At 40.3% G+C, this 72,089-nt stretch overlaps 4 protein-coding genes across 4 annotated transcripts; all 4 read left to right on the top strand.

The window, feature by feature from the left end:
* The first annotated feature begins 26,474 nt into the window (after positions 1–26,474).
* LOC107798266 (nucleobase-ascorbate transporter 12) lies at positions 26,475–37,543 on the top strand. The gene is given in 11 exon segments (XM_016621235.2): positions 26,475–27,104; positions 27,106–27,364; positions 28,062–28,159; positions 28,265–28,435; positions 29,421–29,521; positions 31,540–31,675; positions 31,888–31,938; positions 32,024–32,311; positions 34,302–34,536; positions 36,579–36,865; positions 36,944–37,543. Coding segments are annotated over 11 exon segments (2,127 nt in total). The 5' UTR covers positions 26,475–26,825; the 3' UTR covers positions 37,166–37,543.
* A 2,865-nt stretch (positions 37,544–40,408) lies between these two features.
* LOC107798267 (uncharacterized) lies at positions 40,409–45,076 on the top strand. Its single transcript, XM_016621237.2, has one exon. The coding sequence runs from the start codon at positions 40,554–40,556 to the stop codon at positions 44,922–44,924; it is 4,371 nt and encodes a 1,456-aa protein (XP_016476723.2). The 5' UTR covers positions 40,409–40,553; the 3' UTR covers positions 44,925–45,076.
* A 4,146-nt stretch (positions 45,077–49,222) lies between these two features.
* On the top strand, positions 49,223–52,835 carry LOC142172675 (uncharacterized). Its single transcript, XM_075236342.1, has 6 exons — positions 49,223–49,465; positions 49,613–50,561; positions 50,673–50,774; positions 50,925–51,149; positions 51,790–51,986; positions 52,320–52,835. The coding sequence occupies exons 1-6, from the start codon at positions 49,223–49,225 to the stop codon at positions 52,833–52,835; spliced, it is 2,232 nt and encodes a 743-aa protein (XP_075092443.1).
* LOC142172676 (uncharacterized) lies at positions 52,832–54,064 on the top strand. Its single transcript, XM_075236343.1, has 3 exons — positions 52,832–52,994; positions 53,304–53,593; positions 53,681–54,064. The coding sequence occupies exons 1-3, from the start codon at positions 52,832–52,834 to the stop codon at positions 54,062–54,064; spliced, it is 837 nt and encodes a 278-aa protein (XP_075092444.1).
* Positions 54,065–72,089: the final 18,025 nt, after the last annotated feature.

Below are 72,089 nucleotides of genomic sequence, written 5' to 3' on the forward strand. Positions count from 1 at the left end.
CTGTACAGTTTTATGGGTAAACACAAGTGCTCCCGAAAAAAAATTGCATAAGTGCTTGGCTTAATTAGGTTAATTAATATAAATTGATTTAAGACGAAACTTATTTTAATCCTCTTCTTAAGGCAAATCTCACTATATTTCACTACGTATAGGTAAAGATAAAATATTAACGCTACAACTAGCATAAGAAGAGTGATGTTAGAAGTAAGATTAGATGAGATCCTACTGTGTAAATATATGAAAATTCAAGTATCTAGGCTTGATGTTATAGGAGAATTGCATGATATAGGTATTTACCCGTAAAACAATATAGTTGAATTTATATGTGGTTCGAGACAAGTGAATTAATTTAATCCTAAAATAATAGAAGAATTAGGTAACTATGCAATATTTAACCTTGAGATGGAGATGAAATAGCAGAAACAGTAGTTCCAGGAACAGATCTTTCGGGAACAACAGTAATGAAATCAAAAAACAGGAAGACAAAGTTATATTAAGCTTTGAATAGAGTGTAGGGTATGTTTGCCAGAAAATTCGTGTCCTCTACAATGATAATAGAGCTAACTATTTATAGATGTACCTAGGGAACAAGGTCCTAGGATCAAGACCTTCTTTAATGTCACTTATGAGGGCCATTGAAGAATGTGTAACGACGGGCATGAATGTCAAATTCTCTGTAACGGACAGTGTACTAAATACTGTAGAGTATTCTTCATTAAATGCTACTGGCTGGCAGACATTTATTTTATCTTTATGAGTACCATTCTTTCTGGTAACAGACAGAATAGTTGCCTTCAGTTTCAGCAATCCTCTGCCTTCGGCTCCATGTATCACTTTCTTATGTGATTATTTTATATAACATATTTTATCCTATGCAGATAGTCTCTCTGCTTTTTAGTGATATAACTTTGTGTCACCGGGAAATTGGTAGAAACATTCTTTTTGGCGGGAATTTTACTGACTCCCTCTGAAAAGCTTCTGATGGTTGATTAAACGCACTTCTCTCCGCATTTAATGCCCTGAAAATGCGTCATCCCACGATTCAGCGTAACTTTTGCCCGCTATCGAGGTAATTATGACCACGAGTTTAGCCGCCTAAAACTTTACTTATACGCATCAACCTCTTTTATTCACGCCTCATAATTCTCCAAACTCTCTCAAACTCTCTTCATTCAACTTATACATTGTTCTTCAACCTTTCTTTAATTTTCTTCATTAGAGAAAAGCTTTTCCTTCTTATCTAAAATAAAATGGCTTCTTATTCTAAAAACCATAGTTCCTTAAAGAACAAAAGCAAAGACGATGAAGCTCCTTCTCCTACAGTGAGAACCATCATTCCTAGAAGTCTCGTCACAACTAAAGACTTCGAAGAGAAATTTCCTTGCTAACCCTCGTACATGGGTCGTTGGTAGATACCCTTCTTCCATCCGTCCTTTTAGTATTTCTGATATAAAGGAAACCTTACCCAAGAAAGGTTTTACGTACTTCTATACGTATCTCTTCACTTTGGGGATGTTTTCCCTAAGTAGAGAGCTTGACTCAGTCATTGTGGAGTTCTGCCTCCGTTACCAGGTTGTTTAGAACAAGTGAGTCCTTCAGTGTGGAGGACGATTGCTTGTCTTCGATGCTTGTGCCAAGAAATGGGAGAGGAGTTATCTCTAGCTCACGTAATGAACCTCTATTCCCCCAAGATCTTCCGTAGGGGAATGATTAACTTCAGAAAGTGAGGCCACCATGCACTAGAACCCAGCATGGATAATGATAACGACTGTGGGTGGATGGAATGGTTCGTTTTAGTCGCTACTAGTGACATCATCCCGACCTCGGCTCCGTCTTTCCCAAAATTATAGAACCACACTCGTAAGTATATCATTTGTTTCTTCTACTGTTAAAGACCATTCCTCATCATTATTGACTTTTCTTATTTCACTTGTCTCAATGACTCGATGGGTTCCCCCTAGGGTTGAGGGCTTGGACCATGGGTTCAGAAAATTTTGGACATTACTACGCCCAAAACCCGCACCTGGAAAAAGTTGTCCCTGAAATATGGGTGGATGGCCAAAAATCATGGTAAGTTGAACTCATCTTGTCTTTACCTTTTTTCATAAGGAAGTTGTCTAATTCTTCTCTCCTGTTGAATATAGGTCTACCCAGGACTCAGTTGTCATCCCCGAGGAGGACATTTTGGTAGATCTTGTTGATGTTGTGAGGCTGCTGTAGAAGGTTTTTTGCACAGATAGGCATCTCCGAGCCTGCTTCTAGTGCGAGTGCTTCTTCTCGGCGTCTTCAGCCGGAGAATAAGCAACCAAAAAGAAGGCGTTCCTCCACGGTCGGGGAAATAATAAGAGGGTAAAAAATGTTGTCCATGAGTCGTCTCTAAAGGTCGTGGTAACGAGCCCTCCACTCAGGTCGCTCAAAGATACCGTGATGATTGATGATGATGGAGAAGCTAGCGAGGATGGGCCTTTTCTACATAGAAGATGACGAGCTTCCTCAACCCAACAGACTGCTCAATCTGTTGAGTTAGTTACACCAACCAAGGACGATGCCTTGGCACTCCGGAGGGAGTTTGAGATGGTGAAAAATACCAACTCTTGTTTTTGGATTCCAGTCGTTGTGCCCGATATTATGAGTATGAGTATCGGGTCCCTGTCGTCTTCGGATGACGAGCAACCAACAACAAGTATTGTTTTGCCGCAGCTGTTTCTCACCCTTCAACGCCATCAGCTTCACCTCCTTCTTCACCAACTTGTCCACCAGCAACTGCTACATCTTCTCCACGGCCACATCTATCCGAGAAGTGGATGTTTCTCTACCCCAATCCCCAGTTAATGGAAATTCGAGGCAAAATTATACTGCCCACTCAGGAGATCCGCAAAGGAGGAGCACATTACTCTCTAGGTCTCTACCGGATGCAATTTTCTATCCCGACTAGTGGAACTTGCTAATTATCAGAAGCTTTCAGCTTCAGAAAAAGATTGGGAAAAGATACAGGCCCTCTCGGGAAAGTACTTATTGAATAATGCCATGTACAACGCCACAACAATATACTCTTCATTTCCTTTGTCATTTCTTTTGTGTTTGATTTAGTAAAATTTTGAGTTTGTCTTTCTTGTTCGCCGGCCAATTTCCTTGCTTCCGAGGGCCTCCAAAGGTTGATTCGGGAAAAGGAAGAACGTACCTCCGGACGGGATCAACTTTTAGCCGAGTGGGACCAAACTGTTACTTGCCTCTCAGAACTGGAAGCCAAAGCTACTGAGACTGTTGTGTTGGAGGCTCGTTTGCAGAAAAATGAGCAAGAAGTAGAGACCCTTAGCCAAGAGATTGCCCCTTTTAATGTTCAATTTGAAGAGGCTAGGGCCAGATGGGCTAAAGTCCATAGTGTCATTTTTGCTGCATCCGATCGCGAGGCCGCCTCCGCTGAAGGATTGACTAATTTGGAAGCAACATTGAACTTCAAAATTGAAGAGCATACTACTGTCGGGGCAAAATATTCCCAATTGGAGGAGAAGTATAAAAAAACCATTGAGCATAATAGACTTTTCACCTCTAGTGTCTGCAAACTCGATGTTAGCCTCAAGTCCATTAGATCCGCCTGGGAAAATCTTTCTGCCGAGGTTGACCAACATAAAGAAGAACTCAAGCGCCGAGCGGCTTCCCTCATTGTTAAAAATACATATGTTATGTATAGCATGAGTAGAAATACCTTGGAAGTGGCTAGCAGGTGTCATTGACTTTGATTCCAAAATTGCTAAAGCCCGTATGCTAGAGTCAGCTGCTAAAAGGGGTCTCCCGGCCAGGCTGATGCTTCTGTTCTTCTGGTTCCGGTTCCAAATCCTCGGGAACTGAAGAAGAACCAGAGGGAAAATATGTTGAAGGCCAAAATGATGAGGGTCAAGATATTGAGCCGGCAGTAGATCTACCCGTATCCCCTAGGGGCGCGGATGTTTCTCTTCCTCCGAGTTCCAGAGATGCAACAGCTTAGCTTTTCATTTTTTCCCCAACTTTTGTACTTGTGCCGTTTTGGCACATTTATTGTGAATAAAAACATCTTTTGCTCAAGTATTGCATGAGTCTTTCTGTGTTCTTTTGTTTGAACATTTATGCAAGTTTTAATCTTTGCGTCCTTTCTTGCTCGAGTGTTTTGTGCAAGTTTTACTATTTGCGTCTTATTATGCAAGCCTTTGGGTGTATTTTCCTTTGAAAGCATTTGGATTTCGGGCACAAGTTCTTCCAAAATCAACCCTTTATTGTGAGGGTTTTTATAAGAGAGTGCCCTCTTATGTTTATAGTGCTCTTGAAGAGGACGTATCTAGTTCATTACGACACTAGCATTTGAAGTGCTTGTTTAACTTTCAAATGACAAAAGCAATTCATTGTTCAGACAAGAAACAAGATATAAATAAAAGGACTTTTCTTTATTCCTTCCATTTTCAAAAAGTACATAAGCATTTGTTATGCTAAAAATAAATTGTCATTTCTTGTGGCTAACTTGTTACAACTTATTTCTACGGGGCTGGATGCACAGTCCCTGGTAAGATGATACAACTATGTTTCCGATTTTCATTTTCCGGTCAATATGGCATTCATTGTTGTCGTATCCTCATATCATTCCTCTCCAGTATTCGAATGCGAAGAATGTGAATTTGAACACTGGAAGTTTTGCACCTTTGAGTACTCCACTAATGAATTGCTAGATAATCTTCAGTTCGGTAACAAACTTCACTTCCCCATAGGAATTTATGCTATCGAGCCAAAGACTATCTAATAATCCCCTAGTGGTTTGCACTTGCAAATGTTCGGGTAACCTTTGTTCGGTAGCAAACTTAACTTCCTCATAGGAATTTTGCTACCGAGCAAAAGATTATCTAACTGCTCCGGAGTGGTTCTTTGCTTATGTGCCATTGAAAGGTCTTATTGCTGCCATTGAAACCTTCTTCGTCATATGCTTTCCATTGTTGCCTCATTAAAAACCTTGCCAGAAAAACTTGCTTGGGGCAAAAACTGGATGAAGAGAAAAATGGTACAGCACATACTTTCAGTACAGGTGATGTTCTTCAGCAATAGTATCTCTTGAGGTGTGCCATGTTCTAGTTGCTTGGCAAATTTTCTCCATCTTGATTCTCCAATTCGTATGAACCTTTCTCAGCGATAGTTGAAACCCAATAGGGGCTTTCCCATATAGGACCTAACTTCCCTGCGTTGAGTTCCCGGGTGTTTTGAGTTACTTTCCTTAGAACCAATTCTCCCATTTTGAAATAATGGAGGTTGGATCTTCGATTATAATATCTTTCTATTCTATGCTTTTGAGCTACCATCCTTATATGCTCTAAGTCCCTGCGCTCATGGAGTAGTTCCAAATTGACTAACATTGCTTCGTTGTTTGCCTCTTCATTTGCTTGGAAATATCTTAAGGTAGGTTCCCCTACTTCCACCGGCATCAAGGACTCTGATCTATATACAAGGGAGAAAGGAGTCTCTCATGGGCTCGATTTGGCCGTTGTTCGGTATGCCCATAGTACTCCAGGCAGTTCCTCGGGCCATTTACCTTTAGCTGCTTCCAATATCTTTTTGAGATTTTGTATAATCACTTTGTTTCCTGATTCCACTTAACCATTTGCGCTCGGATGATAGGGCGAAGAGGTGATACATTTGATTTTCAAGTCTTCAAGGAACTTTGTGACCTTTGCGCCTATAAAATGTGGCTCGTTATCGCAGGCTATCTCTTTTGGTATTCCAAATCTGCAAATTATGTTCTCCTATAAGAAATCAACCACTTCACGTTCGTCGATCTTCTGATAAGGACCTACTTCAACCCACTTAGAAAAATAGTCAGTTAAAATCAAAAGAAATCTTACCTTACCAAGGGCTTGCGGCGGTGGTCCACCGATATCTATTCCCCACTTCATGAACGGTCATGGATACAGAACTGAGTTCAATGGTTCTGTTGGTTGATGTACTAGTGGTGCATAGCGTTGACACTTATCGCATTTTTGTACGAAAGCTTTAGCGTCTATTTCCATTCGGGGCCAATAGTATCCTACCCTTACCAACTTTTGTACTAAGAGTTTGCGCTTGAATGAGTGACACACATCCCTTCGTGGACTTCTCGCATAACATAATTATCTTTGGAAGCTCCCAAACATCGGGCCAGCGGGCCTTGGAAAGATTTCCTGAGCAATTAGCCTCCTTTGAAGCTATATCTTTGAAGATTTCCTGAGCAGCGTGCCCGGGATGCCTTGGGGTCCTCAGGCAACTTCCCGTACTCGAGATAATCAATGATCTCATTCCTCCAATCCCAGACCAAATTAGTAATATTTATCTCATAGTAGTTATTTGCATTCAGAACTGAGTGCATGAGTTGTACTACCATACCGGAATCCGATCCCTTTGTTTCCATTGATGAGACAAAGTTAGCTAATGTGTCTGCTTCTACATTTTCTTCCCTCAGGATGTGCATAATTGACCACTCCTGGAATTGAGCAAACAGTGCCTGAACCTTCACTATGCATTATTGCATGCGCTCCTCTATGGCTTTGAAGATCACGTAGACCTGATTTACCACCAGCTGGGAGTCGCATTTGACTTTTATGACCTCGAAATCTAGTCCTTAGGCTAATTTGAGTCCTGCAATCAAAGCTTCATACTCTGCTTTGTTGTTAGTCAAAGGAACCGTACTTATAGCCTGCCTTAGGGTTTCTCCCAAAGGCGTAATTAATACTATGCCAAGCGCGGAACCTTTTACGTTGGATGCTCCGTCCATAAATAGGGTCTAAACTCCTTGTGTCAATTCTGACACCATCATTACTTCTTTGGTTGATAGAGGCAGCAATCCCGGACTAAAATCATCCACATAATCAGCCAAAACTTGTGACTTAATCGCAGTCCTAGGTTTATATTCTATGTCAAGTTCACTTATTTAGACGGCCCATTTGACCAACCTACCCGAGAGTTCGGGTTTATGAAGGGTATTCCGTAGGGAAAAGGTGGTCACCACAGCTATTGGGCGATATTGGAAGTAAGGCCTTAGATTTCGAGCGGCGACTACGAGAGCTAAGGCCAGCCTCTCCAAATGCGGGTAGCGAGTTTGTGCTCCCGTTAACATTCTACTAACCTAATAAATAGGAGATTGTGTACCTTCGTCCTCACGGACTAAACCGGTGCTTACCGCTACTTCCAAGACTGCTAGGTGGATTAACAATTTTTTGCCTTCCTCCGGCTTTGATAGTAACGGAGGGCTTGACAAGTACCTTTTCAAATCTCTCAAAGCCTTCTGGCATTCCGGAGTCCATTCGAAGTCATTCTTCTTTTTTAGTAGCGCAAAGAAACAGTGACATTTTTCTTATGACCGGGAAATGAACCTACTCAAAGCGGTCGGAGCTGACCCTGAACGCGCACTTCTTAGGGTTAAGCTTCATGTTATGCTTCCTTAGGATGTCAAAAGTTCCTTGCAAATACTTAAGATGGTCACCTTTGTTCAAAGACTTAACAAGCATATCGTCTATATAAACTTCCATGGTTTTCCCTATCTGTTTTTCAAACATCTTATTTAAGAGCCGATGATAAGTGGCTCTGACGTTCTTTAGCCCAACGGGCATCACATTATAGCAATATGTGCCAAAATTTGTTATGAGCAAAGTTTTTTCCTGATCCTTCGAGTTCATATTACTTTGGTTGTACCGGAATAAGTATCGAGGAAACTCATTAACTCATGCTCGGCCATTGCATCAATCATTTGATTGATGTTTGGCAGTTGGAACGAGTCCTTTGGGCATGCCTTATTTAAGTCCTTATAATCTACGCACATGCAAAATTTATTGTTCTTCTTAGAAACTACTACTACATTAGCTAGCCAGTCCGGATACTTTACCTCTCGGATCGAACTGATATCAAGTAGGCGAGTTACTTTTTCTTTGACAAATTTATTTCTGTCCTCGGCAATAGGATGTTTCTTTTGTCTTACCGGCGGGATGCTGGGATCCAAGCTTAGCTTGTGTACGGCCACTTCAGTCGGGATACCTATCATATCCACATGCGACCACGCAAAACAATCGGTATTAAATTTAAGAAATTCTATAAATCCAGACCTGAGCTCGGGGTGCAGTCCTGTCCCCGAGTGGAATTTCCTCTCCAAGAACTTTTCAAACAATGCGACTTGCTCGAGCTCTTTCGTCGTGGACTTCATTGTGCCCGTCTCTTCTGGTACCTAGAAATATCTTGGCACCTAATAAGATTCTGGCGCCTCTTCCCCCTGTTTGACTTCACTTGATTTGGGAGCAGGCGCCCGAAATCACATCCATCTTCCTTGACGCTAGTTGGGCACATTTTTTATCTATTTAATCCCCTCGGGAGTTGGGAATTTCAGCAGCCGATGATACGTCGATGGTATAGATTTCATCTCGTGCAACCACGGTCTTCCCAGGATAATGTTGCAACCCATATCACCGTCCACAACCTCAAAAAGGGTCGTCTTCATCACCCGCTCGACATTCGTGGGCAGCAGGATCTCTCCTCGGGTTGTCACACTTGCGAGGTTGAACCCGGCGAGGAGTTTTATAGCCAGAATGATGCTTCCGGTAAGTTTGGCTTGTTCCAATCCCCTCCATTGTATAATGTTGGCCAAACTCCATGCATCCACCAGAACACGTTTGATTTTAAAATCTAATACATTTAAAAAAATTGCCAATGTGTCGTCGTGCGGTAGCAACAATCCGTCTGCATCTTCCTCTATGAAAGTGATGTCTTCACCGACTTCCCGGAGTCTCTTGCTTTGGGTTACTGTTACCTTCGTCTTTTTTACTGTCGAGAAGGTAACCCCGGTAATCTCGATCTCCTCGAAAATCATGTTGATCGTCTGGCACAGGGGATCTTCTCTGTAATTGTTTTTGGCCCAGTCACTTGAGAATTCCCTAAGATGGCCATTTTTCAATAGTGTCGCCACCTTTTCACGTGGTTGTCGGCAGTCCCCAGTCTGGTAGCCGTTCATCCCGTGGTATTCGCACCACAAATTAGGATCTCTCTAGCTGGGATCAGACCTTGTCGGCTTGGGGAACCATGCTTCTTTAATGTTCCTTATAGCTGACACCAACTCTACTACACTGATGTTAAAGTTGTATTCTGAAAGTCTGGGTAGGAAGGATCTCAAGAACCTGATGTTTCCTTGTCCTTTAGCGGTCTGTTGTTTCGACCGCGATCAGTTATTCTATCGGTAGCGAACCTGTCTTTCATCCTAAAACCTTTGTTACGTCCTTCGGCCCATTCATAGGGCAGAAATTAGTCCCTCGAAGATCGTCTATCTGCGACGAAATCGTCTTTTGATTTCTCTTTATTCTTCTCTCGACCTTTAGCTGACGCCGGGAAGCCGAGCTGATCATCCTCAATCCTTATCTTTGACTCGTACCGGTTGTGAACATCTACCCAAGTTGTTACTTGGAATTCGAGCAAGCTTTTCTTCAACTTCCGGGAAGCATCGGAACTTCTCGGATTCAAACCCTTGGTGAATGCTTCAGTCGCCCATTCATCTGGAACAGCCGGGAGCAACATCCTTTCTTTCTAGAACCCAGTTATGAATTCATGCAGCAACTCGTACTCTCCTTGTGAAATTCTGAATATGTCGGCCTTCCGTGCATGCACCTTTCTGGCCCTAGCATAAATCTTAATGAAAGAATCTGCGAGCATCTCAAAGGAATCTATAGAATGCTCGGGTAACAGCGAATACCACATCAAGGCTACCCTCGTAAGAGTCTCTCAGAATTTTTTCAGCAAAACTGATTCCATCTCGTGGGGAGATAAATCATTCTCCTTCACCGTCATTGTATAGGTGGTAATATGATCCCGAGGGTCCGAAGTTCCATCATATTTCGGCACATCGGGCATTTTAAACTGCTTCGGGATCAATTCTGGTGTCGCGCTTGGTTTGTACGGCAATTGAGTCTACGTTTTTGAGTCCAGCCCTTTCAGCACCGGTGGTGCACTCGGAATTTGGTCCATGCGGGCGTTCACTTCCCTTATAAACTGTATGAGTTCGCTTTTGAAGGGATCACTCTCGTTGTTGTGACCGGATCTGCCCCCCTAGCCCCATCGAAGCCAACCTCGCCTATCGGGGTGTTGTTATCGAGCCTCTGCGTTGTTTGATTTGCGGGAGCACCGGGAGGAACTGGACCTTGTCCGTTCGCGTTATTGGAAGCACCCAATAATGCCTACTTCAGTTCTATGATAACCTTATCCTACCGTGTGAGATGGCCTAGAATGACCTCTTTTTGCTTCTGCAAGACCCTTACCGCTTCAACAACATGCTCATCTTTATCATCATCAAGAGTCGCCTCCCGAACATGTCACAGGTATTGCTTGCCATGGACCGGCGTGGCATCGTTCCCCTCATTGGGGGTATCACTGATTGAATCCTCATAATAAGGCTAGTTTCTTTGGGTATGATTTTTTGTTAAGAACAAATAATCAAAATACGTTAGTAAAAGAGGCAATGACCAACTTAATTACACGACTGTCTCGTCCCCACGATGAGCGTCAAACTGTTTATCTGTAAAACGGTATAGTTGAATTTATACTTGATTTCTAGACAAGTAAATTAATTTGATCCTGAAATAATAGAAGAATTAGGTAACTATGCAATACTTAGCCTTGAGATGGAGACGAAATAGCAGAAACAATAGTTCCGGGAGCAAGGCTTCCGGGCACAACAGTAATGAAATCGAAAAGCAAGAAGACAAAGTTATACTAAGCTTTGAATAGAGTGTAGCATATGTTTGCCAGAAAATTTGTGTCCTCTACAATGATAATAGAGTTCACTATTTATAGTTGCACTTAGGGAACAAATTCCTAGGATCAAGCCCTTCTTTAATGTCACTTATGAGGGTCATTGAAGAATGTGTAACGACGGGCATGAAATGTCAAATTCTTTGTAACGGGCAGTGTACTAAATGCTGTAGAATATTCTTTATTAACTACTACCGGGTGGCAGACATTTATTTTATCTTTATGAGTTCTATTCTTTCCGGTAACAGACGGAATAGTTGCCTTCGATTTCAACTATCCTCTACCTTCGGCTCCACGTGTCACTTTCTTATGCGATCATATAATATAACATATTTTACCCTATACAAGAGGTAGATGTTATGCGTGTAATTAAATATGATAGGTTAAATAAATGTAGGAGTGGTTCCGGAGAATTATATAATTTTCTGTAGAATAATTATAATAAAAATTGGAAATGTTCTATTTGAGAGAAGGCCTTCAAGGTCTAACATACGACTATTTTTAATCATGTTAAAAATTTATATGTTAGTCCAGTTATTTTTGTAATAGTTATAGCCTTTTATTATTTGATGAATTGGCGTTGAGATAAGGACAAGGAGGTGACACGATTCATTTTTGGATAATACGGCACAATTCATCTCCAGCTTTTAGCCTTTTACATACAAATACAAACGACATCAATTGCTTCGTACCTCTTCTAACATAGACGTAACAGTACAACCACACAAATATTCATAGGTTGAGAACTTTTCTAGTACTTGAACAATGCTCCTTAAAATTTACACGTACTAACAAAAGGAATCAAATGAATAATCTCACACATGAGTTATCTCCTCTTATATTACACAATTCTTTACGACAAATTATAAGAGTTCAACTTAATTCACTATTTTTCGACTCTAATTATGTATGCGGATAACGAGTGGACATTATTCAATTTTGGATAATATATGGCAAAGTATTGTTGACCAATTCAAGCACAAACATCACTTTCATTCATCAACGGCTATTTGGTATATTATTATGGCATAATGCAGCTGGCATATATTAATATTTTCTTCTTCTTGTATCCAAAAACAGAAAGTTCCTTTCATTAATGGGGTCTACTGATGATGGAGCTTTGCATTACCATATCCAGCTAGCAGAACACCCCACCCCCCTCTCTCCCACCCCCATCTCTCACCCTAGAGGCGAATACACCTTGCTCCAAGCCGCACCCAATTTTTTTCTGTAAATATGTATATATAGCTAATAAACAACATGAAAATATTATATATATAAATACGACAAAGGACATTGCTTGTTCAAATACTTTTTGCTGGAGTCTTTTAATGGATTATGCTACTATTTTCGCAAGCTCACTTGGTTTATATTTTTTCTTTTTGCTTTTCCCCCGTATGAAATTCTTAATCTCTATTTCTCTTTTCGTATATTTTTTTATAATCAAGATATTTTTAAGGATTAGTAACACATGATGCGAAATTCGGAGAATGATGGACTCATTCTTCACTTGAGTACTAAATTTTTATCTATAACAAAGTTTAAACCGATAATGTGTGTTTAAACCCACGATTCACAAGCTACGTTTTTTCCACCAGACCAAAGCACGAGGCATTTGCATCTATACCCGTTTTTTGGGTTACTTTTTAACTTGTATCCCTTATGTAAAAAAATTGCAAGCGTACCCATTTTTTTGCTTAACTTCATCATTATGGGTTGAAGTAGCAAAGACAATCACACAAAACTTCAGTTTTCTAGTAGACGGGACTGAAGTATCAAGTGTACTGAAGTTTTTGTTTGTAATTGATGAACTTAAGCATAGTAGCTGGAGTTTTGTTCTCTATTTGCTGAAATTTTTGTTTTTGTAACTGGCGAACTTCAGCTCTAGAGGTGGAGTTTTTGCTATTTATTACTATGAATCCACAATAATCGTCAAAGCGGGAAACACATCGTATGGCAATCCACGACGATTTTCAAAATGTGAATTCACATCGTATAGCAATCTAAGTCCTTGTGAAATCAAACAGCTAGTATTCTTGGCAAATTACTTGTTGCGTTTGAGTTTTTGTACTTACAATTAAAAGAAATTCTGAGTAATAGTAAGAAATATTTATTTAAAAGAGATAGCTGAAGAATATACTTCGTCAAGAATATCTCCACAGCACATGTCAATTACTTGAATATTTTCACAATCAACGACTTCAGAAAGGAATGACCTATCGGATTGAGGGCGATTATAACTTTGAGGAGGAGAAGAAGGATGAGAAAAGGGGTTGAAGTTATTTAAAAAGTGGGTACAAATTAAAAAAAATTAAAAAATGTATATAGGTTAAATGGGGGCGACCAAATAGGACGCCCCGTGCAATTTTTAGAGGGGGTAACATTTTTCTTTTTAAGTATTTGGAAAGGAAGTAAACCATAGTCAAAGCCAGATAGTACGTGCTGTAATACCACCCAATTTACAAGGTTGGTGATCTTGAGAAGTTGAATATTCTTCTTTTCTTAGTACTCCCTAATCAATTTGACCTTCAAATACCACTTATTGTAATAATGTTCGGCTCTCAAATAATTATTCTCTTTGTTCCCGTTTTTGTGGCGAAATTCATTTTGAGAGTTAAGCTTTTTAGTTTTGATCATAGGTGGATCTAAGATTTTTAATATATGGGTGCACAACTAAAAAAAAAAATGTATTAAGTGGAATTGATCCCTATTCCTCTAAATAAATAACACAATCTTCAACCAAGTGCTCTGTTCAACCTTCTTGGAGCATAAGCGTCAATAGTTAAAAATATACCAATTTTAAAAAATATGTACATAAAATATTTAATTTTGCCGAGAGACTATGGGTTCACGTGCCCTGTCTTCTTACCTATATATCTGCCCCTGGTTTTGACTGTGATATAGACATAGAATCTATAAATATTTTTGAAACAAAATTTATGTATTTAAAAACTACGTAAAAGATATTAAATGTCACAATAATTAACAATTCAAAATATCTAAAAGACACAGAAAAAATTTGAGACGGAGGGATTAGTATTTTGTGTCTAACACTGAAAGTCTCTTGTTAATGCTACTGCTTCATTGCTTTAATTTTCTCATAGGTAAATTTAAACAAAAATAATAAGAATACTTTATGAATTGGTTATTGACGCCATATAAGTTCAGACACCATTTTCAATATGATATTTCTTCAATCTTACTTTTGAACTAGCTAATCTGAAAATGTAGTTAACTAGTATTTTTTTTGGAACTTTACATAATCCTATGGGCCTTTCAAAGAGACATTAGGTGTAGTATTCTTTTAGTTTACAAATATGTTTGCTTTTTAATTTACTTTAACGTTAAACCGTATATAAATAATTTTGAAAATAAAGTTTAGACATGCAAAACAGCATGAAAATACAATTACAATTATTCTCATTTAACCTTAGAAGGGGAGCCTTGGCGTAACTGGTAAAGTTGTTGTCATGTGATCAGGAGGTCACGGGTTCGAGTCGTGGAAACAGCCTCTTGCAGAAATGTATGGTAAGGTTGCGTACTATAGACCCTTGTGGTCTAGCCCTTGTTTGACTTAAAAGATGTTAAGACCTTTTTGAACAAATCAATCGAAGATGAATGGGTAAATCATAGCTGAAGATAATAATCTCTAGAATAATAATAGGTGAAAGGAAGAGAGTTGCGAAGTTTCTTTTCATTCAAGATTGGTAAGTTTTCCGAGTCCCCCCCCCCCCTCCCTTACAAAGTCTTTTTTCCCGCTTATATACTAGAGAAAACCCTTCAGAATTGTAAGCAACCAAATACAGGGAATATTCGGCGGAATATTTTTAATGGCCCCTAATGGGATTACACTACTACAGGGGTCGTGCAGTTTCTTCTTTCGCCCTAAGGTCGTCTCCCTTGGGACGCCGATTCGAAGGTACTTGGTTGTTTGTCGTGCTCGTCATAGGTCGAGGTCGATCAAATTTGGACCCATACAGTTAGTCCCTCCGCTTGTCGGAGTCGCAACCGGATGTGTCCTCGATGAGCGAACTTCATGCCTTCTTCTGGAGAAATTTGACCTGTATGAGTGTTACGACATGGCCAATGGGAGATGGTCATCATGCTCGGAAAAACATCGTGTGGTACACTTCTCCGGGAAGTGATGTCAGCTTTACGTGTGTCATCATTATGTAGGTTTTCGAGACGGGGACTGACGGCTTGGTGCTTCGATTCTTACGCTGCTTTGAAGCCTGCCGCCTCAATTTTGGCGCCTCCCAATCCTATAAATAAGTGAAGGATTTGATTTTTTGAAAAACTTTAGCCATTCCTCTCTGGAAGACCTCTTTCATTCTTTCTCACTCGCTCTCAAATCCTTCCATTCTTCTTTCGTTCCTCACCTGAAGCTTCTTCTTCCTTCCTCCTTTTGTGTTGATACTCCTTTAAACGATATTATGTCGAGGTCTCGTCGTTCTCGCGAAGAGGTTCCTGAAGCCACCCCGTCATCCACGGTGCCTCCTTCTGACAACGAAGATGTGGTGGTAGAAGAGAGTGACATCCCTCCTACGGTGGAGGAGCTACTACCGAGGCACCCCTTTTCCCGGAGTGACTTCCTCAAAGATCCACCTCCTACCCCGAACCCCGTATTTTTTGAGACGGAGCAGGTCCATATCGATGCCCTTCGTGTAAAGTTTGGCATTCCTGCTCATATAGAAATGGTTCCATCGGAGAGAGATTACGTGGATGTCCACAGACTTGGGTACTGCACTTTCTATGAGTACCCTTTTTTGATCGGCTATACCCTTCCTCTCTTCCCCCTAGCGGAAGAATTCTGTAGATTTTACCAAGTTTGCCCAGCGCAACTTTCGCCATACACGCTCAAGGTGTTTCTGCTATTGACTAAGTATGCAGAGTTGGTGGAGTGTAGCATTTCTGTCCACCACCTTTTGCACCTGTTCACACCTGGTTTCCTCAGGGGTACTATGGTGCATTTGAGGATTCGTGGTATGAAAGGGCTAGTGATCGGGACGGATGACCGGACGAGCCACAAGTTTTGGCACAAGTACTTCTTCGTCAAGACCGAGCACGTCGTTTCTGACTCCGCCAAATTCCCGGAGCGGTGGAACGGGGCTCGTAAGTACCGTGCTTCATCATGTTCCCCTTTCTTCTTTACTTATTGTAAAGCTTATTCGCTTGCCGTTTTGCAGCTATGGGTCGTCCACCTGGCCCCATTGCGGGTATCAGAGATTGGGTAGCCCGCCTGTTTCCTCATGCAGCAGAAACTCGAACTTGGCCCACCTCCGTGCAGCGTTATGGCCCTAAAGTTTCCTCAGGTAAACGTCTTGCTTACTACTTCGTTAGCCATGCGACCTTACTTAATGGTACGAACTTTTATGATGATAGGTTGAGGTGCTTCCAGGTGGAGGGTGCCAGTCCCCGCTTTTCGACAAACTATTGCCACTGCAGATACGCAGTTTATCTTGAGTGAGTCTGTTCGAGGGGGTCGTCCTCAACCTATCTAATTGGGAGATCCGTCTCGAGTCGTGGCCGCGAGGGAAGAGTTTTCTTCGGTACCGGTCTCATGTTCTTTGGATGAATCCTCTAACGGGGACGAGCCGTTGTTGAGGAAAAAGATGAGGCTTGAGTTGGAGAAAGGCGTGGCTATGGACGCTGATAGCACCGGGGCGTCCCAGAATCCCCTATGCCTGTGTTCATGGCTGATGCCATTTTGTCCAGGAGATCTCCCCAAGTGGAGGGAGTTGGCCTAGGAGTTGGTTTAGTGCGCTCTGTTGAGGGTGGTGTCGTCCAACGTTGGAGAGCATCGTGTTGAGGGTGGCGACTCAGGTTCGGATATCAACCTATAGGATGTTAATGAATTTGTGGGTCGCCATACCCATGTGGAGGTTAGGATGGACGGATCCGACCGTCATGTGGTCGTTCCGAGGAACTACAACTTGCTTCTGAACAGTGAGCAAGTGGCATCGGCCCTAGCTCATCTATATGTCGCTCCTGAAAGCGAGATGCTTAGGGCGATGAATTACGTGGAGTTATCTCAGAAGGTCGTTGGTATGGCCCTGCATGTAGGTGTCTTTCCCTCTCTTTTCGTCGTTGGGTCGGTGCGATAATCGTTGTTTTATACTTTGTTTCTGACTTCTTCCCTTCTTTTTTGTCAGACCCTCGTCATGGAGGTAGAGAGAGAGCGTCTAGAAAGGAGAAGGACGAGCATTTATGAGAATATGTCGTCCAAATATCATCAGTATCGGGCTAAGCACCGGGCGATGGCCGACATTTATCATCAGGACCATGAGTTTCAAGTTTTTCGTGAGGGGCTCAAGTAGTGGGAGGACCAGTTGGAGCGCAAGATTGAGGAGCTGAGGGAGAGGGACGAAGAGCTCGTGAAGGTTGTCGCCCGTAACAGTGAGTTGGAGGTCGCCCTTAAGGCGAAAAAGGACGAGTTCAAGTTGAGCAGGGGGGTGACGACTGAGAATGCCGACTTACAGGCAAAGGTGGCCAACTTGACCGTTGAGTTGAGTACTAAGGTAGCGGAGATTGAGGGGCTTAAGGGCAAGCTGAACGTTAGCGCTTACAAGCTAGTGGCAGCTATTTCTGAATTGGTATCTTTGGAAGATGCCCTCCGCATTTCTAGGTCGGAGTTGACTGAGGAGAAGGAAGCCTCTGGTCGTCAGGTGGCAGGGCTCGAAGGGCGTGTCAAAGAACTAGAGGCGGAGCTGACCGCACTAAATGGACAAATGGCCTCGCTGAGAGCGGAGGATGCACGTCGACGTTATTAGCCTTCTACGTCTCGCGCCTTAGCCGATCCGGTTGTGACCCGTCGTTTATACGAGTTGTGGGTCCATGAGGAGGCTCAACTTGATGTGTATAAGGCTTTTCACGCCGAGGGAAGGGCTACTGAGGCGGAGGTTTATGCTGTGCACGCCGAAGCTCGTGCAGCTCGTGAGTCATGCGAGTATGACCCCCTCACACCTGACGAGGATGATATCAACTCTGATGATGCGAATCGCCTTGCTTCAGATTCGTGGTACGAAGATGCTTACCCCACTGGGTATGATGTGTAGTCTTATTTTGTATTTGCTTTTATTTAGGGATTTTTGCACGGGTCATACTTGGGCCCGTTTGTAGGGGCCAGTATAAATGATGTTTTGTTATAATGTAAAATTTACTTGTGTCGGCTTGTTTTTTTTCCTACATTCATCGCACACATTATATCGTTGATGCCCTCGACTATTGGGATGTTGCTTCGAACTGTCGTCGAGGCGGGATCCTGTCGTAGTTCGAACGAGGTCGAACTTATGTTTTCGTCGATGGCCTTGGCTAGGGGGGGTGTTGCTTCAACTTGTTATAGATGTAGACTCCCGTCGTAGTTCGAATGAGATCGAACTTATATTGTCGTCGATGGCCTTGGCCATTGGGATGTTTCTTCGAACTGTCGTCAAAGTAGAATCCCATCGTGGTTCAAACGAGGTCGAACTTACATTATCGTCGATGGCCTTGGCCATTGGGATGTTGCTTTGAACTGTCGTCGAAGTAGAATCCTGTCGTGGTTCGAACGAGGTCGAACTTACATTGTTGTCGATGGCCTTGGCCATTGGGATGTTACTTCGAACTATCGTCGAAGTAGAATCCTGTCGTGGTTCGAATGAGGTCGAACTTACATTGTCGTCGATGGCTTTGGCCATTGGGATGTTGCTTCGAACTGTTGTCGAAGTAGAATCCCCTCGTGGTTCGAACGAGGTCGAACTTATATTTTTATTGATGGCCTTGGCCATTGGGATGTTGCTTCGAACTGTCGTCGAAGTAGAATCCCGTTGTGGTTCGAACGAGGTCGAACTTACATTGTCGTCGATGGCCTTGGCCATTGGGATGTTGCTTCGAACTGTCGTCGAAGTAGAATCCCATCGTGGTTCGAACGAGGTCAAACTTAAATTGTTGGAGATTTGATCGTATTCCCGTAGGAAGACATCACATTGACTAATGGAGATCCAATTCTGTACATACAATGGAGATTTGATTTTTAAAATACAATGGAGATTTGATTTTTTAAATACAATGGAGATTTGATTATCTATATGTAGTCCCTTCATTACTTCGGTCCGGAGGTCGTATCGACGGGTCGAGGTAATGAACATCATGTCGTTCCTTAAGGTGTCCCCCTTGCCGCCTCGTTAAAAACCTCTCCGGGAAAACCCGATTGGGACAAAACTCGGGTGAGGGAAAAAGAGTACGACTTAGGTGACACCTTTTTTAGAAGTGGAAGTACTTGAGATGGGTGACGTTCCAGTTATTTTGGAGTACTTTTCCCTCCATAGTTTCTAGCTGGAACGCTCTTTTGTTTGTTGCTGCTACGATTTGTACGGTCCGTCCCAGTTCGTTCCCAATTTTCCCTCATTAGGGTCTTTTGACGCTTGTGTTTTGGCCTTGAGGACGTATTTACCAATTTTGAGTGGTCGCACCTTGGCTTTCTTGGTGTAGTATCTTTCTACTTACTGCTTTTGAGCTACCATTCTTATGTGGGCCATGTCTCTTTGTTCTTCAACTTCATCCAGATCTTGTAGCCTACTTTCATTGTTGCGTGTTCCGCTATCGTTGGAGTATCTCAAACTGGGTTCCCCGACCTCGACGGGTATAACTACATCGGTCCCGTAGACCAGTGAATATGGCGTTTCTCCTGTGCTGGTTTTTGGCATAGTGCGGTATGCCCATAATACTTCCAGTAGTAGTTCGGGCCATAGCCCTTTAGCTTTCTCAAGCTTCTTTTTCAATATGTTCAATATTACTTTATTGGAGGATTCGGCTTGACCATTGGCAGCAAGGTGGTATAGTGTGGAGAGTATTCATTTGATACACCACTTTTTGAAAAACTCAGTCGTTCTTTTTCCGATGAACTGAGGCCCGTTGTCGCAGCTGATTTCTTTGGGGATGCCAAAGCGGTATATAATGTTTTTCCATATGAAGGCGATGACCTCCTGCTCACGTATCTGAGTGTATGCACCTACTTTCACCCATTTAGATAAGTAGTCAGTTAAAACCAAAAAGAAGCCTACCTTACCTCGTCCTGCTGGGAGGGGGCCGACTATGTCTATTCCCCACTTTATGAACGACCATGGCGAAGTGACAGAGTTTTTTGGCTTCTTTTTGTCTTGCGGGAGCGTTCCATTCTGCAAATAGGCTACGAAGTGGTTACGCCGGTCCCAAGTTAAGTTTATAGAGTGTACCTCGACGTGGTCTATTGCGGAATGAAGGAGGGTGACCACGTTTTCTTTGTTGATATTCTTGGTGGCCGCAGCTAGTTTAGCGAGGCCGTCTGCTTCGATATTTTGCGCCCTGTGTATTTGGTCGAGGCAGCATTCATCGAATTCTGGCAGTAGTTTGTAGATTTCTGACTGGTATCTTTGCATCCTCTGCTATTTGATTTGGAAAGTCCCTGTGACCTGATTCACCACGAGTTAGGAGTCACAGTGGAGGACGAGTCATCGAGCGCCATATTTGAGGGATAACTTCAAACCTTCAATCACAGCTTCATACTCAACCTCGTTGTTAGTCACCTCGGGGCATCGTATGGACTGTCAGATTACTTCGCCTGTAGGGACCTCGAGGACAAGTCCCAGTCCTGATCTCGAGGCATTAAAGGCACCTTCGGTGTAGAGGACCTAGAGGTCGGTATGTGTAGAAGTGCTGAGTGCTTCCTGTTCTACCTCGGGCAATATTTTCGTGCTGAAATCAGTGATGAAGTCTGCGAGCACCTACGACTTGATAGCAGTTCGCGGTTGGTACGTTAGGTCATGCTCGCTTAGTTCTATGGCCCATTTGGCTAGTCTACCCGATAGTTCGGGTTTGTGTAGGATACCCCTTAGAGGGAAGGTTGTCACCACTTTTGGGGTGACATTGGAAGTACGGTCTAAAATTCCATGAAGCTATGACCAATGCCAGAGCTAGTTTATCAAGGTGAGGGTACCTCGTCTCGGCATCGATTAAAGTTTTGCTGATATAGTAAATCGGAAATTGCGTACCTTTATTTTTTACGGACCAAGATTGCGCTTACCGCAACTTCGAAAACTGCTAGATACACAAGTAGGCATTCACCTGGGTCCTCTTTGACGAGTAGTGGTGGTGAGGATAGATATGTTTTCAGCTTTCTCAGGGCGTCGATGCATTCCTCGTTCCATTGCAGCCCGTGGTCTTTCCTTAGTACATTGAAGAATTTATGGCATCTATCCGAGGATCGTGAAATGAACCTTGATAGGGAGACTATTCGTCCTGTCAGTTTCTACACCTGCTTTTTGCTGGTCAATATTTCCCGTATTACGTCGATGGCCTTGATTTGATCTGGGTTGACCTCGATTCCCCTTTGTGACACTAGGAAACCGAGGAACTTTCCAGAAGTTACGCCGAAGGCGCACTTTTCGGGATTCAGTTTCATTCCGTACTGCCTTAGTATTTCGAAGGCTTCCTTCAGGTGACCAATGTGATCTTCTTTCTTTGCCAACTTCACTAGCATGTCATCGATGTAAACCTCCATTGTTTTACCAAGTTTCTCTTTGAACATTTTGGTGACTAACCTTTGGTACGTGGACCCTGCGTTCTTAAGCCCGAATGGCATCACCTTATAGCAGTACGTACCTCGGTGAGTGATAAAAGTGGTCTTTTCTTAATCTTCTTCATCCATGAGAATTTGGTTATAACAGGAGTATGCGTCCAGAAAGCTCAGTAGTTTGTGTCCCGATATTGCATCGATAAGTTGGTCGATGTGGGGTTACGGGAAAGAGTCCTTCGGGCATGCTTTTTTTAAATCGGTGAAGTCGACACATATTCGCCACTTCCCGTTCTTCTTTTTGACCATGACCACATTGGCGACCCATTGGGGGTATTTCGATTCTTTGATGAAACCGTTGGCGAGTAATTTATCAACTTCCTCGCTGACTGCCTCATTGATTGCGGTATTGAACTTTCTCCTTATTTGTGGTATCGTCGGATAGAGTGGTCGATATTCATCTTATGCGTGGCGATCTCCCTTGGGATTCCTGGCATCTAAGTGAGAAAAAGCAAACAAATCGGCGTTGTTAGTTAAAAACTCACAATAATCACCTGGCTCTGAGAGGTTATGCCAAACATAAGCCTTTTTGGTGCAGTCGATGTTATCTAGCTGGACGGGGTCAAGATCTTCAACGGTTGCCTTGCAAGATTCTATAAGGTCCGGATCTTTGATGGCCTCTACTTGTATGTCGGGTTTGGTTCCCGACATGACTGACTGCTATGCTTCCGCACTTGCCCCTTTTAGCTATTTTGTGTGTGTGCATTCTTGGGAGATCCGGTAGCATTCTTGGGCGGTACGTGGCTCGCCTCGGATACTGAATATCCCCCATGGGGTGGGAAATTTTATCATTTGATAGAAGTTTGTGGGGACGACTTGCATGACGTGTATCCATGGTCGTCCTATGATGGAGTTGTAGGCCGTTTTCTAGTTCATGACGTGGAATGTTGTTTCCAGGGTGACCCCTCCTGCCAGGATAGGTAGCACTATTTCTCCAGATGTCCGCTCTACTGCATTATTAAAACCTATTAGTGTTATGCAATGCAGTATTATTTTATCCTCGAGCCTCATTTGCATGAGAACTCACGGGTAAACAATACACGTGCCGCTTCCATCATCCACCATGATTCTTTTTACATCGGTATCAGCGATGCGTAAAGTTATAACTAAAGTATCATAGTGAGGGAAAGACAAACTGTCGGTATCTAACTTATCGAAGATGATACTATCTTCAAGGTCATCATACCGTTCATGGGCGACTGTCCGTTTGAGTTTGTGCGTGGTGGTGAACTTCACATGGTTGATTACCATGTCATCGCCACCGCCAATGATCATTTGTATGGTACAGACTGGTGATGGTGGCTTTGGAGGCCCTTGAGATGGGTCGCGCCTTCGAGCAAAGTTGGCCCTTCCTTTATCGCTTAACAGTTCTTTCAGGTACCCCTCGTTCAACATCCTAACTACTTCTTGCCGCAGACCTATGCAATCTTCGGTCTTGTGTCCTCTTTCTTGGTGGAATTCACAGAGGGCGTTCGACCTCCTGGTGCTTGGATCTAATTTTATCTTTTGCGGCCACTGCACCTTCGTGCCCAACTTCTCCAGTGCGTACACTATCTCTGAAGGGGAAACACAAAAATTATGAGAAGAGAGTAGTAGAAGCATACCTCTTTCGTTGCGGAGGGGTGCAACATGTCATGGCGCGACGTCCGCATGCCATGGAGGGGACGAGTTGGATGTTCGGATATAGGGCTGATGCCTTTCGCGATTGAAACGTGGTGGTTGATCTCTTCGCCCGTCGTTACGTCGATCTCTCCTTGTCTCGGTCTGGACTGATGTTAATTGTTGAAGCGGGCTATTCAGGTCGTCCTCGTCTGCCCTCACCTCGGCGCAATAGGCATTGTGTATCTCTTCCCATGTGGTAGGGGGTACTTCATGAGTCTACTGAGCAGTTTTTTGGTTGCTTTTGACCCGTTCCTGTTTAACCCATTTTGAAAGGATACTACTGCCATCCCTTCTGACACGTTCGGTAGGCTCATCCTTACTCTGTTGAATCATGCCAGGAAATCCCGGAGTCCCTCGCCCGTCATTTGCCTGACGGCGAAGATATCATTGACCCTAGCCACAGCCTTCTTCGCTCCTGCATGAGCGGTAGCGAATTTATCCGCCATCTCTTCGAACGTCGATATCGATTGCGCTGGTACCTGGGAGTACCATATCAATGCTCCCCTTGTCAAGGTATCACCGAACTTCTTTAGCAGCATAGACGATACCTGTTCTTTTGATAGATCATTGCCCTTTACTGCAGTAACATAATGGATTAAGTGATCCTCCGGGTCCGTGGTCCCGTCATATATTTCCAAGTATGGCGGCATTTTGAAGGTCTTTGGAATAGAGTGTGGAGCAGCCCCTTCGTTGTAAGGCTGTTCGACAAATCGACCCACATCGCGTTTTGGTAATAGCTTCAGAGCACCTGGTATTTTGTCAACCCTCTCTTGATGTTCCTTCATCTGGTCGCGTAGTGTTTTGTTCTCGTTTTCCATCTCTTCCATATTCTTTAGGATGTCCATAAGTGCATCATCACCTGCATTAGTAACAGTGTGTGTGTCACCTGCTCGTGTAGCGCTTGGCTCATCGGCAGTAGCTGCGATTTCTATAGGTGGTACGTCTTCGACATCTCCTTGATTGGGTTTCTCGAGCATGTTGCTCAAAACACTTGTTAACCATTCTTTTAGCAGCTTTTTGACTACTGGTGGTGCTTCCCCCACCGTGGATATTGAGGCTCCCCTTTCACGCAAGATCGTTAGATCCCCGTGTGGAAGAGGTGAGATCTCCCCCTCCGGTGTAGCTCTTGGTGTTGAATTCTCATTGTCTTCTCTACCGGCTTCGTTGAGGGAGTTCATGAAATTATCGAGACATCTGCTACCGCTTTCAGCCTCGCTTCCTTTCCCGCCATTATTGGTTTTTATGAGGTTTGAAAAAAAAGTAATTATCATTTTCAAGAATCTAGATGAGAACTATGATTTCAGCTATAGAAATCCCCACAGATGACGCCAAATTGTTTGACTCAAAAGATGTTAAAACCTTTTTGAACAAATCAATCGAAGATGAAGGGGTAAAACGTAGTTGAAAATAATAATCTTTAGAATAATAATAGGTGAAAGGAAGAGAGTTGCAAAGTTTCTTTTCATTCAAGATTGGTAAGTTTTCCGAGTCCCCCCCCCCCCTACAAGGTCTTTTCCCCCCCTTATATACTAGAGAAAAACCCTTTGGAATTGTAAACAACCAAATATAGGGAATATTCGGCGGAATATTCTTAATGGCCCCTAATGGGATTACACTACTATAGGGGGCGTGCAGTTTCTTCTTTCGGCCTAAGGTCGTCTTTCTTGATACGCCGATTCGAAGGTACTTGATCGTTTGTCGTGCTCGTCATAGGTCGAGGTCGGTCAAATATGGACCCATACAGCCCTTTCCCGAACCCCGTGCATAGCGGGAGCTTAGTATACCGGACTACCCTTTTATCATTTAACCTTAGTGAAAGAATATCTCAGTTACTGTCAACAAGGGAAATGTGACGATCATTTAAGGATAGAGAGACTACTCATTTCTTTTTTCCCTATTTTTAGTTTGCAAATTTTGTTTTTGTCCTTTTCTTGTTTTGGTTTACTTTTGCAAGACCCGTGCCTTCATTTAATATGATCTAGTGGATCTTCGACTATAAATGGCTTAGCTATTATTACTAATAAATCACCGAAAAATGGAAAGCAAATTATTTAGTGCTTCTTTTAATTAATACTATAATTATGAGAACATGTGAACTATTAAATGTTAGTATCAAATAGTTTCCAAGATATATTCCAATATCTGCTTTACAGTAATTTTCTAATACTCTAATTGCCTTGATTAAAGGAGACTAGCGCCATTACTGTTAGTTCCGATAAATAATTCAAATAAAAAATATTTCTTTCATTAAAGCAAAAAAGAAAAAGCATTGCAGATGTAAGATTGTTCATATACAATCCCTGAAATGGCTCCATTGACTTAGCTGTTTGGATAACTCATTGTTATTAGTAAATAAATTTTCTTTGGATCTGGCCATGGATTTTGCTAAATTTTTTCCAGATTATTTTTGGTAAATACATGTTTGTTCATAAATTTTATCTATATTTCGACAAATTTTCAAAACCCAAAACCAGTTCTTTTTGGCTCAAAATATTACTATTACATTTTTAACAGAATCCACCATTTCTTATTTTGTAATAATGCTTTTGTAGTTTATAAAAGAGTTTTGTAACAATGTTGCTTCGTCTTCTCGGTCATCTAATAGTGTATTATATAGTTAAATATAAAAATGATAATTTTATACTAAATTTATTTATGTTCCGGACTATGGCTTGTTATAGTGATAATGACCGTTATTGGTGAATGTACTGTTAGATATTTGTGATAGTTTATAGAACTTGTGGGTGTAAGTCATGTTTCATGTTTTTTCAAAAAAAAGTGAAATATATTTTGAAAACTGATGTTCAAACATATTTCCATCTTCAAACCAAACTTCACCTAAATCAGATTTTTCAAAATAAATTTGGGAATTTATGGCCAAACGCTAGCTTAAAGAATGCTAGTGAATTATTTAAGGTTATTTATCACTAGTATGTAGGAGTACTTATTAATATTACATTTTTTGAACTATGAGATTAGTTTTATCGTGTAGAGAGAAAGAGCCCGGATCACCAAGCAAGGCCTATTTCTAGTGAGAAAGTTTGCCTAGAAATAGCGACGCTCGAGGGAGTGCGTACTAACTCCTGATCGAGTATTCTTGTCCCGAAGATGAATGGGGCTAAGCATCTTGCTGAAGCCGTAGGATGTCAAAATATATCGGCAAATTATATAACTACAATGACATTTATAACGGAGTATAAAACCATCTCTCATACTACCACAAGTGTAAAATTACACAAGTAACGACAAAATTATTTGCATTTTAATAGTAGTCCTATACCTATATAATTCAAATCTTTAAAAAAATGGTTAAAAAAGAAAGGGATAAGGGGTGACATCATATTTCGTGAGAACAAAAAGAAGCGCGGTTCCCCCTCCACCAAACCACACGCCGTCGTTTTATCACTTATTAGTTGTCTCTAATTCTCCCCTCCCTCTTTTGCTTCTCTCTCTCTCTCTATTGTCGTCTTCTGTCACTCTCACTCTTCCTTCCCCCTTCCCTCCCCCCCTACTAGCTTAGCTCCAGCGAACTACAATTCTCACTCTCACATTTCTCTACTCCCCCTTTCTCTCTCACACACTAACACCCCTACTGTGTGAACTTACCATTTCATACTCCCAAAAAAATAAAGTTCATTGCTTTACGTGTTTTTTTAGCTGTTCTTGAAATTATCAAACTGACCCACTTGAAAAACCCTAACAAAAATCAGATCCAACTCACGTTTTAGACACCCATTTCACTAAAAACTTATTCTTGGTTAGTTTTGTAGTTTAAAAAGCTATGCATTCATAGGGCTAAAAAATGGCTAGCTCTGACCCGAATAAGAAACCACGGCCCGGTCCATGGCCACCCGCACCGGAATCTGCTGCAATGCCACCTTCTTCTTGGGCTAAAAAGACTGGGTTTCGCCCCAAATTCTCTGGTGAGACCAATGCTAGTGATTCTGGGCAAATTGGGTTACAACAACCACAGTCTTCTCAGCCAACCCGTAGGAGAGAGTCCGACCCGAATTTGGATCTTGAAGCGGGTCGAGCTAGGCCTCCTAGACAGGATAAAGCTAATGGGGAACCTACAAGTGAAAAAAGATAAGTCTGTGAGGAAAAGGAGAGACTCTGATGGTGGTGGGGGTGGGGTGAATAAGAGTACTAATGGACAAGCAGCTGGTACTACCACTGCTGCTGAGCCAGCTGCTGCAGCTGCTACGGTTCAGCAGACGGCTCGAAGAGCTTCGAGGAATGAAGAGGCTGTGGATACGTTGCCACAAACAGTTGATGATGATGATGGTTTTGTGTCTAGGCATTCTCATATGAAGTATGAGCTTAGGGATACTCCTGGTCTTGGTGAGACCTTATGCTTCAGTATCTTTATTTGAATATGTGTCAGTTGTGTCCGGCCAGCTTGCGCTCACCTTGACTAGTACACCTCGCAGCAGCCTACATTGCAACTGAATTGTTATTTGAATATGTTAGTTACATGGTCATTGATGATTCATATGGTCGACCCCAACTAATTTCACCGAATTTTTAGTTGAATATGTTAGTTACATGGACATTGATATAGCCGAACCCACATGTTTGGGATTGAGACGTAGTAGTAGCTGTTGTATGTTAGTTTATCCAGAAAAAGCTACAAATGTTTCATTGAATTGCTTGTTAATAGGATGATGAGTTGCTATGTGTTTGTGTTTTGGTATTTTTTATGTTTTGAGCATGTAACTGCAATATTGAGTCTTGCTAAATGTGATTAGGTTGAATTTGAGATGAGTTACACCCGTTTATCTGCAAAGATTAATCTTTTAGTTAATTGAAAAAGCTGTGTTGCATATTTCACTGAATTGCTTGTTGATGGATAATGAGTTGCTAATTGTTTGTGTTTTTGATATTTTCTCTTCTTTTGAGCAATGAGAATGTAACTGCAGTATTGGATATTGTTAAATGTGATTAGGTCAAATACGAGATGAGATACACCTGTTCGTGTGAAAAGATATAATCTTTTAGTCTAACTGTGAGATTATTGATGTGTGTTCATATGTTGCAGTTCCTATTGGACTCTATGGATTTCAACATTATCTTTCAATGTTGGGATCGTTGATACTAATTCCGCTTGTGATAGTTCCAGCAATGGGTGGTGACCATGTGAGTACTTTATTTTTTGTTCTTATTTCGTTTAATACAATATTAGTTTGTTTTATTTCTGTGTTTATTTAACTGATGTGAACTGATAAAAGTTAGTACTTATAGGAGGATACATCAAATGTCGTCTCCACTGTGCTCTTTGTCTCAGGAGTGACGACGCTGTTGCACACGTCATTTGGCTCGAGATTGCCTCTAATACAGGGTCCTTCATTTGTATATCTTGCTTCTGCACTTGCAATAATTCACTCCCCAGAGTTCTTAGGATTGAATGGAAATGTATGTTTCAACACTCCTTTTTGCTATGTTATTGAGTAGTATTTTACAAGGGTCCGTGTGTATATGTGGTTCTGGCATCCCACAAAATCTTATTGAGGAGCAAAAACATTCCTCTTCCACCTAAAATGTAGTAGCTGCTTTAAATGTTGAATTTGTGGTTCAGTACTGTAGTTACTAAATAGTGCACTTTATTGACCTTTAGCAGCGTACCTTTTTCTGTCTGTAATGAATTGTCATACAATAACCTGTGTGGCTTCAAGTACCTCATAAGTCAAGCAATGTTAATTTCTTTGGATGTGGCTCTTACGATAGTTTCCTTTTAAAAAAGGGAAATTTTTTTTTTTTTTGATGAAGTAAGAGAATTGCATTAAAGGCATAAAAAAAAATGCAAGAAGTACAAAAGAGAGAGAGATACATAAATAAATAGTCAGCTCTACAGACAAAAACTAGGCTAAAGCTAAGGAGCCGACGAAGTCCAAACGATTAATAGGACAATTTACAGGAGCTAAGTTCTGCCAACTATATAACCATAAAAGACATCTAGCCTTAAGTGCGTATGTTGGAGTTGATATCCCATCAAAACATCTGCGATTCCTTTCTGTCCTAACACACCACAAAATACAAGAAGGGATCATCTGCCAGACTTTACTAATGGAATTATCAACTTTCCATGAAGACCAGCTTTCATGGGCATCCTTAATAGAGGGATCTTACATGAGTACTCTATTTTTCTTCAAGAAGCCAATATGAATCATTGTTGACCTGCAAAGCATCTTGTTAGACAGAGTTTGATTTCTCTCACTTTTATTTTTTGCTTTCCATATCTCTCTTGCTTTCAGTCTTTGCTAAACTAGCCTTGGTCGTTTGCTTTGATTCTTGTCCCATCACTGACTTTAACTGTAGCACTAATTATTGATCATTCACTTTGTCTTGTAAGTAGTTATTTATGTCAAAACATTGTAATAAGAAGGTTTCCAACCTGCAGAATTTCAAGCATATCATGAAGGAGTTGCAGGGAGCTATAATAATTTCTTCAGCTTTTCAAGCAATGCTTGGATACAGTGGGCTGATGTCAGTATTTTTGAGGTAAAAAATTCTTGGCCGACATTTTTTATGTTTTCTTCTCTGTTCTCATGCTATGCTGCCGATTCATGCTTTCCTAGTTATGCAGCTGATATCTGGAGCCTCATGTGGATTTTAATAAAAATGAGTAGTAAAAGAAAATAGCAATATCTTGACTGTATTATGATGCTATATGATGTTAGGGGAAATGTAGCTTTAGTTTTAATTGGCTACAATCGAGAGTGATCCTTTGGGTGTTAACTGAGTGACAATCATCTTCTTTTAACATCTTTAGCGGGTCTAGTATTTTAGATTGGCTAGCCGCCTATTTCCTGCGGAGGTAATTCCTTCACCTCCCCCCGTATCTTTTCTACCTTCTTAGCCATTATATGTGTACCATGGTTATGGAGGGGCCCATTTTATTTTGACAGGTCCTGTATCATTCTTGTTTAGTCCTGAATCCTACATACAGACACTGTAAAAAAGACAGCAGCTTGAAAAACAACTAAACAAGAATGACATTGTTGTGATGTTACTTGGTTTCAAAACTGAAGGAGGATTAGCTGATCCAAAGACATTTTTCTGGTTATAGAAATGTTCAAAATATTAAAAGCTCAAGGACCATAACAGTCTTTGGTGCAAAGTGGTTGAATTGAATTGGACATGCTAATTGAACTGCCACTATCATATTTTTTAGTTGATTCTCAATTTTGTACTTATTGATGGTGTGCTGTCATTAATAAAGGTTTTAGAAACTCTGTGCCATGATTAATAATGTGGTTCCACTATCATACGAAAAGATTAAGTAGTCCAAGTTTCGAAAAGTTAAAGGTTCTGTTAAAGTAATAATGATTTTATGCCCCGATGAACTGCTGCATATTTCTTTTTTCCGGATAAGGAAGAAGCTTTATTGACAGAAATGGCATCTGGAGGATTTGGGGACCATATGTAAGTTCTGCCTCCCTCCTGTTTTACGATCCCTAATGACATAATGTGATTTGGTGCATAAGAAAATGAGACTAAAGACATCAGAACAGTAGTAGGAGGAGAAAAAGAGGATACAACAACAATTACGCCTCAGTCCCAAACAAGTTGGGCCAGCTATATGAATCCTCACTTACCACGTTTCTCCATTTAAATCATTTCATGCCAATATTATGCAAATTCAATATAAAACATATTAGAATTTGTGTATATTTTCTAAACGTACAAATCTTTCAAAGATTAAACCACTTGTAGAACGCATGAGACCTATAGTAAAAGTGCTAAAGTTTGTAATGTATTCTCAAATCGCCTATATAGATCTTTTTCTTTCACTGGGCCCTATCTTTTGCTTAGTGAAAGACAAGTCTTGCATGAATTTGTAGGTCCTTCAAGACAACTTCCTTCCATGTTTTAACACCTTCGTTCACCATGATCTCACGCCTACAAACCGATGCATCTGGAGGTCGACCCAAAACATGACCGAACCATGTCAAGCGACCTTCACTCATTTTCCTCGATATGTGCTACTTGAACGGTTGAATCTTCTCGTGAAAAAGGAGAAAAAACGATATAAGCAATCTCACTGGATCCACACTCTTGATTTATTCAAATCTTTTTGTTAAACACAATGGATACATAAGCTTTTGTAGGGAAATTGAAGCAAATATAGTTGGCTAATTAGATCTATTTTGACAGCCTTAGTACATATATATATATATATATATTATATATATATATATATATATATATATATATATATATATATTTTCTTGTAGTATATATGTGTATCCAAAATAACAATAAAAAAAAATTCTGTTCTATAAATATGTCTGGAAGAAAATTTTACTTCACATGTAGTCTTCTGTTTCTTTTGCTCCACCCTTTGTCATTACAGTTTTTCTCTGGAATTTTTATGTATAGGTCTAAAATTTGTTCCGTAGTGGCTGTTTTTTATTTTTAACTGTAAGCATCCTGCTTCTGTTCTTTGGTCAATGTTCTTATTGTTGCACAGTGTGCACATCAAAATCCAAACATTCTTTTGCCCTTTTCTGGTCCAGGTTGATCAATCCTGTGGTTGTGGCTCCTACTGTTGCAGCTGTTGGACTTTCCTTCTACAGTTATGGATTCCCACAAGTTGGTACATGTCTTGAAATTGGTGCAGTGCAGATATTGTTGGTCGTTATATTCTCTCTTGTAAGTTTCCCACAAGTTCTTGTTTAAATTTTTCCCCATATCATGTGACAACTGAAATGTCTGATTTTGAGCTTATCTGCCACTTTCTTGTATTTGTTCACTCTGTTCACATAATTTTCCTTTATTTTTCTGCCTGGCTATATCATATTAACATTTTTTTGCAAGTACATGATGTCTAACTTCTTCTATGAAAATCTTTTCTTGTGGTGCAGTACCTTCGTAAGATATCTGTTCTTGGTCATCGTGTGTTTCTCATCTACGCGGTAAATCTGTGGTTTAATTTTTATCTTCTATTCTTTTTCTGTTAGCTCGCCGTCCTCTGACCTGTGCATTCATGTTCATGTGCAGGTTCCATTGGGTCTAGCAATAACATGGCTTGTCGCTTTCCTCCTTACTTCAGTGGGAGCATATAGCTACAAAGGCTGTGATGTGAATATACCAGTATCAAATATAATATCCGACCACTGCAGAAAGAATATCTCTAGGATGAAGCACTGTCGTGTTGATACTTCTCACGCATTAAGATCAGCTCCATGGTTTAGATTCCCTTATCCGTTGCAATGGGGTACGCCTGTCTTCCACTGGAAAATGGCTCTAGTAATGTGTGTGGTGTCAATAATCTCATCCGTGGATTCGGTGAGTTGTTTCCCGGTTGAATTTTAATTTTTCTTATCTTTGTTAATAAGTTACTCCTAAAATATTGCACTTTCAGTAGTATCATTTTTTTTGAGAAGGTAACATTTGTTGCATATCTATTAACTGTATCAAAACAGGTATAATTAACCATAATTACAAAGGGTGGTACAGGAAGATTCTCAAGTCCTTACAAGGATCCTAAAACATCAACAAAAGATTCTGGATCTTCCATGTACTCCTGCTTACACCAAAAATAAAAAAGAGCTAAACAATGCATTTTCATCCTCTGGATAGTACTATGTCTATCTTCAAAACATCTTTGGTTTCTCTCTTTCCAAACAGTCCACCAAATGCAAGCTGGGACAATCTTCCATCTCTCTTTCTGATTAGGGGAGCTACTGAGTCTGTTCCAGCATTCTAGAAGTTCAATAATACTTCTTGGCATTACCCACATGATTCCTTTCAAGTTAATGAAAATCCTCCAAATTTGTTCTGTTATCTTGCAGTGCAAAAAAAGATGGTTGATTGTCTCTGCCTCTTCTCCACACAAGTAGCATCTGGACCATAGGTGGAAGCCCCTCTTGATAAGATTATCCTGAGTTAAGACTGCTTTTCTGGCTAGCAACCACGTGAAGCAAGCAACTTTGTATGGAATTTTGACTTTCCATATTAGTTTCCAAGGCCAACTTCCAATCTGATTATTAGAGGTGTTGTATTCCTTGTAGGCAGACTTGACTGAGAATTTACCTTGCTTATCCCTTTGCCAGAACATACAATCTTCAGGAGTGGATGTCCCTTTGAATTGATCCAAGGTGTTGTAGAATTCTGTTAGCCTGACGATCTCCCAGTCATTGAATAATCTTCTATAGCTAAGGTTCCATCCTTGGTTTGACCATACATCTCCCACAGTTGCTCCTTGTTACTGGTTCAGACTATAAATGTCTGGGAAAGTCTGTTTCAAAGGACATTGGCCTAGCCAGGTGTCATCCCAGAAAGAAGTTTGCATTCCATTGCTCATCTTGAAGCTAGATTTGTTTCTGAACTTTGACCACAAGTTCCTGATTGATCTCCATAGACTGACACCATAAGGACTTTGTAATAAATTACTTTCTGTAGTATCATCTTGCGAGCTGATGCTAAATATTAAGAGCTGTCTAGCATTATATAGACTGTTACATGGTGGAATCTCAACTCATCTGAGTCACTGTCCCTTGAGCCAACTTGAGGAAAATATATTGGTCAACCAGGCATTCCACTCTTCAGAAAGGTCATTTGAAAAGTAAGACCTTTACTGAAGCTGAAGCCACACAACTATCCAACTATCAATGCAGACTTGTATGAAATCCGCGCATCTTGTCTTAATTCAGCCTTGTGGTATATTCTCCCTTGCCTCAGCCAGTGACCTTTTCACGAACTGAAAAAATAAAACACCCTTAGCTATGTTTGGTTTTAGTTGGGTAAAAACATATCTATGAAACTGTCATTGTTATTTCAATGCACTTTATCCTCTATTCTAAAAGGACTTCAGCAACCCGCAGGTTATTTTATAGTTATCTTTCTCTTTCTAACTTTGTTCTGGTGAAATTTCAAAATGGTAGAGCCTGCATTCAGCTTAACTTAGAATGATGTTCACATAACATGTTAAGAGTAATTTTGGGTCCAGTATATGTCACAGGTTGTGTTTTGGCGGTTACTAGTTTGGTCTGCTCTGAAGATAAATGGATGTTAATCACATGGACATTCTTTCCGGTCTTTGTAGCATTGACTTTTGGAACCCGCACAAAATGAAAGTTGCACTTCATTTGCAAAGTTTTACATGAAAACCCCTTAAGATAATTTATACCAGGCATCCTTTTAAGAAACACTTTTACCACACTGTTTGGTTTAATATGTCTCTTCTCAAATATTGGATGGTATACAGAATGCGTTTTTCTTCTTATATTATGGTGTTGAACTATCATTTGGTTTCTAACGTTTTGTCAACTTTTAGGTTGGGTCATATCATGCATCATCATTGTTGGTTGCATCCAGACCTCCAACGCCAGGTGTTTTAAGTCGAGGAATTGGTCTTGAAGGTCTTTGTAGCCTCTTGGCTGGTCTATGGGGCACTGGAACTGGATCTGCAACTTTAACTGAAAATGTGCACACAATTGCTGTTACCAAAATGGGAAGCCGCAGAGCGATCGAGTTGGGGGCATGTGTTTTAATTGTCCTGTCCCTTATAGGTACGCTTCTTAAGGTGACCTTATGAATTTATAAAATTTGCATAGATATCCCTCACGGGTAGGCATCATAAGTGCCTTTCCCATAACTTTTAGCATTTGTGCAACTCTCAAGAGCAACATTTGTTTCATGTATGTAAGTACAATACTAATACTGACTTTGTGCTTGGATGAGGGAGAAAAAGAGCCTTCAGTAAACCTTTATGATTCCACAATCTCTATGTTCTACTTTGTGAGTGATGTCTTTTCTTTGAGTATGAAGGTAGACTATCTTGCCTACATATCCTTAGTTCTTATAAAGCCTTTTCTTTTCCCTCCTGGCCACAGCCCACAAGTACCCTTGTATTCTCATTAGATTTGCTTATTTTTTCTATTTCTTGTCCATTTTTGAAGAAGTCTACTTCATATTGGCTTCTTGAATGCAGTGATATTGTTTCTTCAGATAAGATATCAATTTTCATATTAGAAAATTCATCACTGAGGTAGCCAATTAGCAACTGCTTTATTAATTTGGTAATGAGATGATTCTCTTGGACCATGTAATGAAGAGAAAATGGGACATGTATACTGGATGCTTTAAGATATGCTTCATGATCTGTGCTGATTTGAGAAAAACTTTTGGATGTTACTTTTGCATATCATACATCTAGTCCCCTCTCGTACGTCATGTCTGAATGAGTATAACACTATTAAAAGGTGATGAATTTTCCAGAGTAAGTCCTACTTGTTACTTGATATATATTCCTGAGTACTTGGAAATAGCAACACTATTAGTTTGTTCTCACTAAAGATAAGAACGGACTGGTGCTATGTTCACTTCTCCCTCTGAGAACACCACAGTTGGACCAAATTAACTCTCAACCGGTATATGTGACAGATAATTGGGAAAAAGATATGAGAAGAAAAAGATAGTTTTGAAGCAAAAATGGGAAAATAGGCTGCATTATTTTCGACCCCTGTTTGTTTGTCATTATGCAAAAGGAATGAGATGAAGAAATGAAGAAAATTCGAAAGAGGAGAAATTAAGGTGGGGTGGGGGTGGGGGGCTTCTGCCATTTTAGAAATTCTGAAAAACTAACCATTTCACTTTGGTCAACCTTGAGGAGGTTCTTTATTTTCAAAGGTCAGAGGCATTATGATAGACTGGAAGGGGCAATTTGTATTCAGTTACATTCTTAAATGGTGGGAGAGGACTAAAATTGTTAAGAGTACTTCTCTTTTCCTCTTGATTATCTAGATCAACCTGATTATGTCAACTAAGGAGAAAAAGTTGAAGTCTTCTATCATGATTCATTGTCCTGAGAGTTGCTGAGGGTACCCTCCGTCCCCAAGAGCCCCCCCCCCCCCCAACAACTTACAGAATTGTGAAAAGAATTATGTTTAACAATAATAAGGAAGATTCAAAAGAAATTAGGGGCAGACCCATACTCCCCCGAGTATTGAACAGCATGCCAACTGGGGTTAGGCTAGAAAAAGCCTAGGGCTTTGGTTTAATGGTAAAGGAAGTACATAGCCAGGATTTGTGTAGGCGAACAGCCCGTGGAAACTACGCTTGGTGTTTAAGTGGGGGGTTGGTAGAACCGCTGATCCATATTCCCCTAATTCTCGTACCTTTACACCAACAGGAGCTGGACCAACTAAGGCACTGGGGATTTGTTTGTTTCCAAAAAGGAAGATTGAAAAGAAAAGAATATCCTCTCCTTTTATCAAAAAAATCCTCTTTGGCAAGTGTTTGGTCAGGACATTGCTAATGCTGAAGCAGCAGCAGCTTTGTTGGTTAGGGTTGGTCTACCCTTTAGGTTTCATTAGTAATCTTGACTATCAAAAGCCATTTACTGTGACATTTATAAAGAACAAAGAATGATTAGCAGCAGCCATTTGTCTTAAAGATTGCAGATCGGAATTGCGGATATCCTATGTATTTCACTTTTACCCTTGAATAGCCATGTACTGGTGTGATTGATACATACTCTGTTATATTAAGTCTCCTATTTGTCATAGCAACATAATGGTAACCATGCACCTTTCTTCTGACATGCAAATAGGTAAAGTAGGAGGCTTTATTGCGTCAATACCAGATGTCATGGTTGCAGCCCTATTGTGCTTTATGTGGGCAATGCTTACCGCCCTGGGCTTGTCAAATTTACGCTATAGTGAAGCGGGAAGCTCAAGGAACATTATCATAGTTGGCTTGTCTCTGTTCCTGTCTCTTTCTATACCAGCCTACTTCCAGCAGTATGGCATCTCTCCAAACAGCAACTTGCCCGTTCCGAGTTATTTTCAACCATATGTCGTGGCATCTCATGGTCCAATCCGCACCAAATTTGGAGGGGTATGCATCTTCCACATATCATATAAAACTAAAGTTCTTTTGAATCTGTCCTGACTCACAAAAATGTTTCTTTTGCAGCTAAACTACGTTTTGAATACATTGTTATCACTTCACATGGTGATTGCATTCCTGGTAGCTGTGATCCTCGACAACACTGTACCAGGCAGTCGCCAAGAGCGTGGGGTGTATGTTTGGTCTGAACCCGAGACAGCAAAAAGGGAGCCTGCTGTAGCCAAAGATTATGAGTTACCGTTCAGAGTTGGCAAAATCTTCAGCTGGGTGAAATGGGTTGGATTATAAGGCCGTGGCTATGGTATAGTTCGTTGCTCGAGTTTTAGCTAGCAACATTTTTTCAAGCTCGTCTTGTGGGAAAAATCAGTATGACATCGAAAAAGAGCATCTCACATTCATGCGACGCAACACGTAATTATGACTTCTCCACATGATGTGAGTTAATGGGAAAGTAGGTGTTATAGAGAGGAGATACTTGTGTACATTTGAGGACGGGGGGGGAATCTTCTGTAATATGATGTTGTATAATCTGTATGTAGTTTAGTTGAAATGTCCAGGTGGACCTATTTCCCCTTTTTGTTCCTTTTTCTTTCTTTTTGCTCCCACTTTGTTACATTTCTGCGAGTTATTCAGCTATCTGAAGTTGAAAGAGGAATCATTTGGAGCTATGTATGTACTACCACACGAAGTTAATATTATTCTTTTTGTGAACTAAAAAACATTATTAAGTTGTCATCGCGAGGAGCTCGTTTTTTTTCTTTCTATTGTTCTTTGGGTTCTAATTACATTTCTGCTAATTGAGAGATGTATCTTGGTTAAGTCTGCTATATGGGCTTGAAAGAGGGTTAATTTAGAGTAATGTATGAAAGAGGGTTAATTTAGAGTAATGCTATATTGTATTTTTTTTGTCAGGCTAATGTCAGCTGAAAAATCTAATATAATCGTATTATAATTGTATTAGTATTGTATCAAGCATTGTTTTGGGTATTGATGTATCATCTACAAGTAACATACAATAAAGATTCTAGAAAGAAAGAAAACAAGATTCAAAACTTACCCATAGCTTGATTCTAGAGCAATATTCCAAATTTCGGTTGCATTGTATCAATAAAAAATAGAAATTTTGGGTGATTAGTAAGAAAGTGGAAATTGGGTTTGAAAACCTTTGGAAAAGGAAAAGAATCAGAAATTCTGGGGGTTGGGGGGGGGGGGGGAGGGTTATATAAATAAAAGAGAGATTTTGGGTGATTATTAAGAAAGAGAAAATGTTTTTGACATCATTTGAAAAAAAAAAACAGAATCTTAATTGTAGGGGGTTATTAGAAATGAGGGTGGGTGTTGTGTAACTGACGGGATAAAATTAAGGGATCTTGAATTTTCTTCTTAATTATGGTTTTGCATATAACTTGTAAATATATCCAAAGTGATTCATAAGGAACCTAAATAAAGGTGGTAAATAATTTTCTATTATAGTATAGCTACGTAAAAATTCCATTGAGTTGCCACAAAGAGTTAAGTACTCTATCCGTTTCAATTTATGTGAACCTATTTTATTTTTAGTCCGTGCCAAAAAGAATGACTCATTTCCCTATTTGGAAATAATTTAACTTATTGTAATAATTTATAGCCACACAAAATATATGTGTCTCATTTTACACCACAAGTTCAAAAGTCTTCTTTCTTTTCTTAAACTCCATGCACAGTCAAATGGATTCGCACAAATTGAAACGGAGGGAAGTTTAAGTAATAGAGCCCGTTTGGCTTAGCTGATTTAAGTAGCTGATAAGCATTAGGTGCTGAAAAGCACTTTTAAGTGCTGAAGCTGATTTAAAAAATAAGCAGTTACGTGTTTGGATAAAAGTGCTCAAATTAATAATAAGCAGCTGAAGAAATGGGTATACGAAGAGTTTTGTTTAAAAAGAATTATTTTAGGGATATAATAGTAAATATTTTAGTCAAACCTAAAGTGCTTATAAACTGAAATTTGATAAGTTGGGGGAGACCAACTTATGGCTTTTGGCTTATTTTTGGCTTATAAACACTTAACTTATAAGCACTTTTAATTTTATCAAACGCGTAGATAAGTCAAAAAGTGCTTATAAGCCAGTTTGACCAGCTTATAAGCTTAGCCAAACACCCTCATAGTCTATTAAACTGTATTGGGGATCATGTGGTTGTACCGGGGATGCACAACAATAGCTTGTTTGGCCAAGCTTTCTTTGGAGCTTCTTTTTTTTTTTTTGCCAAAAGCATTTTTGGCCAAAAATTGAGGTGTTTGGCCAAGCTTTTGGAAGGAAAAAAACACTTTTGAGGAGAAGCTGAAGCAGTTTTTGAGAAGCAGAAAAAATTAGCTTTTCTCCAAAAACACTTTTCTAATAGCACTTTTTAGAAAAATACACTTAGAAGCAGTTTTGAAAAGCTTGGCCAAACACTAATTACTACTCAAAAGCGCTTTTCAAATTAATTAATCAAACACAAACTGCTTCTCACCCAAAACACTTTTTTAAAAAAACACTTTTGAAAAAAATATTTCTCAAAATAAGCTGATTTTTGAAGCTTGACCAAACATTAATCTCAATATTTAGTAGTGCACAAAACGTTACTACCTTCCGTTCATTTTAAATATGTGTGTTTGAAGTTTTAACACACCCATTAAGAAAATTATTTAATACATTAATCAAATTTTTTTTCTGATCACAACTTTAAAATATTTTTCAATATTTTGAATTTTAAATTATTATAATTTTATGTAATTTTTAAATATATATTTTTATTTAAGAATAATAAAGAATCTTAGCCTCATTTTAAAATTATTTGATGCTACCTTTTCTCCTCTTTTCTTATAGCCTTTCTCCCCTATTCTTTCTTTGCACTTTTTCTTGTCTATCGGAAACAGCCTCTCTACCTCTCCAGATAGGGGTAATGTCTGCATACTCACTACCCTCCCCAGACCCCACCGGTGAGATTATACTGAGTATGTTATTGTTGTAATAAATAAAGAACCTATAATTCGAATTCATAAAAAATTAGCTTACGCTCGTACCCAAAACTCAGTCACATAACATGGAATGAATAAAGTACTTTATAAGTAAAACTCATCAATTCTATGTAAATTAGCAATTAACTTGAAAAACAGTACTCCATATGTTAAGCTAATAATTAAATCATAATAATATAAATTTAATATATTAAAAAATACAATACATGTATGATGCGAAATTTCTTATATTTTGTGAAGGTGGCAAAACTGACAAAAATCATATATTTAATTTTGTTTACTACTAGTATATGTTATGAAATATCGTAACTCCTCAATGTCTCCATTAATTAGAATCAGATATTGCTTCCGTTACAAGTGAAAGAATATTGAATATAATTTTTAAGGAAACCGATTCCTATTTTAAAAATGTTTAACGTAAAATGAGTATTGAATATAATTTTAAGGAAACCTATTCCTATTTTAAAAATGATTATAATTTTAAGGAAACCGTTTCCTATTTTAAGAATGTTTACAAGTAAAATGAATATTTAAATTTTAAGGAAAACCGTTTCCTATCTTGAAAAGGTGTACTCCTCTTATATATTGCCGAGTATAGACCTATTTCTTTCTCAATCAACTTTCCCCTTTTGTTTACTCTGAGTCTGACCACAGTTCTAGGGTTTTGTTTGACTTATAATGTCTGTAATGGAGAAGATAGGGGAAGCGATGCAACAAAATGAGGAGAAGAAGAATGGTTTAAGGAAATCAATTTTGACGTTAATGTTGGAATGGAGGAACTTTGAGAAGGACTTGAACGTATCCACCACCTGTTTGAAAGAATGCTTCAACGAACTCGAAGCCAAAGAAAAACACTTGACTTCAGTTCAAGAGTCAGTAACGGAGAGTTCTAAGGAACTTGATTCGATTAGGGAATCCGTTGAGAAGAAACGAGAGGACGTTGAGAAGAAAAAGGAAGAGTTTTGTGTATACCGCGAAGGGGAAATTAGGAATCTTGAATACAAGTGGAAGGATTTGAATTTGGCCAGAAAAGGGTTTGATGAGATTGTGAAATTGAGAGAGGAAAAGTTGAATGAGCAGGAGAAGATGGTGGAACGCTTTTGGGAGGAAATTGAATTTGAGCGCAAGCAGCTTGAGGATCTTAGGGAGTTTGTAGAGAATAGGTTTAAGGAGATTAGTATGAAGGAGAAGGAATTTGAGGAGCGTACCAAGGAATTCAATAAGATTCAGAGCTGGATTCGTGAACAAACAGGTGCCATTGAGTTGAAAGAGAGAAAATTCGAGGAACGGGTTGTAGAATTTGAAGTTAAGGAAAAGATTTTGCAGTCGATGGAGAAGGAGTTTGAGGAGCGTTCAAAGGAATTCAGTAAGATTCAAAGCAGGATTCGTGAAGAAACAGATGCCCTTGAGTTGAAAGAGAGAAAATTCGACGAACGAGTGGAAGAATTCGAAAGTAAAGAAAAGATTTTGCAGTCGATGGAGAAGGAGTTTGAGGAGCGTTCAAAGGAATTCAGCAAGATTCAAAGCAGGATTCGTGAAGAAACAGATGCCCTTGAGTTGAAAGAGAGAAAATTCGACGAACGAGTGGAAGAATTCGAAAGTAAAGAAAAGATTTTGCAGTCGATAGAGAAGGAAATAGAAACTAAAGGAAGGGGCTTGGGTTCTGCGAGGAAAGAACTTATGGCAAAGGAAAATTGTTTGGACAATGTGAAGAAAGAATTAAGGGTGAAGGAAACTAAGTTAGATTATGTGAAAAGGGAACTTAGAGATAAGGAACATAACCTGGATTTCATCCGAAAGAAACTTAGGGAGAAGGAAACTACCTTGGATTCAGTGGCAAATGAACTCCTAGGAAAGGTTAACAACTTGGATTCGGTGAAGAAGCAACTTAGAATCATGGAAGACCACCTTTCCTCAGTGAAGAAGGAACTCGAGCTCAAGGACAAGAGTTTGGATACAACTAAGAAAAAACTTGAACTCCAGGAGCAGGAGTTAACTTCATTCAAGCAGAGAATCCAATTACCGAAGGGAGAGATTAGTGCTGTTGGAAAAACATGTAGGCAGCGCTTTGAAGAACTTGATTCTAGGGAGGAGAAACTGGGCTCGGTTAGCGCATCTGTCCAAAATTGTGATGGTGAGTTTCAATTAGAAAAGGAAAATTTCCAAAAAGAGCAAGGATTATTCCAGAAAAGAATGGACGGTATAGAACTTAAAGAGAAACAGGTTGAGGAGAGGTTTAGAGAGCTTAAACAAAGAGAGGAACTCATTGAACGTCGGTTTAAAGTGCTTGAGAAGAAAGAGAAGCAGCTGGAAACTGTTTGTAATGCTCGTGTAAAGACAGAGCCTACTGATTATGCGGAAGTTGATAGAGTTGGTGCTACCACTACTAAGTCTGCTGAAATAAGATTTTTTGTCACAATGGACGGGAAGAGTTTACAGATATACCTAAATGAGCGCGAGAAGGAGCTGGATTCTATGTCTGATGAAGTTTGTAAAGCTCTTCAATTGTCTCCGAACCCTGGACAACTGGTGCTTGATGCAATGGAAGGGTTCTATCCTCCCCACTTGAGGAAGGGAGAAACAGAGTTCGAGGCCAGTGTTGCTAGGCGGAGTTGCATTCTCCTATTAGAGCAGTTGATTAGAGTCTCACCGAAGATTCAACCTATTGTGCGAGAAGCAGCAATGGAACTTGCGAGAGCGTGGAAGGTTAAAATGAGGGCAACAAATGGGAATCAATTAGAGATCTTGGGCTTCATGTACCTATTGGCTTCTTACAGGCTGGTTTCTGCCTTTGATTCAGATGAGCTTATGAGCCTGCTAACTATTGTTGTTGAGCACAACAAGTCAAAAGACTTATGTCGTATTCTTGGTTTCACGGAGAAGATTTCTTGTTTCATCCAGAATCTCATAGCCAAGCAACAGAATCTTGAAGCAGTTAAATTTGCTTTTGCTTTTGAGCTTGTGGACCGTTTCCCACCAATACCTATTCTGAAAGATTATGTGAAACATGTTATGTGGATTTCGGAGACTGTCCGCGGTAGAGAAACATGCTCAGTCGAAGAAAAGATTGAAGCCATTGAACAGAGTGTAGCTTCTATTAGAGCTGTTATTGGATCCATTTTGGATCACAAGCTTCAATCTCAATACCCACTTACTCAGCTTGAAGAGTGTATAGAATCTCTCACAAGGCTGAAGGCAGATGCAACCACATCATCTGTCAATTCTGAGGCTCAAAAGCCACAGCAGACTCGGGTGAAACAGATGGCATCAACCTGTCCATCTGTTCTCACTGATACAAAGGCCCTCAGCTCTACTTCATCCTCTGAAACGGCCTCCACTTGCAAGTTAGGTCATTCTGATGCTTTCGCTGTCATCCTTGTGGGCATGGGAGGTAAGAATTTGCAGGCTTTTTTAAATGATCATTGTCAAGAGCTCGAGTTGTTGCGCGTTGAAGTCTCTACAGCTCTTAAACTATCAACTGACTCGGGGATGCTTGTGCTGGAAGCACTTGGAGGGTTTTATCCTGAAAAACCTCGTAAAGAAAAGATAGAATGTAATCGTAGTATTATCAGGAAAAGTTGTATCCTTTTATTGGAACAATTGATTAGAATCTCTCCAGATATTACACCACAGGCTAAGTTAGAAGCGAGCAAGCTTGCATTTGACTGGAAATCAAAGATGATAGATGAAATAGAAAACCATTTGGCGATCTTGGGTTTTCTGCTTCTAGTAGGTGCCTACAGCTTGGCCTCTTCCTTTGATAAAAATGAGCTAAAGAGTTTGTGTCGCACTGTAGCACAACATGCGAATGTAATTCAGATTTGTCATGTACTTGGTATTTCTCACTCTAAAGGTGAACCTCTTTCCAACAATATTGAAAGGAGAAGCAAGGGTCAGCTTTTAATATCTGGTTGTGCTTCGAGTGTTGTCCACGCCACATCAGATCCCGCAAAAATTGTCTTGGATGCATTGAGGAAGTGCTATTCTGCAGAACGGGAGAAGTCGAAAAATGAACTTACCAAAAAAAGAAAAAGGGATAGCAAAAAGTTTTCATCAGTTATGACTAGGTTCCCTGATTTGTTGGAACAGCTGAGAGAAGTTTCTCCAGAAATAAGACCTCAGGTTAAAACTGAGGCTACTGAGTTTGCAGTTGAGTGGCGAGCAACATTGATCGGATCATGGGAGGCCATAGGCTTTTTGCACTTTTTAGCTACTTTTGAATTGTCATCCTCTTTTGATTCAGATGACCTTATAGGTTTCTTGAAGATTGTTCAGCATACCAGCAAGGTAATGGATCTGATCAGAATCCTCGGGTTAGCTGATAAGATTCCATGCTTTATCGAAAATCTTATCAGGAAAAGGCAATTGCTGCTGGCAATCAAATACATCTATGAATTTGAACTTGTTGACTCGTTTCCACCTGCTCCTCTCCTGAAGAACTATGTTCAGGGCTCAATAGTGCTAGCCAAACAAATACGTAGTGATGGTCACGATTCTCGTCAAGCCCAAGAAAAGGCTATATTTTATGAACTATCTGCACTGAGAGCTGCAGTTAACCGCATTGTGTTGCACAACCTTCAATCAGAATACTCACCTGACCAACTTAGAGCACGTATCGCCGAGCTTGAAAGAGAGAGGGCAAACTTAAGTATCCCAGAAAAACATTCAGGCTTTGCTGCTAAGTTCCAATGTGATGGGAGAAGCGGAGGAACTCAATGTGAGCCAATTTCTCAAGGGCAAAAAGTTGTCGCCAACAAGAATCTTGCCTCATCTAATGAGGGTGTTTCTATCCAGCAGTCCCGACAAAAACGACGGAAAATGAAGCGCCTTCACAAGTTAACCCTGCAGTCAAAAGTTAGTCGAGATGCTAACTTTAGCACTGCTCCTACTTTACAGCTGCACCCTGGCCAATTCATGCAACATAACAGATCAGATGCTGCCGCAGGACGGATATTCAGGAATTATTCTGGTTTCAATGACCATTTCATGGTTGCTTCAGGTGTGCCACTACCCTTGTTGCCACCGGCAAATCCCTTTTACCATCAGTAAAATTCCCTTCCACCTAGTATTGTACATCCCAGTTATTTTTCTTAGCACATGTGAGCTTGGAAATCCAATAGTATATATTATTTATGTACACATGTTTTAAGTTTGTGTGTTTATAAGGACCTTGGAATGAATGTGTTTAAATTGATGCAAAAGTAACTCAAGCAAATCATTTCATGCCTCTTTAAACATAAAGCACCAAGTTCATTTCGGAGTATCCATTCACTCGAAACTGCTCGGCTTCGCTTTCTACTTTCCGTAAACGAGAACGAGCTTTTTCGAGTTGTTCAATAGCCCCTCCACGAAGTTCAGCAACACTTCCAAATGCCACTTCTTCCCGTCGCATCCGTCTTCAGGACGATATAGCCATAAAGATGCACGTCTTAGTGGGGAAAAGATTTTGCCTGGTGTAAACAGAAAGAGTCGAATTCATTCGAGAGAGCTTGGTGGTCGACACAAGATACTTTTGTCCTATAGGTGTAGGAGCATTCCCCACAAAAGCCAGCTCCATAACCAGTTTCAACTTTACGTTTTAAAACGTACAACAGTATTTGAAATTTGATCACAAGATCAATGCTTTCGTTTTATTAGTGTTTATATACAAGCTGTGTATAGTGTGAAATAACAAATAATTGCGTTTTTATACTCCATTGTAACACATGTATGGCTATATCATGTCCGTAATTGTTCCAAATTATAAAACATAAAAGAAGGGCCATGTGCATGCTGCTCCTATAAAATCAACGGCTATACATATTGACCATACACAGTGTAATTTTCGGCAAAGGTGGTTCACCTGAATTCCCTTCTGCCCGCCAAGCTCTGCCCCTGGTGACGCCCATAATAGAGGGAGGCAAGGTTATTGGAGAAGGATTGACATGCTTGTAGGCTGATTAATTTTTGAAGAAGGGGTGTGCATGATACATTAAGCAATAAAGAGTTTTAAAAGGCATAACACAAGTTTGGTATGTGCGTTTTTGAGCTCGATGATAGCGTAGCCCAAAGGATAAATCTGTAAGGCTTGTTGAGCCAGAACAGACAATACGTGCCATGGTCTTGGATAAAAGGAACCGCAAACTATAAGTAATTAACTTAGCTAAGTCTCACTTAAATAATTGGTTACTTAAGTTTTAATGATATATATCTCAAAATACAACCAAGGTAGAAGGTTTAATCTACGAATACATTCTTTAATCTTCTATGTCACATTATTCCGTAAAATGATGCAAGCAATACCCAAAGTATTCGTAAGAATTGCAATTTAACAGGTGAAAGCATGCAACTATAACGGTAATCAGAAGGTGGCCATTTTCAGAGATTTATCTCTATGTGTTGGACTGATTCGAGTGTTTTGCTGCTGAGTGCATCGACATATCCTACATAAATAGTATATTTTGTCAAGTGAGAAAGATAAAACAACAATATATCCTCGTCTTTCTTTCACTCTTCGCCCTTCGAAAGCTAAAGCAAATTTATTAAATGGATTTTAGATATTAATTGCCACATATAATAGCTTGAAAATTTGAGATTTTTTACATAGAAGTGATTTTATTTTTTGTTTAGAATAGAGTGGCCAATGTTTAAGAGAGTTAATTCTCAGTGAGGCAAAAACGATGAATTAGAAAATCGCTTGAAAAGATAACTGCAAATTAATAACCATATCTAATTTGTCAACGTGATATCAATACTGTTTGACTCAAAAAATGTTAAAATCTTTTTTGAACAAATCAATCAAAGATGAAGGGGTAAATCTTAGCCAAAGATAATTAACTCCAGATCGAAACTGTTACACCTTGTATTCGGCGTTATCATGCTGTAAATGGGCTAATTCGATAGGAAGATAATTTCTATGAGATATTTAAATGATGCGATAGTTATACGTTAAGATTGGAAGTCATTTGAGTTGTGATTAAAAATTCGACAAAGATCGCGCGCAAGTTACGGGTTTAAATTTCACTGAAATTTGGATAAAATGTTGATGAGCTTTTCTCTCAATATACTGGGAGTTATGGTGTGTTCTACCTACCGAATCGAAGGTCTATGAGTCTAGTTTCCAACTCAACAAACCGTTCGTTAATACGACTTTGGAGTAGAGAGATATTAACATTTTCATACAGGGGTGCACACTGTTACGAGAACAGTGTGCCTAGTCGGGTTTAGTCAAAATTTCTTTATTTAAGTCAATTTTTAAAACAGAACCCCTGCATTTTATCCTCTCCAAAACAGAACCAAAAACCTAGGGATTTCCTCTCAAACTCCTCCCATCCATCTAGCCAAGCATAACGACAATTTAGTCATCCTCAAGATGGAGAACACCATGGTAGCTTCGGAATCGTGAATTCTTCGGTGTTTCACTTTTCATAGCAAGACTCCGCCTTGAAGTAATTTCGAATTTTGAGTAATTCTGGTCACATAAGGTATGATTTAACTTCCTCTTTGATCTTTGTAAACTTCTACCATAAGAATTCTTAAGAAATAGTTGAAACCTCTATAGAAATATTCTTGATTTTTTTTTTTAAGAAACCTCTCTTAATATGGCTTGATTGTTGGGGTTGTTCTATATGGTTTTATTGTGTTGTTTGGATCTATGAATACATGGATGGATTTCTGTTGATGAGTAGATGTAGTAAAGTAAAATTTGGTGGTGTGTTGGGGAGAAATTAATCTACAAAAGAGTCTACAAATTCATGGCCACAAGTTGTTCGCGTAAATGTCTAAATGAAGAATTATATAAGCTATGAGCTTGAATTTGATTTTTAATGGTTCGTATTATGTAGGAAATCATTCCTAAGGCTTTCGAGGTCTCGGAAACAGTATATAACTCCATCGACAAGGTATGTAGGGCTTTCGCTATACTTTTCGGCATGACTAGAATTTGAATAAATGTTTATCGAATTGTTTCGTCGGATTCGAGTTATTTCACCTTCAACTTATAAAGATGCTTAGACCTGATCCTTTCTCATAGAGTGCTTACTTCAGAGAATATCTATGAATTCTCGGTTTTCCTTGTTCCTTGTTTAAAAAGAACTAGAGCCTTTTTACTCGTTCTCATTTCGACATTCATATAAATCATGAATAAGGAACACTTACTTCAAAGGTATTAATAATACATAACTCTCATGTTCTTAGTACTTGTTGGCTCGTAGTTGAAAATTAAATATTTTAGCAACAACCATGATAGTCGAGGAATAATGATGATAAGCCACTTCGACTCTTCTTAGAATACGTCTTTTAAGGTTGGTTTCGCATTGCACCTATATAATTCATGATTTAGTACATGTATGTATTTACTTTCATTACCGAGCCGCACTATAGACGGCCGGGTATGACACATATTGTGTAACCACTGATCAGTTGGGATTACCGAGCTTCACGTGGCCGGGTACGATTCTACCGAGCCTTTATTATGGCCGGGTATGTTATGGATATTATAGCCCCACAGAGGGATTTATTATTATATAATGTGATATATTATAAGTAGCGATAGTGAACGACGATTTCACGAGCATACATTTATATCCAGGTTGAATTTTAGTTTCCTACCGAGGCTAGTTTCAGAATTCAAATTGTCTTTATATCTCTTTTCTTGTTAATTACATTTTTCATATTACACTTGTCGCCCTACATATTCAGTACATATTTCGTACTGACGCATTTTTATGCGCTGTGTTCATGCCCACAGGTTCGGATAGACAGAGCGGCGTGCCTCCTCAGTAGGGCCCCCAAGATCAACGTTGGGTTTCGCACTCCACTTCTTCGGAGTTGCTGACTTTGAGTCCATAGGTACTATTACAGATGTATATGTGTGGTTTTGGGCGTGTCGGAGGCTTTGTCCCGCCCTGTTGAGATTGTCTTACACTCTTAGAGGCTTGCAGACTAGCGGTCATTGTATATATATATTTTTTCGTTCGCCCTATCGGCCTTCTAGATAGCTGTTATACTGTTGTTGCAGCCTTGTTGGCCTAGTTTATATATATATGTCGTGTTGGGCTCTTCTGCCTGCAAGTTATTATATTTCAGATCATATCTCATGGTTGGTTCGCTTGGGCCTTTGGGCATCGAGTGCCAGCCACACCTCCCAAGGTTGGGGTGTGACAAACTTGGTATCAGAGTAGGTCAGTCCTAGGGAGTCTACAAGCCGTTTCTAGTAGAGTCTTGGTTATGGTGTGTTGTGCACCACACTTATAAACATGAGGCTATTGGGCATTTAGGATTATTACTTTCTTCTTGATCTAGATCGTGCAATAGAGCCTAATCATAAGTGTTCATTCCTAATTCTCTTTTTGTTTACCTTCTCAGTGATGCCTAACACTAGGAGACGACAAGTGGCTATGAAATTTATTCAGAGGTTGGATGAGGAGGCGGGAGAGGGCACAAGTCAGGTGCCACCTGCTAATGTAGATCAACATGAGCCACAGAATGAGGCTGATTCTCAGGCTTCCGGGGCAGTACCCCCACCACCCCCGGAAGGGCGTAAAGGAGCTAACATACCTCCAGTCCCTCTCCCAGTTGTTCCTGATCAGGACTTAGACATGCGGAGTGCTGTACAAATGCTGACTCGAATAGTGGCCTCCCAGGCCCAACACCAGACCCTCGGTATTGCTGATAGGTCCGTAAGTGCGAGAGTTCGAGACTTTATCAACTTGGACCCTCCAGTATTTATAGGGGTTGATCCTAATGCTGACCCATAGGATTTTCTGGATCTTATGCAACGGACCTTACAAATTATACATGCCACGGATATTGAGTCAGTGGGGTTTACTTCTTATAGACTACGTGATGTTGTTGTGACATGGTATGAGACTTGGAAGCAGACTCGGGGGCCTAATGTGTCACCAGTGACATGGAAGGAGTTCTCTGAGGCATTTTTACAGCAATATTTGCCAATCGAGCTTCGAAGAGCCCGACGAGATAGGTTCTTACACTTAGAACAGGGTAATATGAGCGTTCGGGAATATAGCATGCAGTTCAACTCTTTGGCTAGGTATGCTCCTACGATTGTTGCTGATATGAGTGATCGGGTACACCAGTTTGTTAGTGGTTTGGGGGCACACTTGATAAATGAGTGCACTACAGCTTCTCTAAACCAAGGAATGGATATTTCCCGTATTCAAGCATATGCACAGGGTCTAAAGGATCGCAAGAGGCAACAACGATCCAATCGAGAGCATGATAGAGGGCAACAGAAGAGGGCGTGGTTCGCAGGTAACACAAGAGAGTTTCGAAGTGGATTTAGGCCACAGTTTCCCCGACGTCAGTCTTATCCGACAGCCAGTGCACCACCACAGTTTCAGGGACAGCGACAGGATCAGACCACTTATTCTGGTCCAGGTCAGAGTTCACGGACCCCAGGTCCACAGTTTAGAGGCGAGTTCAGTCAGATGAGGCCTCAGTTTCCTAGATGTGATCGATGTGTCCGAAATCATTTTGGACCATGTCGCCAGGGTTCTGATGCATGTTATACATGTGGACAGCCAGGTCATATTATGAGACATTGTCCGATGACATGTGGAGGGGGTATGGCTCAGCCGACGGCATCTGCAGGGGCTTCTTCTTCTTCTTCGGTACGTCCTCCTAGGCAGAGTATGCAGACATCAACTGGCAGGGGTAGGGGAAGATTTGGCGCTTCTGGTTCAAGAGGTCAGCAAAATCGCATATATGCTTTATCGAGTCATTAGGATTTAGAGCCATCTCCGGAAGTGGTTACAGGTATACTATCCGTCTTTTCTATCGATATGTATGCCTTGATAGATCCTAGTTCTACATTGTCGTATATATCCCCCTTCGTTGCTAGTAAATGGGATAGAGAGCCTGAATTGTTGCATAAGTCCTTTGATGTATCTACGCCAATGGGTGAGTCTATTGTAGTTAGACGGGTATATCGAAGTTGTGACGTGAAGATTCATGACCGCCATACGTTAGCTGATTTGCATGAGCTAGAAATGGTTGATTTTGATATCATTATGGGTATGGATTGGTTGGCTTCTTGTTATGCCAATGTAGATTGCTGGACAAAGATTGTTCGTTTTAATTTTCCAAGTGAGCCTATTATTGAATGGAAAGGTGATGTTGCAGCGCCTAAGGGAAAGTTTATTTCTTACCTTAAAGCTCGAAGGATGATTTTGAAAGGGTACATCTATCATTTGTTACGAGTGCATGTTCTGGAGGTGAAATCTCCAACTCTTCAATCGGTTCCCGTCGTGAATGAATTTCCTGATGAACTTCCTGGTCTTCCTCCAGAAAGAGAAATCGACTTTGCTATTGATATGCTTCCAGATACTCAACCAATATCTATTCCTCCATATAGAATGGCTCCTGCTGAGTTAAAAGAATTGAAAGCCCAGTTGAAGGATCTTTTGAATAAGGGCTTTATCAGGCCTAGCACATCTCCCTGGGGTGCACCAGTGTTGTTTGTTCGTAAGAAGGATGGTTCGTTAAGAATGTGTATTGACTATCGCCAGCTCAACAAAGTGACTATCAAGAACAAGTACCCTTTACCCAGAATTGATGATTTGTTTGATCAGTTGCAAGGTGCCAAATATTTCTCAAAGATTGACCTTCGATCCGGCTATCACCAATTGCAAGTTAAGGAGAGAGATATTCCGAAAACGGCTTTTCGGACTAGATATGGCCATTATGAATTTCTTGTGATGTCTTTCGGTCTTACTAATGCGCCAAAAACTTTTATGGATTTAATGAATCGGGTTTTCAAGCCATTTCTATATATATTTGTAATTGTTTTCATTGATGATATTCTGGTATATTCTCGATCAGAAGCAGAAGGATCATTTGCGTGTGGTGTTGCAGACTTTGAAAAATCAGAAATTATATGCTAAATTCTTCAAATGTGAATTTTGGTTGAATTCAGTGGCTTTCCTTGGGCATATCGTTTCCAATGAAGGTATTAAGGTAGATGGTCAGAAAATTGAAGCAGTACAAAACTGGCCTAGACCCACAACTCCTACGGAAGTTCGTAGTTTCTTGGGCTTAGCTGGTTATTATCAAAGATTTGTTGAGAACTTCTCTTCTATTGCTGCTCCCATGACAAAATTGACACACAAAGCCGTTAAGTTCTAATGGTCTGATGCATGTGAAAGGAGCTTTCATGAGTTGAAGAAACGCTTAACATCAGCACCTGTTCTAGCACTTCCTGAAGGATCTGAAGGTTATGTGGTATATTGTGATGCATCCAGGGTTGGATTGGGATGTGTTCTAATATAGCATGGAAAAGTTATTGCATATGCTTCGAGGCAGTTGCGGAAGCACGAACACAATTATCCGACTCATGATATTGAGTTAGCAGCCGTTATATTTGCCTTGAAAATATGGCGTCATTATCTTTATAGTGTTCATGTGGATATCTATACAGATCATAAAAGTTTACAATATATATTTAAGCAAAAAGAGTTGAACTTGAGACAAAGGAGGTGGCTTGAATTGCTGAAGGACTATGATGTGGATATTTTGTACCATCCGGGCAAAGCGAATGTGGTAGCTAATGCATTGAGTCGCAAATCCATGGGCAGCTTGAAGCATGTAGAAGCTGGGAAATTAGAAATGACTAAGGAGATATATCGATTGGCTAACGTGAGTGTGCGGCTACATGATACAGGTGACCAGGGTGTAGTAGTCCAAAATATTGCGGGGTCATCACTGGTAGCTGAGGTAGAAATGCGTCAATTTGAGGATCCAGAGTTAGTCAAAATTAAAGAGAGCATCCCTTTTCAGAAGAAGCAGTTGTTCGAGCAATCTGATGATGGAATTCTAAAATATAAAGGCCGATGGTGTGTACCTAATGTTGGGGAGCTTCGTAAGCAAATTATGATAGAGATGCACCAGTCTCGATATTCAGTTCATCCTGGTTCAACCAAAATGTATCATGATCTTCCTCACTATACTGGTGGAACGACATGAAGAAAGATATAGCCACATTTGTGGCTCAGTGTCCCAACTGCCAGCAGGTTAAAGCTGAACACCAGAAACCTGGAGGGCTACTTCAAAATATTGAGATTCCAGCTTGGAAATGGGAATCGATTAATATGGATTTCATTACAGGATTGCCCAATTCTCGCCGTAAGTTCAATTCTATTTAGGTCATTGTGGATAGGCTGACGAAATCACCTCACTTTCTCCCAGTTAGGACCACTTATTCAGCTGAAGACTATGCGAGCCTGTATATCAAGGAAATAGTTTGGCTACATGGAGTTCCATTTTCTATTATATCTGACAGAGGTGCCCAATTTACAGCTAATTTCTGGAGGTCTTTTCAAGAAGATTTGGGTACTCTTGTTAACCTTAGTACAACATTTCATCCGCAGACTGACGGACAAGCCGAACGCACTATTCAGACACTCGAAGATATGTTGCGAGCTTGTGTCTTAGACTTCAAGGGAAGTTGGGAAGATCATTTACCGCTTATTGAGTTTGCCTACAATAGCAGTTATCACGCCGGTATTCAGATGGCACCTTATGAGGCACTATATCGGAGGAAATGCAGATCTCCTATTGGCTGGTTTGATGTTGGAGAGACAAAGTTGCTAGGACCTGAATTGGTACAACAAGCTGTAGAAAAGGTAAAGTTGATCCAGGAAAGGTTGCGTACAGCTCAAAGTCGACAGAAATCATATTCAGAAAACCGACATCGAGACTTGGAATTTGCTGTGAGAGACATGGTATTCTTGAAAGTGTCGCCTATGAAGGGTGTAATGAGATTTGGTAAGAAAGGAAAACTCAGCCCTAGATATGTTGGGCCATATCAGATTGTTCAGAGAATTAGGCGAGTAGCCTACAAACTTGACCTGCCACCAGAATTAGAAGCAATCCATCCGGTATTTCACATTTCCATGCTTCGAAAATTCTTAGGTGATCCTTCTTGCATCAGCCCTATTGAGGATATTGAAGTTTCCGAGAACTTGTCATATGAAGAAATACCTGTTGCCATTCTTGACCGTCAAATCCGTAAGCTACGGACTAAAGAGGTAGCCTCAGTAAAAGTACTTTGGAGGAGCAATAATGTAGAGGAAATGACACGGGAGGCCGAGGAGGACATGAAGTCCAGATACTCTCATTTATTTGAGTCTTCAGGTGATATGCTTGAGACAAATATGGCAGGTGTTGCACATATATCAACCAGTGACAGTTGAGATAATTAAGTTATGGCTAACCTTCTTATTATCATTATTGTATAAGTAAATGGTCGTGTGAGGCCAAGTTGATGTTATTATTATGACGTGTAGCCCTGTGTGGCCTTAGATATGTATGTTTGGGCTGATGACAGGTTTTGGATATTCCTATTTATAGGGAAAACTCTGGCAAATATTTTTTTTAAAAAAAAATAAAAAATTCAGAAGTTAGGTTAACCGTTAACATTCGAGAACGAATGTTCTTAAGGAGGGGAGAATGTTACACCTTGTGTATTCGGAGTTATCATGCTGTAAATGGGCTAATTCGATAGGAAGATAATTTCTATGAGATATTTAAATGATGCGATAGTTATACGTTAAGATTGGAAGTCATTTGAGTTGTGACTAAAAATTCGACAAAGATCGCGCGCAAGTTATGGGTTTAAATTTCACTGGAATTTGGATAAAATGTTGATGAGCTTTTCTCTAGATATACTTGGAGTTATGGTATGTTCTACCTACCTAATTGAAGGTCTATGAGTCTAGTTTCCAATGCAACAAACCGTTCGTTAATACGACTTCGGAGTAGAGAGATATTAACATTTTCGTACAGGGGTGCACACTGTTACGGGAACAGTGTGCCTAGTCGGGTTTAGTCAAAATTTCTTTATTTAAGTCAATTTTTAAAACAGAACCCCTGCGTTTTATCCTCTCCAAAACAGAACCAAAAACCTAGGGATTTTCTCTCAAACTCCTCCCATCCATCTAGCCAAGCATAACAACAATTTAGTCATCCTCAAGATGGAGAACACCATGGTACCTTCGGAATCGTGAATTCTTCGGTGTTTCACTTTTCATAGCAAGACTCCGCCTTGAAGTAATTTCGAATTTTGAGTAATTCTGGTCACATAAGGTATGATTTAACTTCCTCTTTGATCTTTGTAAACTTCTACCATAAGAATTCTTAAGAAATAGTTGAAACCTCGATAGAAATATTCTTGATTTTTTTAAGAAACCTCTCTTAATATGGCTTGATTGTTGGGGCTGTTCTATATGGTTTTATTGTGTTGTTTGGATCTGTGAAGACATGGGTGGAATTCTGTTGATGAGTAGATGTAGTAAAGTAAAATTTGGTGGTGTGTTGGGGGGAAATTAATCTACAAAAGAGTCTACAAATTCATGGCCACAAGTTGTTCGCGTAAATGTCTAAATGAAGAATTATATAAGCTATGAGCTTGAATTTGATTTTGAATGGTTCTTATTATGTAGGAAATCATTCCTAAGGCTTTCAAGGTCTCGGAAACAGTATATAACTCCATCGACAAGGTATGTAGGGCTTTCGCTATACTTTTCGGCATGACTAGAATTCGAATAAATGTTTATCGAATTGTTTCGTCGGATTCGAGTTATTTCACCTTCAACTTATAAAGATGCTTAGACCTGATCCTTTCTTATAGAGTGCTTACTTCAGAGAATATCTATAAATTCTCGGTTTTCCTTGTTCCTTGTTTAAAAAGAACTAGAGCCTTTTTACTCGTTCTCATTTCGACATTCATATAAATCATGAATAAGGAACACTTACTTCAAAGGTATTCATAATACATAACTCTCATGTTCTTAGTACTTGTTGGCTCGTAGTTGAAAATTAAATATTTTAGCAACAACCATGATAGTCGAGGAATAATGATGATAGGCCACTTCGACTCTTCTTAGAATACGTCTTTTAAGGTTGGTTTCGCATTGCACCTATATAATTCATGATTTAGTATATGTATGTATTTACTTTCATTACCGAGCCGCACTATAGACGGCCGGGTATGACACATATTGTGTAACCACTGATCAGTTGGGATTATCGAGCTCCACGTGGCCGGGTACGATTCTACCAAGCCTTTATTATGGCCGGGTATGTTATGGATATTATAGCCCCACAGAGGGATTTATTATTATATAATGTGATATATTATAAGTAGCGATAGTGAATGACGATTTCACGAGCATACGTTTATATCCAGGTTGAATTTTTGTTTCCTACCGAGGCTAGTTTCAGAATTCAAATTGTCTTTATATCTCTTCTCTTGTTAATTACTTTTTTCATGTTACACTTGTCGCCCTACATATTCAGTACATATTTCGTACTGATGCATTTTTATGCGCTGTGTTCATGCCCACAGGTTCGGATAGACAGAGCGGCGTGCCTCCTCAGTAGGACCCCCAGGATCAGCGTTGGGTTTCGCACTCCACTTCTTCGGAGTTGCTGACTTTGAGTCCATAGGTACTATTACATATGTATATGTGTGGTTTTGGGCGTGTCGGGGGCTTAGTCCCGCCCTGTTGATATTGTCTTACACTCTTAGAGGCTTGCAGACTAGCGATCATTGTATATATATAATTTTTGTATCGCCCTATCGGCCTTCTGGATAGCTGTTATACTGTTGTTACAGCCTTGTTGGCCTAGTTTATATATATATATATATATATATATATATATATATATATATATATATATATATGTCGTGTTGGGCTCTTCTACCTGCATGTTATTATATTTCAGATCATATCTCATGGTTGGTTCGCTCGGGCCTTCGGCATCGGGTGCCAGCCACACCTCCCAAGGTTGGGGTGTGACAGAAACGTTAATGATAATGAATGCATATGAAACCAAAGAGACATGATCGATCTTATTCAGATTTAACATTGCCTACCTCACCCAAATTGTTTGACTCAAAAGATGTTAAAACCTCTTTTGAACAAATCAATCAAAGATGAAGGGGTAAATTTTAGCCAAAGATAATTAACTCCATATCGAAACGTTAATAATAATGGATGCATATGATACCAAAGAAACATGATCGATCTTATTCAGATTTAACATTGTCTACCTTACCCACTAATGAGAAAGTAGATTTACAGGTGTTCATTGAGATCATTTCCTGTGTTTTCTAAAATACAAGGAAGAAACTTTTTGTCCTCTTTTTTGGGAGAATGGCGAAGCCACCCCTGTTTGTTAAGAGTTCTCTGGCTATATATAGTCGAGACCTCTTTACCCATTTCTTGACTTGACGCTTTCTTGTCGTCAGTGTATCTTGGTCTTGTTTTTAAACATTACTCTTTTTAACTTTTCGAATGTCGCAGAGGAGAAATGGAGTAGGCTCTATTGACTTTCATTGTACAGTTACTAGGCGCGGGGTGTTGGGCGACCTGGTCGTGAAGGTCAGATTTTGACCAATACAGTTAGTCCCTTCGTTTGTCGGGGTCGTCCTACGTCGGCCTCGACAGACGGATCATGCTCGTTACGCAGTCGAGAGAAATCTGGCCTATGACTTTCCGTTCTTTACTTGTGTCCTGGGGATTTTTAACGAAATGGTGGGGTTTTCTCAGTCCTCGCGGACCGTTGCGGCGAATTCGGAACCGAAACGTCGATTGGTACTGAAGCGCCGGTTCGTGGTTAACACCATTGTGACATACATTTTTGGGAAACTAAAATGTTTCGTGCCTTATCAGATTTGAATGACGACTCTTGGGTTTCTTGCTCGGGGAATTTATGTCTCTTATAAATAGAGGGAACTTGTCATTTGATTGATTCACTTCATCTTTCGTTTGAGTGAGTTCTTCAGATATAGCTTTTTTTGACACCTTGAATTTTTGCTCACCTCCTTGCTCACTGAAATATTTCATCTCTTCTTCTTATTACTTCTTTCGGTGCACTCTCTGCTAAAAAATGACCGGTGATTCTTCCCGCGACAATCTTCCTGCCACTAATCCAGTACCAGAGAGTTCTGTTCAGGTTACCGGAGGGGTGGACGCGGTGGAGGATGAGGAGGTTCCCTCGATGGTTGATATCCTGCCTTACCCCGGGAGGGAGGTGACTGACTTTAGTTTTGGTGGTGGAGCGGAGCCGGAACCTGTCGCTTCCATTTTGAGAGAAAGGGGAATCGTAGAGTTGAGGAAAAGGTGGGGAATCCCCAATTACATCGAGATACGGCCGTTGGAGGGGGACGACAAAATTCACTTAGACCGTCCTGGGTACTGCGTGTTCTATGCTTACCCCTTCATTGTAGGGTACACACTTCCTCTTCCCATGTTGGTGGTGGATTTTTTCCATTTCTACGAAGTGTGCCCCGCCCAACTTTCACCTTATCTGTACAAGTTGTTCCTTATGCTGCTCAAGTATGCAGACCTTGCCGGTCGTGTGGTCACCTTGGACCATATGCTCAACATCTTTGCTCCTCAACTGATCCGTGGTTCGATGATCCACATGCGTCCTCGGGGGTCGAGGAGTCTGGTGGTAAAAATGGACGACAAGACCAACCGTACTTTTATGTGCAGACCGAACAAATTGTGGCAGACCCAATGGGATTCCCTGAGAGATAGAACTTCGCACGTAAGTTTGCACCTTTATTCAATGAAATGCTTTATCGTTTTCCTTGAGTACCAAACTGACTCGTCTTTGCAACTGAGAGATTACCCCTGTTTCCCGTCGAAGGGATTCGTGAATGGGTGGAGGCCATTCTTCCCCATAAAGTGGGAATTCGCACATGGTCGGCTATTCATGAGAGGTTCGGACGCTGGCCCCTCACAGGTGAGATGACGCCTTTATGTACCGTCCTTTTCTCTTCTCTTTTTTTTGTTTAGCTTCTCAAGCATTGTTCGTCGTTGTCAGGGAGGGTGCGGAGAGTAAGGGCACCTCAAATAGCTTTCTGCCCCGACCGCATATGCTTGGCCTATCGCCGTATACATTGCACGACCTTCATCGAGGGCTGCTTCTGTCGAATCCATGCCTTGGTTACTCCAGCGAGGGCCGCTTCTCAGGACGAGGTCCTGACCAATGTCGTTCGTCCCACGAATGAGTCACCGTCTACTGGAGAGGAGGAGAGGCCGTCGAAGAGATGAAGAGTAGAGTTTGAGGCGGCACCCCCAACAGTGATTCGCCTGGACGATTCTCCCCCGACGGGCTCAGGACAGGGTGTTATTGCAGCTCCCCCCATAGGGGCAGAGCAAGCCATTGAAGTTGTCGGCGCCCATGATCAGCAGTCTGAAACTCCCGCCGCCGTCTTGGCTCAATCAGAAGTAACTGTTGTTACTGATGATCAACATCTTGTCGTGATAGAGAACCAGACCTTTGGCGCCGCTGTTGTGACTTCAGACGTACCCTCATATTCTGCAGTGGGTCGTGCCCCTCCTTCAGTAGCGGAAAGGGGAAAAGGCACGGTGGTTGACGAGTATGAATATGAGTCAGACCTGGACCCCGATGATATTAGGATGTTCGAGGAGAGCCTTACTCATTCGGTGGTTAATGCGGGGGGCTCGAACCGTATTCTTCAGATCTCTTCAGGCATTAACCTCTTGGCGGAAGGAGAGGATCTGGTGCCATAATTCAGCCTGTTATGCTCAGAAGCTGAGAATGAGTCCCTTCGGGATGTCCCGATGCTGAGTTGAGGGATGAGGTTGCCGTCATGGGCTTAAGGGTATGTTGCATTTTGTTTTCGCTTTATGCTTTCCCCCTTTTCGAAAGTTCTAGTTTAACCCCGTCTTTATGATTTCCATACATACATGGTGGAATTGGAAAGTATTCGTAGGGCTAACATCCGGGCAAGGGTTTTCCTGAAGATGCTGGAGAAATAGCATCGCTACCGTGATAGATGTCGCGAGATGCACGAGCGGTTGAGAGCGAACCCCCATAATCGGGATCTTGGTGAGGAGTTGGAGAAAAGGGACCAGGAATCGATGCAGGCAATTCATAGCAAGAGCGAACTCAAGGAGAAACTCCGCATTAAGGATGATGAGCTCGAGTTGGGTAAGGGGATCGCGACAGAGTGTGAGCATTTGCAGGGCAGGTTGAGGTCAATGCAGTCAGAGATGGACCAGAACTTGGTCAAGGTCGAGGCGATGAGCACGAAGTGGATGAGAAAATTGACCACGATGGAGAGCAAGGTCGCGGATTTGGAGAACATCGAGAGAGCTTGGTCTGAGGCTTTGGTGAGGGCAGCGGCCCTGAAGGACACCATCTGCATACTCCAATCTGAACAGGAGTCAGAGAGAGCGATAGCTACCTTTAAGGAAACGAGGCTCGAGGAACACATCGGTACGATTGATTAGGAGGCGTCGACTCTGGGAGATCGGGTCGCAGCCTTGGAGGCAGAGAATGAGCGATTATAGGCCCAGGTTGAGTCATCTTCTGCTGTCATTACTCACCAAATGCATGAGCTCTGGGTTTGCCCATAGTGACATATATAAGAATTTGTGGGAAGCGGGCACCGTGGCCGAGGCTACTTATGAAGAAGCACGAGCGAAAGCTCGTGAGGCTCGCATTAACTATGGATACGACGTGGCGATGCCCAAAGCCATTTGGGTGCGGATGATAATAATGGTGGATATCGTGAAGACGGTGATGATAGTGGTGATGATGACGCCGAATGAAGAATATTGTCCTTTGTTTTTATTTTTATTTTGTTTGTTGACTGTCGCTTGTTCGTTTCTTCTTCTTTTTTTCCTCTTTTTTTATTGGTTGGCCTATGCCATATGTAAGCGGTGGTAGCCCGCACTGTGACTTTGCATAAATAAAAGTTCTCTCCTTCGCTACTTGCCTTGTAGTTTACTTTTTATTCCAACTATTCATGGCTTTGGTGCAAGATAGAGGCTCGTCTGACGAGTCCCGATTTTTCTTTTCTTCCGTTGGTTGTCGACCTTTGGTGATGTCGTTTCAAACTTATCAAAATGTCGGCATGTCGCGTTATTTCGAATTTTATCGAAATAACAGCCTGTCATCATTCGATCGGGGTCGAACTTTTCTTTTTGGCAAAGGCCCTTGGACTTAAAGGGTGTTATTTTGGATTTATCGAAGTAACAGCCTGTCATCGTTCGGTCGTGGTTGAACCTTTCTTTTTTGATGGCGAAGGCCCTTGGCCTTGAAGGGTGTTATTTCAAATTTATCGAAATAACAGCCCGTCATTGTTCGATCGAGGTCGAACCTTTCTTTTTTGATGGCGAAGGCCCTTGGACTTGAAGGGTGTTATTTTGAACTTATCGAAATAACAGCCCATCGTCGTTCGATCGAGGTCGAACCTTTCTTTTTTGATGGAGAAGGCCCTTGGACTTGAAGGGTGTTATTTCGAACTTATCAAAATAACAGCCCGTCGTCGTTTGATCGAGGTCGAACCTTTCTTATTTGATAGCGAAGGCACTTGGCCTTGAAGGGTATTATTTCGAACTTATCGAAATAACAACCCGTCATCGTTCGATCGAGGTCGAACCTTTCTTATTTGATGGCTAAGGCCCTTGGCCTTGAAGTGTGTTATTTCGAACTTATCGAAATAATAGCCTATCGTCGTTCGATCGAGGTCGAACCTTTCTTTTTTGATGGCGAAGGCCCTCGACCTTAAAGGGTGTGATTTCGAACTTATCGAAATAACAACCCGTCGCCGTTCGATCGAGGTCGAACCTTTCTTTTTTTATGGCGAAGGCCCTTGGTCTTGAAGGGTGTTATTTTGAACTTATTTAAATAACAGCCTGTCGTCATTCGATCGAAGTCGAACCTTTATTTTTTGATGGTGAAGGCCCTTGGCCTTGAAGGGTGTTATTTCGAACTTATCAAAACAACATCCCGTCGTCGTTCGATCGAGGTCGAACCTTTCTTTTTTGATGGACAAGGCCCTTGGCCTTAAAGGGTGTGATTTCAAACTTATCGAAATAACAGCCCATCGTCGTTCGATCAAGGTCGAACCTTTCTTTTTTGATGGCGAAGGCCATTGGCCTTGAAGGGTGTTATTTCGAACTTATCGAAATAACAGCCCGTCGTTGTTCGATTGAGGTCGAACATTTCTTATTTGATGGCCAAGGCCCTTGGCCTTGAAGGGTGTTATTTCGAACTTATCGAGATAACATCCCGTCGTCAATCGATCAAGGTCGAACCATTCTTTTTTTTATAGTGAAGGCCCTTGGCCTTAAAGGGTGTTATTTTGAACTTATCGAAATAACAGCCCGTCGTTGTTCGATCGAGGTCGAACCTTTCTTTTTTGTTGTCAAAGGCTCTTGGCCTTGAAGGGTGTTATTTTGAACTTATCGAAATAACAGCCCATCGTCGTTCGATCGAGGTCGAACCTTTCTTTTTTGATGGCAAAGGCCCTTGGCCTTGAAGGGTGTGATTTCGAATTTATCGAAATAATAGCCCATCGTCGTTCGATCGAAGTCGAACCTTTCTTATTTGATGGCGAAGGCCCTTGGCCTTAAAGGGTGTTATTTCGAACTTATCAAAATAACAGCCCGCCGCCAGTCCCAGTTTCTAGAGAGTTGGGCATCTTCCGTAGGAGTCCAGTTTGTTTTGTATTGCTTGCATCAGATGGTGCAATGCTGGTGGACAAGAGGCGTCAACGTTTCGTATAGGCTCGCATTGTGCGAGCATTATAGTTTTCTTGTCTGACTCCGGCCGTTCAGCTCGGAGATGCTGCCGGCAGGGAGGTTTTCGGCTGTATTGAAGTACTTTTTGTTCTTCAATCTAGATGTCCTTGTGTTCGTTTGTCCACGCGGATCTTATGTGCTTGCCATGACGAAGTGTGAGAGGTGAGAGTGAGATTTTCTTCATTTCCATTCGGTGGTTCGGTGAGGGAGAGTTGGTTTTGAAGCACCGTTTGCCTTGTTTAGAATATTTGCAGCTGATGGGGCTAGGAATTCCAGGTTCAGTAAACCCACTCGGCTCTCCTTCCCTTACCGCGATGTTCCCATGTCTCGCGTGAGTTAGATTCTCCCTTCGTGCTTCTTTCGGTGAATGATTGTGTTTCTCAGCTTTGATCTGGGAAAAACTAGGAGTTTTCCCTAAGAAATCCCCACAGACGGCGCCAAATTATTTGACTCAAAAGATGTTAAAACCTCTTTTGAACAAATCAATCAAAGATGAATGGGTAAATCTTAGCCAAAGATAATTAACTTCAGATCGAAACGTTAATGATAATGAATGCATATGAGACCAAAGAAACATGATCGATCTTATTCAGATTTAACATTGTCTACCTCACCCAAATTGTTTGACTCAAAAGATGTTAAAACCTCTTTTGAACAAATCAATCAAAGATGAAGGGGTAAATCTTAGCCAAAGATAAGTAACTCCAGATTGAAACGTTAATGATAATGAATGCATATGAGACCAAAGAAACATGATCGATTTAACATTGTCTACCTCACCCACTAATGAGAAAGTAGATTTACAGGTGTTCATTGAGATCATTTCCTCTGTTTTCTAAAATACAAGGAGGAGGCTTTTTGTCCTCTTTTTTGGGAGAATGGCGAAGCCCCCCCTGTTTGTTGAGAGTTCTCTGGCTATATATAGTCGAGACCTCTTTACCCATTGCTTGACTTGATGCTTTCTTGTCGTCAGTGTGTCCTGGTCTTGTTTTTAAGCATTACTCTTTTTGACTTGTCGAATGTCGCAGAGGAGAAATGGAGCAGGCTCTATTGACTTTCATTGTACAGTTACTGGGTGCGGGGTTTGGGCGACCTGGTTGTGATGGTCAGATTTTGACCAATACAAATACTATTTTTAAACATAGTCCTCTTATCCATACTTAATCCACTGATCACCAACTTGAAAATCATGTGGTAATGAAAATTTAGTTTGCTAATCTGGTTCAATTCAACTATTTACACACCCATAAATCTTTTATACCAATTACATTACATAAAAGTCTCAAGTATGAAAACTCGTAAAAGTGCACGAATGATTAATGCTGCTTATTTTTGAGTTATCTTTGTCAACGTGTGTGAATGTGTAAATAAAGACAGGATAGAGCTTAATTACTACAAATTGAATACGTGTTTTTCTAGATTGTCTGCATTCAATGAATTAATTTAATTGTAATGCACAACGTCTACCTTACCTAACTTGTACATGTTATATTTTTCAGGTTTGCCTATAAAAATATTTTAAAGTATTGTTTAAATGTATAATAACTGGAGAAGTTAATTAAAACATCTAGAAAGAATGTAGGTAGATAATGTTGGAATATTGTTATTGGGTCGGGTCCACCCATAAAAGTGGATAATAAACCCTTTAACCCATTAGTTAGTCCTCATCTTAAAGCTTTAGTATTAGCCTTATATTAGCACCACTATGGGTTTCGATAAGCAGTACTAGCTTTTCACTAGACTAGCCTGTTAAACTCGAACTTTTAGACTGTGGAAACAAGGGATTATGAGAACTCCCAACGATAAGTATTAAGTAGTTCGAGTGATGGTTGATAATCCTTTTCCGCAAAGAGAAACTCGTAAATCTCCTAACTAATATGTACATACGAGCTAAACATTTCAGATACAAAAAGAGGATAACACAATTCCAGAAACATTTCAGTTAACTCATGTTTGGTGGAAAAAGAAAAAGAAAATACAACTCGTGTCGCAAGGAGATACATGACGTGATTAAATGGGTACGAAATTTCCCTTTAAATTGAGTTGTTCAAGTAAAATATTTAAGCATATATAATATAACCTAATTTTCACAAGTTTGGTGCAATATTAGTTGTTCAGGTAAGTATGAAAAGTTAGCAATTTATTTATTCAGTGACTTGGAGTTTTCTTTTAACTAAAGAGAAAAATAGATTTAAGTGTTTAATTTCCTGAATGATAAAAGTTATTTCTTCCTTTTATATGAGATACAGACGAAAATACAAGTACGTAGTTGAAACAAGCTAAAAACACAAACAAAATAAATAGATAAATAATAAGCAAAGACTTATTATTATACCAGTCAAAAGACAGCTACATGCGAACTTGGAGAAAAAGAGGCCATGGCTGCGCATCAAACTAGAACTAACAAAAATATTAAATAATTAATTTGGACAAAGTAACTGTGATTTTGAAGTTTGAACCGGCTTGATATAGGCTTCTTGATTTTATTATAGTTTAGGTAAGTACTTACCAGCTTAATTATATCCATTAAAGGACTCGTGTTGTTTGTTTTATTTAGTGGAAACATAGGTTATAAGAGAAGACAAACATTAAAGAGTCAATTTGTACTTGACTTAATTGGGCTCGTTTAATTTATAGTGTGCTTTGGTTGAGCGCTCACCCATCCTTGCATCTATTTGATCGTGTAACGCCTCGAGAATTATATTATTCGTCTTTTACATGTTATCGATCGGTAGAGTTATAATACTTAATTAATGTAACCTCCTGGCTCGCCTCTATTTGTAAAAGGGTTTATGAGCGAACTCACCTATGGTAATTGCAAATATTCTAGGTTTTCCTCTCTTTTTTTTCTCCACCTTCCTTTTGTGATGGGCCCTTTTATAAAAGTTTTGCTATACGCTACTAGAAATTCTGCCAAAATCGACTGCGGCAGACCTACAGACTTCGATCGATTTTTTAAAATATTTTATTTTTAATTTTTTTTTTGACGAGACCAACCAACTTCGGTCGGGTTTTTTTTTGCGCAAAAATACAAAAAACTATTTTAGCCCGCAAAATTTATTTTTTAAAAAATCGACCAACTTTGGTCGGTTTTTCATATAAAATAAATTAAAATTAATATTCAAAAAATCGACCGAAATCGGTCGGATATTTCAGTCGGTCCTTTTAAAAAACCGATCGACTTCGGTCTGTAATTTTATATTTTTAATAAAACTGACAGAAATCGATCGGTTATTTTTGCGCGAAAATATAATTAAAGAGTACAAATAAAATAAAAGAAAATCTTAAACCAAAATGCACCAACGGTCTAATGGTAGAATAGTATCCTACCACAGTACAAACCCATGTTCGATTCCAAACAGTGCATTTTTTAATTGCATGATTACACTGATCGATTTCGGTCAGTTTTTTCGGTAGATTTTTTTAGTCGTTTGTGAAATTTAATTGACTGACCAAAATCGACCGGAAATTGCAAACGATTTCGGTCGCTATTTATTACCGACCAGCCTAATTTCGACAAATTAAAATCGATCGAAAATTGGTCAGTTTTTCTAGTTTTCCGACCGATTTCGATCAATATTTCTGAAAGATTTTAGACGATTTTTTAGTAGTGCTACGCAATTTTTATCTAACATATTAGGTGTTGCAATAAATTTGTCTCTATGAATTTTGGGTAATATACATGGCCATGAAAAGCTGTGTACAAATATTCATGGTACGTAAAAATCGAAGGGACAAACACAATAATAAGAATTGTACAAATACAAAGGTTTTAAATATTTTAAGTTAATATCTACACCAACATATACGAATTATCTTAAGTAGCTTCAATATTGATTTCTCTTTTTTCCTTCTATTCCATTTTTTTTCTCGTTTTATATTCATCTACATGGAGTTCATGAAACGACAAGTAAAGACACATGGGAGACGTGATATGAAATTTTATATAATACTCCATGATTCTAAACGAAGAAATTATTCTAATTAAAGCGATATGGTATTCCAAAAACTTATATAGTCACATTGAATATTTACATTAAATCAATAAATACATTAAAGTTATTTATATAAAAATATATGAAAAATCTGTATTTAACACGTGACGGATACCAATCTATTTCCCAATACAAATATCAAGCGTAAGTATTAGAAAATATCCACTAAAAATAGACAAGTAGAATAAACGAGTCCGAAACCTAAATAATAAATTTTTGGACTCAAAATACCTTTATACAGTTAAGAAAAATTACCTTTCTCACTAAAATGCAGTATTATACTCCGTTTTAGTTTAACAGAACTGTAGTCGTTAAAGGAAAACACAGTATAATATTGCGTTTTAGTAAAGCGCAGTATTATACTGCGTTTTCCTATTAAATTATAAACTCTCCTTCTTCCCCACGACAGAAACCAGAAGGTTTCATTGAAAAAACCCAGCCCTTTCCAGCGGTCCCCCCCCCCCCCATTTAAAAAAATATTCGAGTGGACCCTACCCGTCACACAAAAAGTGAAGATTGCAGGTCCCTCATACAACCCAAGCCTTCGATTGTTGTGGTTTCTTTGTTTCGGGCTCAAATTTTCAAATTTTCGACATTTCCAAATTTTCAAATTTTCGACATTTCTAAAAACATAAATCGAGGTATTCCGATTTAGTTTATGTCGAAACTCGTATAATAATGCATATTTATTTTCTTGAATGTGTTTCCACATTGTTTTGTGTTTTGTTTGTGATTAAATTTGTATGTTATTTTTATCCGGATTAAATTATTAGTGTTTTAAAAAAATAGTTAAAAGTTGAGAAATAATTTTTATTGTTAATAAAAATGTTCATAAATTTCTTTTACTGTTTTATATGTTATTTCGTGAATGTTATGTTCATATGTTTGTTATTTTTATTTAGTTTAGATTATTTATTTGCTTAAAGAATAGTGCCCTTTTAGCGTAGTAAAATATATAGCCTTATAGCATAGTAAAATATAGAGCCTTTTAGTGTAGTAAAATATAGAGTCTTTTAGCATAGAGTCTCTGTAGTTTAAGTATCTACTAACTACAAACTCTATCCAATTACACTTTACGTAAATTAATTATTTAATTTATAAAACAAACACACAGAACTAACAAATTAATATATGCTGTCAAATTAAATATCGAGCGCGGAACTCATAGATATATACCTTGTCCAACTAAAAATTAATTATTTAATTATAAAACTAACAAAATTGTAAAAATATTAAAATTGACACACATAAGAATTTAGGATAGCTTGGTGCTACTAGGCCTCAAATATCGAGTCCGGAACCCATAGATATTTATTTTGTTCAATTAAATAATTAAATATTTAATTTATAAAACTAACAAAATTCTAAAAATATTGAAATTGACACACATAAGAATTCATGATAGCTTGGTGCTACTGGGCCTCAAATATCGAGCCTAGAACCCATAGATATATCGACCCTGGAACCCATAGATATATACTATGTCCAGTTAAATAATTAAATATTAATTATTATAACACAAACAAAATTGTAAAAATATTGAAATTGACACACATAAGAATTCAGGATAGCTTGGTGCTACTGGGCCTCAAATATTGAGCCTAGAACCCATAGATATATAATATGTCCAGTTAAATAATTAAGTATTAATTATTATAACACAAACAAAATAGTAAAAATATTGAAATTTGACACACATAAGAATTCAAGATAGCTTGGTGCTACTGGGCCTCAAATATCGAGCCTGAAACCCATAGATATATACTCTGTCCAGTTAAATAATTAATTATTAATTATTATAACATAAACACACAATTAATATTGTTTAATTTACAGTAGACGACATGGATGTGCCGCCTGTGCATCCTGGACCAGTCTCGGATCAGATATTAGTGTTACAGGGCGATCATAGGTCCGCCTACGTATGGGAGGGACAGCTAGTGGAGCAGACTCTCCACGCCAGGAGACCGGATGACGTGTGGGACTTTTTGAGGGATAGAGCTTTCCATTCCCACGTAGTCCAGCGCCTCCGTGATATGGGCTTCTATAGGATTTTTGAGATTCGATGGCTGCAACTCGACTGGTCTCTGATCACGGCGTTGATAGAGCGGTGGCGACCGGAGACGCAAACTTTTCACCTGCCCATTAGCGAGGCCACCATCATGTTTCAGGATATTCAGGTTTTATATGGGCTACCTGCTGATGTACTGGTTGTTGCACTGACTCAGTATATGAGACGTGTGCCCAGTATTTGAACTTGCTGCAACAGTTTACTGGTTTCAGGCCACAGGGTGAGGATGCAGCTAGAGGGGCAGTCGCATTGTTGTGACAGCTATCAAACAACATTTGGAGGTATTGCACCTCGACATCACAGGCAAGACAAATGATCTCTATATTCACTGGTACACGAGGTTGGCGCTACTCCTTCTTTTTGGGGGGTGTCTTGTTCCCGAACACTTCAAAAAATCTAGTGAGTATGCGATTTTTACATCAACTTCAGCAGCTAGATGATTTACCCCAGTATAGCTGGGGTGCTGCTGTCTCGCTTACCTGTACAGGAGTATGTGCCGGACTAGCATGGGCACCCAGAGCGACATATGTGGTTTTTTGCCGCCTCTATAGGTGACAACATATTCGAATCCTCTATTCATTACTTCCAATTCTGTATAGTCAAAATAACTCTTAAATTTTACGTCAACCTTGTATGTTAGGTTTGGGCTTGGGAGCGGTTCCAGCCGTTGCAGCCACCTCTACCACCATTACCTCCGGATGTTGAACCTCCGTTACTCCCTATAGCTAGGAGGTAGGTTCTCCGGCGTGGGAACTACCGAGGCATTGATGCTCATCATAATCTCCCCCTTGTCAGGGATGTGTTGGATATGCTGGAGGTCGCACAGGTAAATATGTACCTAAACTTACTTGTTATAAAGTCACTTGTGTTGCGCATACTCACTTTTATGTTATTATTTGATAGTTCATCTGGACGTCATATAGCGACGAGTTGATAGCTGGCCTGCCCGATTATTGCTCGGTCGACCAACTGCTTTGGAGCACTTCCGTCCCACTGATGTGCCTCGTTGTTGTAGAGCATCATGCCATAGAGCGGGTACTTCGCCAGTTTGACCATCCACAGACTATACCGAGGGAGCCTGCATGGGTGGCTACACATTATCAGCGGGATGGTCGTTCGAGGGTGGACGACGCATTTGTAGCATGGCTAGAGGCGCAGGTCCATATCTGGGAGCAGCGAGAGGACCTGATTCCGTCACCACTTTCACAGATCCAAGCAGCGACTATTGAGATGTATACGTCATGGTACCGCCGTCATACCCGACTAATGATCGGGAACCCCGTTCATCAAGCTGGCGGTCGATTCAGACCATACACTAGGAGGCACGAGGCACTGGTGTTTTTTTGTTGGAACCCATACTTATAACTGTGATATAGCGTTATGTAATTAATATTTTAAATGTTGTGCAGGCTATTGGTCATCATATGGTCTACCGGTTGGGACAGAAGATGCAACATCATGCTGACAATCCTGCAGGTGTTGGGTATGGCCGACGTGTGGTAGAGCTGGCTCTCCGGACACTGCAGCGAGCCCGAGAGGATGAAAGGTTAGATCACGCGACTGAGTATGTGGCGCCAGAGCAGCACCATCGGGGTAGGCCTATCCCACGAGGCAGGGGTCGGGTACAAGCCAGGGCTGCCCCGCGAGGCAGGACTATCCCACGAGGTAGGGATGCCCCACGGGGTCGTGGGGGACGGCGAGGAGGTGGTCCCCAACAAGGGGGCATTGGGGCACCTGTTGACCCACCTGTTGAGGCACCTGATGAGGATCTTGGAGATGATCAGCCGGGTTATTTCCCTCAGCTAGACGAGCCTTCCAGCAGCATGCCGTCGTACAACCTTTAGTTGGATCTGCCAGCATCGTAGGTCACTCCGTCATATCCATTGTTGATCACGGGTACATTCAACGAAGATGTAGAGCAGTTCTTTTTAGGCCTATCTACCGCAGCTGAGGATCGGCCGACCCGAGACATGGATGGCGGGCGCAGGTTGAGTTTTGGCTCATCCCCGGCAGTTGATGCGGATCTATCACAGGCGCAGGTATGTTTGTATTACTGTTAAATTTTAATTTGTTTTCTTTTCCTTAATGATTTACCATAAATTAATTTATAATTTTCTTATTAAGGCTTCGTCCCAGCCCATCACGGATCCCACTGTATGCGATTATAAGGACACCACGAATGCTTATACTCAGGAGCCCGACGAGACCATGGTGAGAAAATATTTTTGACTTAACACGTATATTACTAATATACATTTTCATATGCTAAGCTTAGTAATTGTTTTGTAGGTTGCTAACGGACCGACGACCCTTCTACCGATCCTGTCAGTTGTACTGGCAATCATGCTACTACGCATTCTCACATAAAGAGACGAGTTGATGAGTATGATCCTGATAGTGTACTCGGGCGACAGGGGATGCGCCTCAGGCCTGCGGCTGCATTAAAGCACACAAGCTGTGGGACTCATTGATTTCTTTTTATTTGTATTTTGTTTAAATACTATATTATGTAAATATGGAAAGAATTGTATTTTAACAATAATTTTATTTTAACACAATTTGAACAACAATTTTATTTTAACAGTACAACACAAACACAAACATAGCAAACCTAACATAACATAAATTTAGTACAACTAATGAAAACACATGACAAGGGAAATATAAAGATACATTACTATGCTCAACACGTACATGTCAGTGTTTAGTCACTACCGCGTAGTATTCTCTACTCCAACCACTTGAGTTGGTCTTCCAGTTTTTTTCTTCTTCCACCTCCTTGAGTTTCACCTTCAACTCCGCAACTTCTTGTTTGGATTGTCGCTCTCTTTCCCACTGGTTCAAACACAAACTATGAAGAGAATACAACTTGTCTATAAAGTATTCCTGCTCACAGGGTTCATCAATCCATACCTCAAAATTGCAAACAGGTTCGTCGGGTTGCCTATAAATCTTGTTCATACATGCCCGGTAGCGGCGTCCAGCTTCTTCCCAATAATTGTGCATCATGCATCTTTTGTCGCACTCGCACCTTGGGACATAAAGGGGTTGATGAGACATTTGTTAAAGCGTAAAGAGAAACCTTGGTTTTATGGAAATATTTGCTATTGGTTATTGTTAAGCGCAGAAAATAACTAGAATGCATCCGTTATTTATAGGCAAGATTTCACACAAAATGTAGTATTGTATCGCGCTATACATATTAAATTTTTCTGAAAGGAAACAGTTTTTGCGCAGTCGATTTAGCTTTTTTCAGACCGACAAGACAAGACATAAAACGTAGTATTGTACCGCGCTATACATATTAAATTTTTTTGAGACGAAAACTTTTGCGCAGTCGGTTCAGTTTTTTTTCAGACCGACAAGACAACACACAAAATGTAGTATTGTACCGCGTTATACATATTAAATTTTTCTAAAACGAAACAGCTTTTTCGCAGTCGGTTCAGCTTTTTTCAGCCCGACACGACAACACACAAAACGTAGTGTTATACCTGCTATACATATTAAATTTTTCTGAAACGAAACAGCTTTTGCGCAGTCGGTTCAGCTTTTTTCAGACCGATAAGACAACACGCAAAAC

This window comes from Nicotiana tabacum, chromosome 18 (assembly GCF_000715075.1).
Source record: "Nicotiana tabacum cultivar K326 chromosome 18, ASM71507v2, whole genome shotgun sequence".
Taxonomy (NCBI): domain Eukaryota; kingdom Viridiplantae; phylum Streptophyta; class Magnoliopsida; order Solanales; family Solanaceae; genus Nicotiana; species Nicotiana tabacum.

Bases quoted from the DNA above. Each gene is read 5' to 3' on its own strand.
- LOC107798267 (XM_016621237.2), top strand. From the start codon at position 40,554: ATGTCTGTAATGGAGAAGATAGGGGAAGCGATGCAACAAAATGAGGAG.
- LOC142172675 (XM_075236342.1), top strand. From the start codon at position 49,223: ATGCCTAACACTAGGAGACGACAAGTGGCTATGAAATTTATTCAGAGG. The intron at 50,562-50,672 runs GTCAGCAAAATC...ATGCCTTGATAG, and splicing joins TGGCGCTTCTGGTTCAAGAG to ATCCTAGTTCTACATTGTCG. The intron at 51,987-52,319 runs GTTAAGTTCTAA...TATATATTTAAG, and splicing joins CAAAATTGACACACAAAGCC to CAAAAAGAGTTGAACTTGAG.
- LOC142172676 (XM_075236343.1), top strand. From the start codon at position 52,832: ATGAAGAAAGATATAGCCACATTTGTGGCTCAGTGTCCCAACTGCCAG. The intron at 52,995-53,303 runs GTAAGTTCAATT...CTTGTGTCTTAG, and splicing joins AGGATTGCCCAATTCTCGCC to ACTTCAAGGGAAGTTGGGAA. The intron at 53,594-53,680 runs GTATTCTTGAAA...GGGCCATATCAG, and splicing joins AATTTGCTGTGAGAGACATG to ATTGTTCAGAGAATTAGGCG.